Below are 72,089 nucleotides of genomic sequence, written 5' to 3'. Positions count from 1 at the left end.
ATCCTATAGTCATCATTTGATTTGTATAACATTTGTCGTCATATAATTGATATTATAAGTGGATATGGAGTCCTGCATCTAAGTTATATCCTCACGGCCTTTCTGTCTCTAGTAACAAAATCATCTTTGATTTGCATTTTCATTGCTCTGATTCATGATCTCCACCTCGTACACGTGGCCACATTTGTTTTCTCCCACAGTATTTGAAACTATCAAGGTTATGCATGACTCAAAAGCGCTTGGCCATAGGATAATTCCTGTCTTTGTTTTTGATGGCTCTTAGATTTTGTAAGATCCTTGTTTTACCTTATTAATCCTGTACATTCTAGTAAATAAATAACAAAATCTGAATTACATGTAACTCTATTAGTAAGGTTGCAAGTCTTTCCTTCAAATGTTTTGTATTTCTTTTTGTCAATACCATATGAGCATGCTTTACATTTCCGGCATTTCCTCAACTCATTTATCTTACTTGTCAGCCAGTTTGGTTTTCGGTTGAGGAAAACTGCCTATAAGTGTATTATACAATGATCTGGTTTTGCGTTATGTGATCTTGAGATGGGAACTTATTCTTGTTTTCAGGTGCTCATTATGTTGGAGAATATGCCAATTGTTTAGAAGGATTGATCTTGTATTTTAATTTTCACTGTTATAGTCCACAAACAATCTAATCTGTTAATCACTTTCATTCATTTGTTTTTCTAGATGTGTTTGCAGATTCTTTCTCCGATTACCTCTAAATAATAATTAATCTCTTTTTTCATGCTTATTCATTGTTATGCTTCCTGTAAATCTTTCTGGGATGCCTCTGTTTACAAATATCATAATCATCATCTTGGTTTCTCTTTCAAAATCCTTGTCATAGGAACATATCACATGGTACTGTTGACATGTAACAATAAGTTACTTGTTCTCTCTTTCCGAAATACTTGTGTTTTGAGCTCATCATTTTTAACATACAATGTAACATTTAGGAAATCAATTTTCATTGTACTCCAAGTCAAGGTGAGTTATTCAGTTTATCAAAATATTACATTAATATAGATTCCCTATCACCCGAGATGACACATAGATTTTCAATAAAGCACAGCCATTACACTACTCTTTCCATGAATCCATTGTGTTCATCTGCCCAGGTGACCTCCTTTTACCACATCCCATAAATAATTTCACATGTCTGGTCGCATAGGAGGTCCCCATGGCTGTGCCTTGTTTTTGCAAATAGTTCTTATTATCAAAATGGAATATATTTATATAAATATTCAGGAGTCCTAACTATACTACTACTAAACTGAGAAAAGTCCTAATTTTAAGACTTTCGGTATTCACAGAAGGCATTTAGGAGTCCTAAAGTTAGGACTCCTAACTTCTGTGAATACCGAAATGAGTAAGTGCCTTCTGTGAATACCAAAATGAGTAAGTGCCTTCTGTGAATACCAAAATGGTAGTAAGTTTAGGATTTTGTCTTAAGTTAGTTCTGTGAATCAGGCCCATAGGTTCTATTGAGGTATTGTATGTTTTGTGTTGCTGTCTGGTGTTTTGTGTTTCTGTATTTTGACATATTAATAATATATGTATATAGTTTAATACACATTTTATTCATACATCTTTAAATTAGTTACCACACACACATATGTAATTTGATTTTATTTGAAAATTGTAGGAAAATACATTGTTTCACATATATCTGTCAGTGCTGAAATCATGTCGGGACACGCTATTACCTCCTTTGTTGGAGGTGATGAATGGTGCCATGGCACAGGGGATTTTTCCGGTAGCCTGGAAAAAGGCGATAGTGAGGCCCTTGCTTAAGAAGCCCACTTTGGACCCAGAAATATTGAAAAACTTCCGTCCGATATCTTTGCTGCCTGCTCCAGCCAAAATGCTCGAATCTCACCTGAATCTTCATCTGTCGGCCTTTCTGGATTCCTCTGGATACCTGGACAACTCCCAGCATGGTTTCAGGAAATTCCATAGTACGGAGTCGGCACTCACTATGGTGGTGAACAACATTCGATTGAAGGTGGACCAAGGTCAGACCACACTTCTGGTCCTATTGGATTTATCGGCAGCATTCGATACCCTGTCTCCCTCAACTTTAACATCACGTTTGAGGGAGTTAAGAGTAGTTGGCCCGGCCCTGAGCCTTCTGTCCTCTTTTTTAGAGCTAAGAGAGCAGAGGGTCAAGCTTGGAGAGTTCCTCTCCCCTGCCAAATCCTTGCAATGTGGGGTTCCGCAGGGGTCGGCCTTGAGTCCGACCCTGTTTAACATCTATGTGGCCCCGCTTGCCAGGCTTGTGAAATCTCAGGGGATGGAGGTTGTGTCATACGCCGATGACACCCTAATTATGGTGTCCCTAGCTCATTCGGCCTGTACCTCCGCGCTCAACTTTAGGAACTGCATGCAAGCAGTCGCAGAATGGATGATTCAAAATTCCCTAAAGTTGAACGGCGATAAAACAGAGGTTCTGATTTTTGGTAATAATCAGAACATTTGGTCGAATGAGTGGTAGCCCCCATCTTTGGGAACCTGCCCTATTCCATCCCGCTCGGCCAGGAATCTTGGCGTTATATTTGACACCTCATTGAATATGACTCTCCAGGTAAACAGAACGGTGGCCACCTGTTGGGGGGTTATTAAGATTCTGAGGAGAATTGTTCACTATCTCTCCGCCCAGGCACGTAAGCAGACGGTAGTTGCCCTAGTGGGCTCAAGATTGGACTACTGTAATGCATTGTATGCTGATATCAACAAGGGTCTCATTTCTCGCCTCCAGGCGGTACAGAATGCTGCAGCAAGATTTGTTATCGCTGCACCTAATTTGTCCTCGGCTACTTTAGCCAGAAAAAGTCTGCACTGGCTTCCAATCCAACAGAGGATTTTGTTTAAACTTCTGAGCCTAGTGTTTGGAGCCCTATCTGTTGGATCTTCTAATGCATTAGGTTCTTTGCTAACCTGCTATACTCCTAGCAGGTGCCTTCGCTCCTCTGAGAGGAATCTTCTGGTAGTCCCCCATGTTAAGAAAGTTAGATGGGGCAGTAGAGCTTTCTCTAATGTGGCCCCCCGTTTATGGAATGCCCTTCCTGCAGAGATTAAGGCCCAACCATCACTAGTCCATTTTAAAAAAGCGCTCAAAACATGGTGTTTTATTAAGGCCTACCAGTAAGCAAGTCTATTTTACCCATCTAGCTTTTTGGCTAGGCGCCTTGATGCCCATTGGGCTGAGTAGCGCTTTATAAATTTGCTTTCATTCATTCATTCATACAATTCATTTTACATAGATATTTTTTGATGTTGTAATGTAATTTTCATGTAAACAAATACATATATTGTACAGATAGTTATGTTATTTCACACACTTTGGTGCCGATTCTGATCCTGTAAAATCCGGGTACAAATGGTCATACGGAGCGTTTTCTCCGTACGACTCGTACCCGGGAATTCCACCATACAAACCAGCAAGTACGATTCGTACAGAAATACCACTTCCGTACGAATCGTAAAAAACACCGTACGGCTAAAAAATACATACAATTCCGATCCTGGCAGCGCGTACGCGACGTCCGTACGGAGTCAGGCAGCGCTTTACGGACCAGCAAGTACGATTCGTACCCACTTCACTCTGCACGGCTATATTTTTATGGGAGCCAAAAAGTGCCGGAAAAGCTAAGTATACCGCGATGCACGAGGAAAAGGGGGCCCGCTGGGGGTACGGTGCGTACATACGAGGCTGGGGTGGGGGTATGGCATGTACATACGGGGCTGGGGGTATGGCGCGTACATACGGGGCTAGGGTGGTGGTACGGCACGTACATACGGGGCTGGGGGTATGGCGCGTACATACGGGGCTGGGGTGGGGGTACGGCACGTACATACGGGGCTGGGGGTACGGCACGTACATACGGGTCTGGGGTGGGGGTACGGCACGTACATACAGGGCTGGGGGTACGGCACGTACATACGGGGCTGGGGTGGGGGTACGGCACGTACATACAGGGCTGGGGGTACAGCGCGTACATACGGGGGTGGGGGTACGGCACGTACATACGGGGCTGGGGGTACGGCGCGTACATACGGGGCTGGGTTGGGGGGGGCCATACGACTCGTACCCCGGGCACAAGTGTACCCGGGGTAGGGGTCGTACACAGTTCGCTCCGTACGGGATGTTTTCCATATGCTTGTGCATTCGGAACGCCGGTACGTATCGGACTTGTGCGCTCGGACTTCAGTTTTACAACTCGTACGTAAAACTGTCCAGGGACGTCTCGTACACTTTTCCCGAGGCGATTTGTATGTATTTTTCCCGTACGAATCGTACTTCACCATTTGTACGGTACTTGTACGATTCGTACGTAAAAAAATACGGATACGAGTCGTACGGGAAAAAAAAATACAGGATCAGAATCGGCCCCCATATATTTGTTTTTGCATATACAATTTTATTTAAAAAAATGAATAAATATTTTGATAGCAATATATCATTTTTACTATATATTACTGTGAACTGTTAGTTAATTCTAATACTTTTATAGCACTATTCATTATATAGTTTTCAAATAATGTTTTACATGTTCATTATAATTTTTCACATTTCTAAACATTTTTCGCAAAATATACCAACACATACATTTTGTATTTTTATTTATTGTTTTAAAGTTATTGTCCATTTCTAGTACAATGTGGTTTCATTTTTAAATTTTCGTATACTGTCCATTTTGTTTACTGCTACCTATATTTTCTATTCTATTAACATCTTTGTTTGGTGATTTTGGTTCCTGTTGGTTGTGGTTCCCTGCTGCTGGTCAAAGGATAAGGTAAAACCACTTTTACGGGTGGGAGATGTGGACAGGGGTAGTTAGTGTAGAATGGTATATTGGTTTGTTGTTGCAGTGTGGTTTTGTGTGAGGTTGTGTTTTGTGTTTTTTTAAATATATTTGTGTTAATGCACAGGGGAACATCATGGTACATACAAAAATACTACAATGGTAAGTCAAGATATTTTCATACGTGTACAATATACATATACATAAATAATCCAAAACATCAGACACAAGAGAAAAAAAAAGAAATAACAGGAAAGTCTGATTCTATTGTTCATCTTTGAATACATCATGCCAAACAGCTTGGAGTTTCTGCATTGAGCGTATACCTCTGGCTTTTGCCAAGGCTTTTTCTCCACTAATATTGTGCACCACTCTACAGTGATACAAGGTTTGGGGGAAATCCAGGCCCTGGCAATAGTAAGCCTGGCTGTGACTAATATGATAGCGAGGAATGCACGGCGTGTTGGGCTAGGATCAGACTTGAATCCCATCATGATCTCTTGTACGGTGAAGGTTAGTTCTAAACCAAGCCTAGCTTTACAGAAATGACTAACACCCTCCCAGAATACCCGAATTAAAGGACAAGTAGCAAACATATGTACAATTTCAGCCACAGTGGCTCCACATTGTGGACATTTAGTTTTACCATCAAGGTGTTGACCCACACTTTTCTCCCGCCAGCAAGCTATCTTCTCAGGAGTGTAATATAACATACACACTGTCCTAAATTGTTGGAGCTTTAGGTTGACTGAGGCTACCGCTTCTTTTAGTGCTGTAAGTACCTCATTTATGGCTATAGCTGTGATGTCCATCTCCAGAATGCGGCTCCACTTTAACCCGAGCTGGACACATGGATCGCTTCTATACTGCGTTAAGTGTTGGTAAGCAATACGAATTGAATGTTTGCGAGGTATTTTTTGCATAAATGTCTGAATCTCATTAACCTCTATGGATGCCAGCCCTTGTGATCTCAGGAGAAATTCTCTAATTTGAAGATACTTTTAATGATATTGTCAGGGGAGGGAGAATGTATTCTGAAGACTTTGGAATTCCTGAAACCATTGATACTGTATAGATGATCAAATCTTACCACTCCATGCGTAGCCCACCTTTTTGCCACACTATCATAGAATATCCCGATTAAAAATGGGTTGTACCATAGAGGGAGCCTGTCGTGGAATATTGAAGCGGATAGGCAGACAGAATTACCCCCAAACAGTAACGGTATCTCTGATTGTCTTAAAACGTGCTCGTTTGTAATAATTGTGATCTGGAGTAGGATAAAGAAATCTACTACAGGCATGGCCCAGTAGCAGCTGGTGATTAAAGTCTTGATCTTTTCTTGAGAGAAGGCTGTGTAAGCGACCCATAAAAGAGGCCCAAAAGTATAGTTTAAAGTCAGGTAGTTGAAGACCCCCTTGTTTGTATGGGTATTTTATAAACTTAATAGCTCGACTAGCTCGCTTATACCCCAGATAAAACGACCTGTTATGCCGTTTAGTTTAAAAAAAAAGAAATTGGGGACTCTTAAAGGAAGGCGCGGAATAGGTATAAAGCAGGTAATATTGACATCTTTATGATATTGCATCTGCTGATAATGCTTATATGAAGATTATGCCATTGTTTTAAATTTTTGGTAACCTTCTGTAGCAAAGAGTCTTAGTTCAACTTTAGTATATTTTCTAATTTTGAAGTGATTCAGACTCCAAGATAAGTCACTACCTGGCACACTCCGGCTATAGGCCTAGTAGGTTTAAAGTTTAGTATCACCTGTGTCTTACTGGGGTTTAATTTGTAGCCAGAGAGTGACCCAAAGGTCTTTGCTTCATTCATAATTATTTCTAGGGATACTACTGGGTCAGCTGTGAAGACAGCAACGTCATCTGCATAAGCAGTGACTTTAAGTGATCCTATTCCAGAGCATAATGGTACAATATTTACATTGTTCACCAGTGTCCATATGAATGGCTCAATATATAGTGCGAACAAGAGTGGGGATAAAGGGCACCCCTGCTGTGTCCCTCCGTGTATAAAAAAGATGCAGATTGAATACCTAGATAACTCAGTTTGGCCTGTGGTGTACTGTACAGGGATCAAATTCACGTAAGGAATCTACCCGTGATTCCAAAAGCTGCAAGAGTAGGCCAAAGACACCCCCAAGCATCAAGGTCAAAAGCCTTTTCCGCATCTAAAAGTATCATGCCTAAGTTACTACCCATTTGTTTGGTGTAATCAAAGGCCAGAATCACTGTGTTGGTGTGCTTTGTAGTTCCTCGACCCACTATAAAACTGTTCTGTTGTTCTGACACCAAACCTGGCATTGGAGGGTCGAGGCGATTAGTCAACACCTTGCAGTAGAGCTTAGCATCCGCATTAATGAGGGATATTGGCCTATACAAGCAACATTCATCAGGTGTCTTGCCAATTTTTAGAAAGAATACAATGTTAGAAGTATCACAGATTGATGGAGTTGTCCCCGAGGTACCGATCTCTTGTATAACCTTGGCAAAGACAGGAATCGGAATATTCTTAAATAGTTTATAAAATCCAACGGGGATCAAATCATCCCCAGCTGCTTTGCCTCGTGGAAAAGCCAATAGGGCAACGCCAATAGGGCCGCAAAGATTTCCTCCTGAGAAATCTCAGAGGTCAGCTGTGAAGCGACCTCCTCCTGCAAAGGAGGGAGAGCTGCCCTTTCTAGATATTTAGTCAATTCCTCGAAGTTTATCAGGTCGGAGCATATAAAGTCTCATCGAATGTAATAAAATGTGTGTGGATCGTGCGAGTCTCAGTATAACGTGTATTATCCGTCCTCTTGATAGCCTTGATCGAATTTTTAGCCTTTTTTTCCACCAGCTGATATGCCAGTACCTTTTTCATCTGTTCCCCATATTCATATTGTGCGAAGCGATATTTGTTATAGTTTGCAGCTACTTGCTCTTTTAGAGCCCGCTCAGCTAAGGCCCATGCTGAGACCATGTCAGAATAAATCTGAGAATGCCTAGGGTCATTATTGTTAAGAGCAATTATGTGGGATCTTTCCAGGTTGACAAGTTCCACGCATATGGTTTTATTTGTACCTTCTCTAGCTTTATTCTCTTGGAATATGAACTGCTGAGTGATGACCATTATATATGCCTTCATCGAATACCAGAAAGTGCAAAAGTTAGTGAAATTAACATTACAGTGAATAAATTCTACCAGGAGCTTTTCCATATATGCAACATATTGGTTATCTGTCAACAAATATTGAGGAAAGGAGAAGGAGCGTCTCGTTTTACTTGTCGGCTGCGTTTTGAAACTAAAAATAATAGGGTTATGATCTGATGTAATTTTTGGGCACAGCTCGATCGTCTCTGTCTGAAGTGTCTGCTCATGAGCCCAGACCATGTCTATCGTGGAATACTCCCTGGGTGGACATGAATAATAGGTTTAGCCTGGAAGGTCTGGGTGTAGTATTCTCCATATATCTCTAAGAATATGTAATTGCACTAGTTCTGAAATCGATGCCCTTACTTTCAGAATCCTTACCCTCATACGACTACTAGTTGCATCGATTGAATAATTCATCACGCTGTTAAAATCACCCATAATTATTAGCATCCCCTGCATTACCAATAAGATCAGCATTAGCTCCTTGAACACCTCAGGATCATCAGAATTAGGCCCGTACAGATTAACCAGAACATATTCCGTGCCAAAAATAGCTAACTGAGCAATTACCCACCTCCCCCTTGGGTCTGCTAAGTGTTGTGTAAATGAGCTAAGTGTGTTTCTGATAGAAATGTCAGGTGGGGCTTGTATTTAGCTCTTCGCAGACAAGCTGACGCTTTCTAGCAGGGTTCAAACCAAAGACATTCCAACAAAGGCCTTTAAGTAACGCCATAATTTATCAAAAATGTAACACGGTGTTCTGACTTTCCTAGTGAAAGAATACATTTTGGGGGATAATTCATACACAACTTGTTCCTAATAAGACCCTGAAAAAGTTGCAACTTAATAAGTTCTTCCTGACTTTCCGTTCTTGAACCCCTTTTGCTTTTTGCTAGCCCCCTAAAGCTAAACCCTCCCAAATCCCCAAGCTATCCCACCCGGATCCCACCCTGTATCCAAGGTAAATAATCACCCTCCTCCCTGCTGTCGTTCGGCAGGACAGCTATGAGAGCCGCCCTACCACCGCAAGACACCCCCAAAACAGCGTGATTATGATTTATCCAAAAAATGAAGAGGAAGAGAAGAGGAAAATCAATCACAGGGAAAATGACTATAAGAGCGCAAGGGACATATGCATAATAACCTAGTTAATAAATGCCTTGCATAGTGTTGGTATAGTCCCAAATGCATCAGTTTGTTCCCCTCATGTGCCATACTTTTTTTCTTTTTTTTCCTTGTCCTTTATCTTTATTTAGTCCATTGTTGCCAGTTTGCCAAGGTCTGTTGAGCGTCTTGTTCCGTGAGCACCAGTTACACTTGGACATTTTTGATGATTTTCATGCTGGCCGGCTCCTGGAGAAAGACCTATGCCCCTGTCGATTTTGAAGGATCTATGACCTGACTCAGTTTCCAACATCTATCCATCGTGTTCTTGCAAAAATCAGACCTGCAGAAGATGGAATATGAACCTACTCTGATCGGGGAAGCAGGGCGAGCCTTGATGGAGATTCCTTGTCGTAATAGAAAGTTTCCAAAATAGACAAGGAAAGGCCAGGGAAAACGACCTGCAGGTCTACTGAGAACAATGGGTAGTCTATTTACCCGTTGCACTTGGCAGTCCGAGTCCTAGTCTTTTAAATCAGAAAACGTTCCCTTGAGTAGTTGTACTATGAATGCCCGAGGATCTGCGCCTTCGTCGTTTTCGGGTACGCCAAACAGGTGGAGATCGTTGCGTCCTTGCCTGTTTTCTAAGTCATCGACTTTGCTTTCATTTGCATTTGAGATCTTAGCGATTCTGAATCTGTGATCCTCAGTGGCTGTTAATCGTTGATGCAGCTCCGCAATATCTGTTGTTAATGTGGCAACCTTGTTGCTTACCTCAGCAAGAGCCTGCTTGATAGCTGAGCTATCTACTTTAGCCTGCGAATAATATTACGGGGCTTCTTCTCTATGGATCTGTAGTGCCTGCAGTATAGCACTGGATGAGGACTCCAATGAGCCGGCAGACGGAAAATTTGATTGAGCTTCAACCTGGGGAGTATATATGGAAGAGAAGAAATCGCTGATTGCCTGAGGGAAGTATCTGATGCTTATGCAGTTTCCGGTGACAAGCTTGAGTCTTGATTTAATAATGTGGAGACATAGCTTGCCCTTAGCCCTAAGCCTGGGCCAGCAGCGGGTCCAGAACCAAAACCAGAACCAGAGCCAGAGAGTCTTGAAATCAGACTTTTCACTTCTCCTTTCACAGTGACCCATTTACGCAGTGGGCTGCTGGTGATGCCCAATTTGGCGGGTGTAGACTTAAGGCCCCTCAGATTGCTTTTACCATCACCTCCTTTTTTGTGGTGACTGGTATTTTTGGTGTTAGAGATACCTTTCAACTTTCCGTTGGATAGGCTGATTAGTTGATCTGCTATCTGCGCACCGTAATGAGTTGAGTCGCTGGAATTTTCAACAGCTATGTTGATGGCATCGGGGACACCATCCTTACGGCAGCATGTACTCACGCTGATGGTGTTTGGGAAGACTGGAGAAGCAGTATCTTGAACCTGCTTATTGAGTGAGCTGTCGCGATAATCATCAGCCTCTATGGTTGCTGTGCTTGCTGTAGGATCTCTGTTTTGCTGGTGTTTCTTATAGTTGCTTTGTTCATCAGGCGGGCTTGCGTTGTTTGTATTAGGCTACTGTCCTGGATTTGTTTGATAGGTAGGGGACGTTGGGGAATCTCCTATTTGCATATCCCCTATAGTAGTGATACCGTATTGGTTAAGTATTCCATCGAGTGTCCCTTTTACTATCGTTCCCAAAGAAGGACAGATAGCAGCACCTTTAATCAGCCCTACCCCACGAGAGCCTGAGATCTCAAGCTCTCAAACAGATTAAAGGCTTATGTAGTGAGAGCTCCGAGTCCAGGGAGCATTCTGCGCCGAATGTAGTGGTAAGGGTCAAGGGTGCTGCTATAATCTCCTTTGATTCTTTGAGGATTGCCTCCATTAAGGCCTCCACCATCTCCCCCTCTGGAGGTAAGATTGCAGATCCCCCAGGATGGATAAGGTCGCTTGCTTTGCCTGAGTGCAGGATTTGGAGAATGAGGGGCCCCTACTCTAGAGGAGATAGCACGGTTCACAGTACCTTTTTTGGATTGTAGCTGTAGCTCCTCTATAGGCACAGATGCTATCTGCTCACGAGTGCCGCCTCGGCCCCCCTTCTGGGCTGTTGTCTTCGGTGGTGCCATTCTGAGTTGCGAGAGACAGAGAGACGCGCTGGACAGGGGAAACCAAGCGAGAGATGAGTGTCGGATGAAGCTCCAAATCTGCTGCGGTTTCCCAGCAACGCATAGCAGCACCAGGTAATCCGAGTTCTGGCGTGTGGCAGTGGTGATGTTTTTTTTCCTTTTTTTCCCCCTTCATCTTGTAGTGATAAAGCTTTACGTGGGTGTTAGATTTAAGACAATCCGATGCCAGAAGGTTTCTTAATCGTTTATTGATGAAAGATAAAGCGAGCGCAGCACCAACGTTTCTGCTTCTCCCGGAGCCCACGAAGACGATTCTCAGATCGCCCCGTACATTCGCAAGATGACCCTATCACATTCTAAATGTGAACGGCCATGAGCAGGCCACAAGATCACAACACATCCCCTCCCCACAAAAGAATCAAAAACAAATACAACATAAAAAAAAATACAACATACCCAACAACAGTAAGAGCAAGAATAATCCCACCCAAAAATGAATGAAAGAAGAAGAAGGAAAAAAAAAAACACCCAACAACAGTAAATAGCATATTAACAACTTACCAATTACCCCTATAATCACACACTAATGTAAAACAAAATCATTGAACTTGGCAGGCATATGCCTATTCCTGGGACTCCTAACATTGACACTAGCCCCAGGCAACTGAGGTTTGGAATCCAAACATGTCGAAGAACTCAATGATTTCTCCATGAACTTCACAAGTTCACAAGTAGAACCCGAGTCAACTCTCACTACATTTTTTTTATGGCAACTATGGTGAAAGGACCCAAGAAAGCAGACTTGCCTTTCTGGGTATAATTAGGATTCTTGACCAAAACTTTATCACCTGGGGGCATATGTATCAAATGATTTTTTAATCGCAAACGCGACCCAAATAAGTAACTGATTTCAGACCTATACGGCATTTTTGTTTCTTCAAGGTGAGTCCCCTGTCCTTTAGTCTTAGCAGCACACACGTCAGAGTGGAATTATGTTCTTGCTAATTTTTCCCATAAACCAATATATCATCTTGGAAAAACATGACATTTAATACTCCCTTTAAAACAAGCTTCATTACCCTCTGAAAGCATGCCGCTGCTGATGCTAAACCAAAAGGCATCCTTAAGAAACAATACGCTCCCAGAGGTGTAACAAAGGACGTAAGATGTCTAGAGTCTTTATGAAGGGGAATCTGGTGATAAGCAGAGGATAAATCTAGTACACTAAAAATTTGTGCACCTTTAAGCATGCTAAGAGATTCCGAAATGTTCGGTAGAGGTTGGCGATCCACCCATATCCATTCATTAAGTCCCCTCAAGTCCACACAAATTCTGACACTGGCCCCACCATCCTTAGGGGCTAAAACAATGGGGGCCAACCACTTGGATCCTTCAATCTCCTCAATGACTCCCAAATCCAGAAGTTTTTTGAGTTCCAATTCTAACGGACCCAACATCATATTTGGCACTCTTCTGACTTTATGTACACAAGGTACAGCTCTTTCTTTAAGAATAATTTTGTGCTCAAAACCTAGAGAATCGGTAAAAACTTCTGGAAATTTGTCAAAGTAATTAACAACTTGACTATTTCCTGTAAAATCCACCAACATAACTTGATCTTTAGGATCAACAGCACTGGCATTAAGCATAATGCCCAAATCACGTTGATGTCTCCATCCCAGGAGATTATCTCCCCTTTCGGCTATGGAAACCTTACCTAACGTTTGTCTGCCCTTGAATTGGATATTGGCTATTACATATCCTAACACATTTATTTTATTACCACCATAACTTACAGGATTTATGTCTGGTGGTAATAACAACATACTGTCCAGACCAACAATCTCATCCCATTGCTTGTTGCCCACCATTGTGAAAGGCGAGCCAGAATCAGCTAAAACCACAAAGTTATAACCATCAACCAAAATGTCACACTCAGGCATAACCACTTTTCCGTTGTCAATTCCATTTCCTTCATCCTCAATGTTGAGAATGATTGTTCGTACAGTCTCAGTACCCTTCTCTGGATACTTCGGCTTGACAGAAGATCTGCAGACTCTGGCATAATGTCCCTTAATGCCACACTTGTTGCAAATAGAGTCTTTGGCGAAACAATGAGGATAGTTGGAATAATGTGTAAGGCTACCACACCTGAAACACTTTGGTTTGGAAACTTCTCCAGAAGTTTTATTGCTGTTGCCATTATAACCGGTAGAACGACTATCATGATCTCCCTTACCAGTTACAGTTTTTGTGGAGTAACGTGATCGTACATCTTTGTCTGAGCTCTTTTGTTTGTCAATAGGGGTAACTTTGGCAACATTGTCACTACCTTCTTGAGCAGGATTGTCACATAAGACATGAACATTCTCTTTTACTTCTTTCTTTTCTTCTCGATCCTTTTTCATTTCTTTCACCCAGGTAGAGGTATTCTCTAAGCCTTCTACAATAGCAATCGCTTCTAACAACGATGGATTTTTGGACAAGAGTTTTTCTTGAACTCGCGTGCTATTGGTGCATCTTACAAGTTGATCTCTAATGAGAGACTCAGTGAGTTCACCAAATTCGCACGTCCGAGCCGAAGTTTTAAGAGAAGCGATATAACTCTTAACTCATTCAGAAGGAAGTTGTATTCTAGTAAAAAATGTATGGCGCTCTAACACAACGTTAATCCGAGGGCCAAAATATTTCTCTAGCATAGTCATGGACATTTCGAACACATCAGCAGGTTCACCATCTCCACCACCCACTGGTAAAACATCCATGTTGTCATAAACATTTCTTCCTTCCACACCAAGATTATGTAGAAGGATAGCTTGCTTCCTAACGCCTGAAAACTTCTCTCCACCAATCGCCACTATATAAGAGTCAAACAAATTCCTCCATCTTTTCCAAGGAAGAATAGGGTCACCCTCCTCAGAAAGAAAAGGAGGCGGTTGAGACATGCTGGAAGTATTGGCCATGATGAGAAAGGAAGTTTAAGAGAAATACTTAAAAATAAAATTTTGCACGTTTCAATGAGAACACAGCTTGATGAGCCAGTGAGTAATTGGTGTAAAAAGCTCGAGTGCTTTAAAAACTGGTAATATAAACAGTCTATTGAAGAATTCCGATGCAATTCAACGAGAAAAGAATAAATAATTTCCAAACAAAACAAATTCAAAAGAATAATGTCACCCTCACCAAGTATGAATCCGCGTGAAAATCAGTGCATCTGCCGGTAAATATTCCGCTTTTTACTCTGTAAAATACCTCCGTGCAACTCCGGTAAATATTTCTTGTTCCGTGTAAACACAAGATGGCAGCACGTTGCGTGGGTCCAACGTGAGAGCGTGCGTTCCTGTGACTACGATGACAAGTGCTGATGAAATCAAACGTGGGGCGTGCGTTAGTAGAGTAACGCGCAAGACGGAGCTCGAGCGAAGGCTGTTAACTGTAAGTAGATCGACGAAGGCTTTTTAAAATGAAAAACAAGTCCACTTACAAGACGTGCCAAATAAGTAGATAAGCTGTAGGTAAACAGGAAATCAGGAAATCTTGCTTGTTGTTCGTTGGTCGATAGGCCGCTCACACAAAACTTCAAAGGGGAGTTGGTGCTGGGGTACCTGTCCCCAATCAGGTTCAAACAACTCGTCGCCAGTGTTAGATTTAAGAAAATTCGATGCCAGAAGGTTTCTTAATCGTTTATTGATGAAAGATAAAGCGAGCGCAGCACCAACGTTTCTGCTTCTCCCGGAGCCCACGAAGACGATTCTCAGATCGCCCCGTACATTCGCAAGATGACCCTATCACATTCTAAATGTGAACGGCCACGAGCAGGCCATGAGATCACAACAGTGGGTTAATCTGTTTAGTCCATTTAAACCTAAAATGTTGAATAATAAGTTTTGGTAATCATTGAAGTGCGATGGAGCAACACTGCTACGGTACGGCGGCTACTCAAGATGCGGCTCTCGGCAGCGGTGTCAGTCTGCCATCTTCCTTTCCCCCAATGCTCAGGTTGTGTTTTATTGTTACATTCCGAGGTATGCCTTACTATAGTATGTGGTGTGTAATTACTTTTATTAGTTATATTTATAATGTGAGTATAGCTTGTGATGTTTTTGCAGTGTATAATATGTGAGGGCAGGTATACTTTGTTTTTCTACAGGTTTTTTGGTTGGAGTGAAAACCTTTCCTTATTTTTGGATGTGCTTTTTTAAAATACATAAATGCATATATGTATATGAATATAAATCTTTTATCATTATGGGAAGCTCGAGTCTTCTAGACGAGATGATCAGTCCTACAGGTGCAGAGCAGCTGTAGGAAGCAAAGGATTGTCATTCTGTTACAATTGGTATACCTGGCATTCAATGAGCCTTTTGTCTTTCCATTTCTCAAGGTTACTACAATAGTGTGATGTGACATCTGTATATACCTGTCTGGATATCTCCCATTCACAAGTGTTATCGAGCAACACTACTTGCAAATATATTTTCTTTACTATATTCACAATGTTCTCACCCTCATCAGAGGGCTTAATCACAATATGTTATCATTCATCAAAGAGAAGGTGGCAGATCTTTCATCTTTGGTCTTTTTTCTATATGCACAGAATCGTCTATGCTTTTTAAGGCCATTGATGACCACTGTCTGGAAGATATGTATGGTATCAAAGGGCATGTTAAAAGTGAAAGTTGATTTTGAACTAAGACTGCTGTCAGCATTCATTTCAATTCTAAATTCCAGTTTTTGCAACATTTGTTATCAGTTTGGCCTTTGCATTCCTGTTCCAGGTCATATAGCATGTGCAATTGATCTACATCACCCACCCATTTTTAATGATGTAAACCCCAAAGTATCTAATGTCTTGTTGGAAATACAGAATCTAGAAAATTTAAAATATTTATAGGATTGTAAGGTCCCAATACTGGTTTGTCTATAATTAAAATTCTACTTGGAACAATAAAACAGTCCTAATTTCAAAACTTGGATTTCATTAGATTTTAATACATGGGAAGAAATATTAACAAAAGTTTGTATTGTATCTTACCTTTAAAGTTTGAGTCCTCTCATTTGTGTTTCTTGAAAGTTTGGGTCTTGTTGTTCTTTGACTTTTGCTTTATCTACTATGAAGTATTTTCTTTCCCTTCTTGTACCTTGAGGTAGATATTGAAATGGTGACATTTGTTTTGGTTCAACAAAATAGAGTGGACAGGAGAAATATGGTTTTGTAAGTTTACTTGATGATTTCCTGTCACTGCTCTATAAAATTGTAAAGTACTTCAATTAGTAGTCTCAGTTAAGGTCTACTCTCTCTTTCCATGTAAAGTCTTGGTCCAGATTAGGTTTCAGGCTCCTTCTACTTCTCTCTTTGCGGGCTTCCAGCAGCTTCACCACCAGCTTGCACACTCAAGACAGAATCCCTAGGTATTAAGGATGAATTAACTAATAACAGTAAAGAAATAAAAATACCTAAAATATTCTTGTGATAGTCTCTTGTTTAGGCTAATTCCTTGAGCTTCTTAACTCTTACTGCTGTTCTGCCTTAATGCCCTTCTTCTATTGAGATTAACCTTCCTTCATGAACTTTTTTGTCTATACCTTTAAGCCATCTTTTCTCCTCTTTTTCTTTCAAGGAGTTGACCTGTCGTTGGTCACAAATTTCCCAATGGAGTTTGAGGCAAAAGAAAAAAGTCCTAGAGTAAAGCAGTGAATGTTACATAAATCATGCAGCCTAACTACAACTCATCAGTGTGAATTAGGACATTCCCTGCCCATCTCTCCTTCTATTGTGGGTTACAGGTTTATCTATATCTCTTTTGTGCCTGCACTTATTTCAGGCAGCTAAGTTGGACATGGCCCTTCCAAGGACTATGGCAGGATAGTGAGTCTCACTGGTGAAAATCTGGACACCACAAATACTCAACCAGCTTTTGGTTTCTTTTTCTGATGTGGTGGGATCCATGGACCTGGAAATGGTGGTTGGGCAGTTCTGTGGTGAGTCACTAGCTTCGCCCTGTTCTCGGTGTTCCTCCTTGCAATGAGTTTTCTTGCTTGATTGATCTCCACAGCTTCTTTTTGAAGTTTCCTTGCCTTTATTCTCCTCCTCAAACAAGATGTCTTCCTCTCTCTCTCTATGCTGGTCAGGCCATTGCTGTCCTTGTCACCAGGGAACAGCACATAGGGTCTGATTACTATGCGTGTCAGGCCGACCATCTGACTACTAAGGTCCGGTTCTGACCGCCGAGTCTTGCAAAGTTTCCCCCACCATATATTACAATACAACCACTGCTACCGCAGTGGTCTCATCTACGGCAGTGCATATACCCTTGCATATGTTGCTGCAAGAGCATGCAAAATCACAGGAAACATGTGATAGGTGCACATATGCATGACATATAAATTGTACGCGTATTTCTTACAACGCTGAGAAAAGCGGACACTTTCGGTTCGGTCCCTGGGCCTTCCATATAGCGCCTGATACCTTTAAATATCTTGGAATACAAATTTATCGCAATAACTCGGACCTTCTGGATGGCAACCTGGGGTGTGCGATTGCCGCTCTCAAATCCCAAATTAAGTTCTGGGTCTCACTGCCCCTGTCGGTGGCAGGCAGAGTAGCCATCACAAAAATGGTACTGTTGCTCCTTTACTTTTTCACCAACCTACCGTTACTTGTCTCCACGAGGTCCTTTAGAGTGTTGAACTCCCCGGTGACAGACCTAATAAGGGGTACAGGGCGTAGACGTATTAGTCTGGTGAAACTGCAACTTCACGTGAAACAAGAAGGGATTGGAGTGCCGGTCCTGCGTGCGTATTGTTATGTCAGTCAGTTGCAGTGGCCGGCATATTGGCTTGCAGGATGCAATTTGCACGAGCTGGATATGCCATCACAAGATAGGGATAAGGGGATCATCCACAGGCTCTTACTACCACAAGCCCCCCTGTTGACGTCGACACCCCACTTATTGAAATTAGCTGTTACCTATTGGCGGAGTGCGGTGAGGTATACTGGACGGATGGCACCGTATGCCCCCACCATTCAGCTGCTGAGTATCCCCACACGTCTGGGACTAACCTCTAACCATGCCCTGCAGGCGTGGACTGAGGCGGGCATCACTACATTAGGAGATTTTTTTACAGAGGGTGTAGTAATGCCACATGAAACGTTTGTACGCGTACATGGTGCTACAGATACATTGTTCCTATTACACGCACATATTTCCAGATATAAACGCACCACATGGTCGCCCGACGATACAGAACTGCCCACGAACACACTGCTTATCATGCAATATCTAATGGGTAATGGGGCTTGACTGACAAAATGGCTAACTCACGGGATTCGAGCTGAGAGAGCGATCTCATTACAGCCGCTACACAACAAGTGGGAAGGAGACGTGGGACCTGCATTTACGGTCAAGGAATGGGACGCTATATTGGGGTTCCCCAATAAGGTCTCCCGTAATCCCAAATTTTAATTTATTCAATTGATGTTGTTACACAGGGCGTACTTAACCCCACACAGACTAAGCGCTATGTTTCCAGGGGCAAATAATAACTGCCCGCGCTGCCACGCACCCAACGCGGGTTGGTACACATGGTATGAGCTTGCCCCAGATTGGGACATTACTGGGCAACAGTATGTGAAATATTGACAGCGGTGTCCCCGGTGCACCAGAATGGCACCTTGGAATACTGCATACTGGGTCTGGGACCCCGTGAGAAGAAGGGCAACCCTACCACACGTTTTGATAACCTTGCGCTCCTTCTAGCCAAGAGAGCCATAACCACACGATGGAAGGCCACTAGAGCCCCGTCCTTACAGGAATGGCACACAGAAATGTTAAAATGGGGCAGGGCAGAGGGGACTGAACTCAATTCAATTCAATTAAGCTTTATTCGGTACAAGTTAATGACCATAAAAGCACAATACACAAACATGATAAGAAAATACAAGGGCAAGTTATAGTAGACATAAAATAAATTAATTAATACTAATTAAAAATTAGGAGTATTTGCACCCTTGATTAAAAACACATACTTTTCCTGGAATTGATGCATTTGTTTAAAAAGGTTGCAGTATAAAAACAAATATCCGCAGATTGCAAGTTAAAAATCAGTTTCATTGCATGCTTAACTGTCCGTGTTTCATATTTAACAAACATCGGTTTGAGAAGGGCAATACGAAAATTAGAATACAATTTACAAAACAGCATAAAGTGCAATGTACTTTGCGTGGAAATCCCGTCACATCTACAAGGCCCATATGGATGTTTTTTCATTGTTGGATGGGCTACCAGATGGTGCACCATTCCAAATCTGAGTCTTGTTAACACAAATTTATGCGACGGTCTTGTGACCAAGGTTAAGTAGACAGGAAATCCATCCGTAGATAAATATCTGTTATAAAACGTGACAGTGGACAGAGTTCCGGTGGCAACAGCCCTCTTTCTCTCACCAAAGGCCAGAAAACCCTTTTTAGCTCGACTTTGGGGATCAGTAAAACTGCTTTGGGATCATTTACAATGTTCAGGTTAAAAATATCTAAAAAACATACAATGATGTATTTTATCCAGGGTATTGCTACAAATTTGTCTAATCGCAAACAGTCCTTTATAATAGACCTAGTAAAAGACTTCTCATCCTTCAGCCAAATAGACCGCCAGGTCATCAAAGGCCTAAGGGATAAAAAGTCAAGTAGGTAATTAACCGATAATTCCTGATGACTCAAAACATTGGAGGCCGATGCTGGCAAGCATAGAAGTTTTTTAAGGAAAAAATTTTCTTCCAGCTGCAAGTTATGGGCGCAACGATAACCCCAAATTCCTGCCCCATACAGTGCAATTGTTGCACATCTGGCCTGGTAAATTTTAAGCATGTCCTCAGTCCTACGGTCCCCAATTTTAGCGGCAAATCTAAAGATGCCGTGGGCATTTCTAACCATTTTGTTGCGTATATTATTGAATTCATAAGTCCACTTCTTATCACTAGAAAAGGTAATACCTAAATAACAGAATTTATCCACTTGTTGCACCTTTACATTGTCAATAAAATACCCTTTCATAGTCTGTTTTGGATTCTTGGGACCACAGATCATGGTGTACGTTTTTCCTTTGTCAATAACTAATTTCCTATCTTTAATAAAGGATGCAAAGCTATCCATCAACCGCTGCAATCCTACAGGAGTTCTGGATAACAAAACAGCGTCATCGGCGTATAATAACACCGGCACTGAGACACCATTGATCATAGGAGCATCTGCGTTAACTTCCTTTAAAATAGCATCGATTCCATTAATAAATAAAATGAATAAAAGAGGAGCTAAAACACAACCCTGCCTTATGCCACGTTTGACACTAAAGTTTGGGGTACATTCTCCCTTCCTACCAAAACGCACACAAGTTTTTAATTTCTCATACATCCTGGCAAGAAAAAATATTATACCCTCCGGTGCTCCCATATTCAACAAGGTTGGCCACAAAATTGAGTGGTCAACCATGTCGAAAGCGCTGCTTAAGTCAGCGAAGCATAGGTACATAAGGCCGGGTTTTGCATCACTATACTTCCCGATCAACAGTTCTAAATTGACACATTGATCAAGCGTACCCCTGCCTTTCCTAAAACCATACTGGCTGTCTGCCAGAATACCATCCTGTTCCGCCCATTCTTCCAGTCTTACAAGCATAATTCTACTCATAACCTTTATAGAGGAGTCCAATAAGGAGACAGGGCGATAATTCTTTGCATCAGACCTGCTTCCTTTTTTGTAAATTGGAACGATAATAGACTCCCCCCAGGTTGGAGGGGGCTCAATACAAACAGCAGCATTGAAAACAACGGCCAGCAGGGGCCCCCAGACTTTAGGTGCGGCTTTATAGACATCAATCGGGACCCCGTCCGGGCCTTGAGCCTTCCCGCCCTTACTCGCCCGAATTCCACTTTCAACCTCTTCCACAGAGATATCGAGTGGCAAAATAGGCCAACTAGATGAACCAGCATCAGTAATTTTACCAGAGTCAAAAATAGTCGAAAAGTGGGTAATCCAGCCTTCGCTGGAAACATTAGCTGTTAACTCGGGTACACTGGCCTCTTTGAGAAATGGAGAGTTGACCGTTGCCCAAAATAGTGAGCAATTAGAAAGTTCTGCAGCTCGGTTAAGTAAATCCCAAGCTTGCTGCTGTAGAACCACCTTCCTAGATTTAATAGCGTTTTTATAATCTAACCTTAAGTTTATGACTACATTTTTATCCCTAGGCTTCATTGCTAAAGCCTGCTTGAGGCTAGTCAGAGCTGCCGAACAGGTGTGATCAAACCAGCCAGGTCTAGTTCTTAAACAACCCCTGTTACGACCGGTAAACTTAGCATCAATGGCAGTGTTGATCCCTTTAAAAGAAGATAAGACCCGCTCATGGTTGAATCTATTTTCTAAAATAAAAACAATGTCTACCAAATTCCCCTTTATTATAGATGTGGTCAATTCTGAAGCTTTCTCCCCTACCCACCTAAGTCTTACCCCGTTAGCCCGGTGAGCTTCTATATTATCGATTGTTGTCCCCACCTCTACATCACTCTCCTCCTACAGAGACATGGCCACAATAATAATATTGTGGTCACTTGTGACCGATATTTCGATTTCCAGTGGGGCAAAGCAGTCAACAATACTAGAAGATACTAACACATGGTCAATCACTGAGTTAGAACGCCAATTTTTGAATGTAGGGATGGGCAAGCCGTTTCCATCCTTACAGCAATCCAGTATTTCTAGGTCATGACATCCCATTAATTTATTCAAGATTTCCCCATAAGTATCATGACCAAAGTGCGGTACCTCCCATCCAACGTTATTAGTGACCCCACATGCCTTTAAAGGTAACAATTCACACAACGTAGTGTTAAAGTCCCCACACCAAATAATATCAAATACAACGTTAGATTCCGAACTCAGAGTATCAATGGTATTGGCCAAATCTGTTACTATTCTACCCCTGGTGCTGTCGAATATATTATTATAATAGTTGATCAGAAGGATATTACGGCCTTTGCCTTCAGAGATCCAGAGCATCTGAACAAGATCACCTACCGGTATATACTTTTTCACCAATATTCAGCAATGAACCGATATAAGTGTAAGTAAACCCCCCTTAGCTCTTCCAGGTCCCTCTCCCCGTGCTGGCAGATTATATGACACATATCCCTCATAATCAACATCTCTTTTGCACCAGGTTTCTTGGAAACATAAGATGTCATACTTGTTGATAAAAGTTTCCCAACCTGGATCTCTACCCTTAGATTTTAAACCGGCCACGTTCCAGCAAACCAATCTGGAACATGCGCCTATTCTGGTAGCATTCCTAGTTACAGGACCAGTAACATATTCGGTAACAGTGGCCCCCCCAATAAATTGCCCCAAATTGCATGGATCCACAAGACCCTCATGGACGATATCTGCCTTAATCAAAAGGGGCGTGGGTGGTGTGACCGTAAATATAGTTTTATCAACACAGTGGTCTACACCAAACCCTTTAGTCCTCACTGAGTACATCTCACTCTCTTGTATAAGTCAATCATTAGAGTCCAGGGAACTAAGGACATGAAATCTGTTTTGGGTTGGGATACCAAAATGAGGTCTATAGGTAGCCGGGTGGGTAATGATTCCGCTACTCTCGCGTTGATTGCTATTAAGATGACTAAGCCTGGGCAAAGCACTACGCTACGCTCGCGTAGTTTGCGAAGTTCACGCTACTTCGCACTACGCGAACTGCACGTAGCACAGTGCGAACACGCGTAGCGTAGTGTTGCGTAGTGCTGCGGTAATTTTTTGCTTGCTCGCAGTCCTCAACGTCAAGTTGGCGACCGCGAGCAAGCAAAATGACATCCCGGCGAGACTTTTTTCTTGTTCGCGATCAGCAACATCAAGTTGGCGATCGCGAGCATGGAAAATAAACCTCCCGGCGAGATTCCCAACGCGAGGAGGTCAGGTTTCTCATTGCGAGTGGTCGCGTATGCTCGCGACCGCTCGCGATGATAAACTACCAGTTCGCGTTGAGAAAGCTGCCGCTCGAGTAAAAATCTACTCAAGCAGCAGAAAATTACAGCTCGCACTGTGCAAGATGCCATTTTCAATGATTGCACAGTGCTGGTTGCTTGTCCGCACTGTGCAATCATTGAAAACGACATCTGGCACAGTGCGAACAAGGTACTACGCAGTTCGCGAAGTGCTACGCGTAGCTCGCGTAGTGCGAACTGCATTTTGCGTAGCTTCGCGAAGTGCTACTTCGCGAACTACGCCCAGGGTTAAAGATGACTATAAAAGAAACCTAGCGATCGAACGCATACATTGACATCAGAGGTTGGAAGGGATGCAGCTCTTAGGAGGACAGTGGCAACATGTTGTGGGTGTTTAAAATTTACAATCACACAATCCCCCTTCGAACTTTTCTTAGAACTCCCTATACATTTAACTCTCCTGGTAGTCAGGACTTGGTCAGAGAAGTTTAACGGGAAACCGCATTGCCTATTCAACCATGATAAACTTTAATTTTTTAAAGAGTCATGTGTTTCTTGGTAACCCCTACTTTCTAGTGGTGGGACATTTGTTAATACCACCACATATGGTGCACACTCGGGCGGAAGATTGGCAACGTGTCCTCTATTAATTTCTTCCCAGCCCTCGTTATTTTTAATAACAGTAGTAACCTGATTGTCACAATGAATTGGCACGTGAGGTGATATGGGGTTAGCTATGACATTTTCCTTACTGCCTGTAGCCTTAATAGCAAGAACGCCCTGGGTATTGCATTTGCTATTAATTGTGGCAGTAGTTACTCTTCCTGGTTCTTCCAAGGCCTTTTTAAGAAGTCCGCCCAATCTCGCGACTTCCGCCGTTAGATCTTCAATTTTTGACACAAGAGGGTGTATAATACCTCTGATCTTTAAATCAATAATATCCGCTAAGTTCTTTGTCGTATCAACATCTAAACTAACATTGTTCAACTTAGCAGCCACATCTATTTCAGGTTGTTTTAATGGTGAGGCTATCCGTTTCCTTACAGTTCGTGTCCCCCCCTTCTTGTTTTGGGTTTTCCTACATGTTCTAACTGCCCGCGCTACTGGGGTAGGGCAACATTGTAGTACCTTATCAGGGCAATCCTCTAGATCCACTAAAATGGGGGGAGTCTGCTCAAGGTCGGGCAGATCCCTCAACCAAAACATCCACATTAGTAATATTAAATCGACTGTTCTCATCCAATGATATAGGAACTGACGGGCCCTGGGTAGGGGTTACTGGTGGTGGAGAAATGCTTATCCCTAATGACTGTGGCCTTTCAGTATTTATTTTGCTCACCACCTGCACCAAGTAATTATCCTTGGTACGTGGCCCAGAAGGAGCCTTCTGTTTCAACATACTGGTAAGAGACGACAGCCCAAAACAAAGCTTACTGAATTGTACTAATAGTTATACCATCAACTGGTAGAATTACATATATAAAACAAATGTGACCTAAAACAATTTCCCACACACAATATAATGTGTCACAACTCACTGAGTGTTTCTATCTTTCAGTCAGCAGTCTCATAGGGTCAGAGTCTTTGGCCCAGCCCAGCCCAGCCTCTTCTGGCCTCTGAGGGCCACAGAGGGCCCGCCCTTTGCCCGGGCTTGGCCAGGCACCGCCCGCGCGCATCCCGCGACGCGGAGGGAGCCGCGATCTTTTGTGCGCCTCCGGGCGCGTGGGTAGCGTCACCGGGCGCTCAGGCGTCTGGGGGTTGAAGTGCTCCTCCCGCTGTGGCGTCGGCAGCAATGGCGAGGGAGACACGTAGGCTACAGGACCCAGGAGCGGCGACAAACACACAGGTAGGGCAGGGCACCACTAGAGTCCGCAAAGTCCCCCGAGCGCAGATGCAGTCCTCTGCGTTTTAAATTTCCCGCTCCCCCGAGGGAGCCGCGATCTTTTGTGCGCCTCCGGGCGCGTGGGTAGCGTCACCGGGCGCTTAGGCATCTGGGGGTTGAAGTCCTCCTCCCGCTGTGGCGTCGGCAGCAATGGCGAGGGAGACACGTAGGCTACAGGACCAAGGAGCGGCGACAAACACACAGGTAGGGCAGGGCGCCACTAGAGTCCGCAAAGTCCCCCGAGCGCAGATGCAGTCCTCTGCGTTTTAAATTTCCCGCTCCCCCGAGGGAGCCGTGATCTTTTGTGCGCCTCCGGGCGCGTGGGTAGCGTCACCGGGCGCTCAGGCGTCTGGGGGTAGAAGTCCTCCTCCCGCTGTGGCGTCGGCAGCAATGGCGAGGGAGATACATAGGCTACAGGACCCAGGAGCGGCGACAAACACACAGGTAGGGCAGGGCGCCACTAGAGTCCGCAAAGTCCCCCGAGCGCAGATGCAGTCCTCTGCGTTTGAAATTTCCCCTGACTGAACTCAAAAGGGAGGAATATAGAGGCCTAAGGAAAACACAGATTTCGCTGAGCTGGTATGCAATGCTAGAACCATACGCTGCAATAGATATTTTGTCTTACTAGGATATGATGGGGCTGTCACCTGGGAGTCTGATCTGCGGGTACAGAACACTTGGGCTCCTCTCATTACCTATGTGCTATGCTGGGTACATTAATAGGACTGTGCAGTTCAACTACGACAGACTATGGAACCGAATTACACACACCTATGGATATGGATGATATATAAATGCTGTTGTTGGATGATGAGCGCCGAGCATGCGGGGAGGGAGGGGAGGTTGGGTAACTGTTTTGTTAAGATGTTTTAACTACATTGCATGCTGATAGCTGTGACAAATTGCTGTATTGGCATGCCGTTAGGGTCTTTTTTTTAATGATGCTTGTCCAATGTATGTTGCCATTCAAAGACACTTATGGATGTCCGACATTGTTAATGTATATTATCCTACACAGGTTGTAAACCTGTCATACTATGCCACATGCTTATATGTCTTTATATCGCTTTATGATGTCTGGCTCACTGTTCTGTAAAATCAATAAAAACAAATAAATAAAAATAAAATAAAAAGTATGTATGACATATGTGGGAATTATGCCTTGTGCACCATGTACCCCATTACTAGAGTGTGGCGATCTGTGGTCAGTCCAGTCAATGGGGACACGTGCCTCCCTCTGGCTTATCTGGCACCCACAGGGTCGTAGTCTTCGGGGTTCAGCTGCTGTGAAGTAAGGGGGACCTGGAGAAAGATATCAATGCCAGAGAATGTCAAGGAGAAGCTGATTTGGGTAAGTATCACCCTAATTCCATTGTTTCCTATGATTCGAAACAGGTAGTTGATCACCACAGACGGGTTGTCTGAAACATACATCCTAATCGGGACGGCAGTCGGAGATCCCACCACTGCCCTAAGGATGCTGTTTTTCTCTGACCATCATCTAAGTATGCTGACCCTTCACATACCTCTTCCTCTGTTGTTCATGTTCATTTTGAGTAAATGGCAGCTGTCTGGAAAATATAACACATGACTATTTCCTTCTGCATTATCTCCAGAGTCAAGGGAGTCTGTATAGGATGTTGTGGTGCTCAAATAAGTAATTGTTGATATAGAAGCTGATTCAAATGTTTGGTGCTTAGCTTCCCTATTATGGGGGGGTCGAACAATTTTCCAAAAGAAAAAATCCTGTCAAATGTTTGTTTTCTGAAATGTTCAAATTTTCTCCGACTTTGTTTCATCATCAGATGTATTGAGGCATAACTGCATCTGTTCTTTTAACGGTTTATTTGTGGTTTGGCCATCCTCTTTGAATCTTTACAACACAAGGGTATCAATTAAGTACTCATCAGAGGAAGGCACATCCATTGATTCCAGACACCCATTCTTAAATTGTTAGTGGGTGGGGATCTTCATAGCTGGGTGTTGTTTAAATGCAAAAAACCTTTTGGTATGAGTTTTGTACCTGGACATTCCTGCAGTGTCACTCCCAACTCTTTGTCTTTACCCTCTACTTTTTTGCTGCATTTGTTTGTGTTGTACTATGGGCTCTGTACACTTTACCACTGCTAATTAGCGCTAACATTACTATGCTGTCCCCCCCCTGAACATGGTTTCATTAACTTACACTTGATTGGCATATTTAATTTACTTATAAGCCCCTTGCAATGTTGTATAACATATACCCAGCGCCTGTAAATTAAAAGTTCCTAGTGAGTCTGCAGCACATATTGTGCCACAACTTAAGAAGCATCTTAATACAAGTCGCATGTCTGCCATTGCAGTCTGAATATAGTTTTAAACAGCCAATTTGACTTGACAAAATAACCCTGTTGCTAAGCCTTAAACTCCCCTTTTATTACATATAAGTCACCCTTAAGGTATGCTGTAGGTAGCCCATTGTAATTAAAAGGATGGATATGTAATTGTAAGATTTACATGTTATGGTACTGAAAAACCTCCATATACATTTTCACTACTGTGCGGCCTACCCCCCTACCCCCCTCAGGATAACATAGGCAATTCCCTATTACATTTGCTTTTATTACAATTTTGAAAATGTCACTTTTAGAAACTTGGCAGTTTCCTACCCTTAGCCCTTTTGTGCCTGCAGCATTGCTTGGGTCACTTGACTGGCTGTAACTGACAGTTAGACTTTGTGAATTCCTCCCAGACAGTTGCCCCAAATCCCACAACTGAGGATGTAGAAACATTTGGCAAAAAAGTGGTCTGAAAATCTGGAGGAGACCTGGACCAACTTGCTTGCCTATCCGCCCAAGGTGCATTGTCAGTCGGATTTCCTTTTCGGCTTTTCCCGCTACGTTCCTCTCCGCAGCAGCAAATCCTGTTCAGCGGTCTTTCACTTCCTGGAACTGTCTGCGGCTACAGCCCTCTGCTTCGTCCAGTGGGAGATTTTTGACTTCCAAAAAAGGGACTAAGTCTGAATGTAGAATCTTCACTGTGGCTTCGACCCAAGGCTTTCTGGCAACACTCTCTCCTCAGACACCTCATGCAGCCTGGCCCCATTGAACTTTACCATCTAAGAAACATTTTCTCAATATTTCTTCCGAATGTGAGCTCTGACCGGGTCCAATCCACTTCTTTTATCCGATCCGCGCTCAATTTCAGTTGGTCATATCATTCAACTTTGACCTGGCCTCATGATACTATATGTCTGTGGTTTGCGGTTTAATCTTTTAGATGCTAGTTTTTACTAAAAACTTTGAAAATTCACAACATTGGTGTAAAGTTATTTATAAGAATTTACTCTATTTTCTAAATTGATGAGGGATTTGTCTTGTGTTTACACGTTATAACTGTTTGTATGCTGCCTGAATACACATTGTCTCTAAGTTAAGCTTGACTGCTTTGTGTGCCAAGATACCCAGCATTAAGCACAGGTTAATATAGTGACTTTTAGTGGTTCACCCTGCAAGAGATTATGGCTGCTGCTTGATCAGGACTCACACCCCAGTCAACCAACAACCTAATTTCTCACACCCTCGTGCTTCAAAGTACTTTTCAAGGGATGTAGCTTCCTACCATTTATTGAGTTCTTTCTTATGAAGCTCTTCTTGTTTATCAAATCTTGTTTCAGAAAGATTTTTAACTGCCATCCCACTGCTTCGCTGCATCATCTATAATGACTGCTGCAAAAAAGGTTATGCATTGTGCTGCTGCAAATGTTCAAAGCTTCTCCATTTCCAAGGTAAAAATGTGCTTATTGTATTTGTTAATCTGGAGAATCCAGTGGGTTCTCGACACAGGTATTGCCACTGAAAATACGTAGACTCCTTTGAGCCACTTGTATTAAGGGACTCGTACATCTAGATTGCACCGGACATCATCCACTTGTTGAATAAATAATGATTGTTATAATGGGATGCTCAGCATTAGGGCATCAGGTGCATAACAGTGGTCAGCCTAACCACTCCCACACTGTAGTTTGCATCATAAAGGAATTGTTGACACTCGAATGGAGATCATTGCAAGGGAATTTATTTAGCACATATCATGCAAAAATCAACATATTTTAACATACTTCCCTTTTCAAGACCTGAAAGGGTCGGTTAACGATGTTTTCTTACTGTTATAAATGTCACATGAATGCTATTATATGAGTTTAGCAATATGAGAATAACAAATTAATTGTATTACCACGAATGATTAGCACACTATTCTAATTTGGTACGTTTTTCATGTTATTCCCAATGTATAGGTATAATTTTGTGCTTTCATACTTAAGACCTCATAGCACACTGGTGAAATAAACCATTATTGTCCTAGATAACCAGGAATTGAATATGCAGCAAGCTGCGTGAGTATAACCAACACCTGATAGTTTGTGTTATTTGTATTTCATTTTTGTGCATTACACTTTGAATCATCACATAGTTTACTGTGACATTTATAACAGAATGTCGAAATATTAACTGACGATTCCCTGTCTTGAAAAAATACAAAGTAGTTATATATTTATATTAAAGAGCAGCAATAGCCATTCTGTAGTTATAGTTAGGATGATTTGTGATTTGCGGCCCTTAAAAACCTTTTGACTTTTTGACGAATGCTCATAAACGTTTGCCAACCTGCTGCCCCTGTTTGATTGTTGGAGTCCTGTCAGTTTTGCAGTGTTATGTGAAGGGGTGCAAAGAAAAAATTGGAGAAAATGCCAGGTGGATTTATGTTAAATTTGGCAGCATTGCATACTAGGTGGTGTAATGATTCTTTTGTGTACTGCAAGCAATGAAATGAAGCAAATTATATGTTATAAGGTTTTTGTTTTTAGCTACATCTGTGGCCGAGGTAGAACTGTGGTACAACCTCGGTACATAGCGATGACAAGGGATAATCTATTTAGCTAAAGAGGACTTTTGAGAAACCTAATGGCAGCCATGTTGTTTTACACAGCACTTTTACTGTGTTGTATAATACATAGTGAAATTTTGTGTTAACAAATGCTTTAGGACTGTTATTGTTATGGAACTGAGGTTGTAAGTAGTTGCCTTATGTGTAGATAAAAATTTGGAGATGTATTGATTTTTTTTTTATTTACACAGTAGTGTGGTCGGTGGCGTAGGACTCTAGAAGTACCACGGTACCACATATTTAAAAAAAAAAAACACATATTTATTGACATATATTAATGCTCCTGTTAGGTTGGCTCTTAAAAGAGTCTGTTGGTATAACTAAATATTGGGAATTTACATATGTTGTAGTAGGTGCTGGTGCATGTTGGTAATGAAGATGTTATTTCTAGTTGAAGTGAAATGGACACCATCAGCACAATAAAGGGAAGTAGCTGAAAACCGAATGCTGAGATGCTACATGGAGGAGATGTCATCTTTTAGGATTGCAGACATCATTTTGTTGATATGTCTGCATGTTTTTTCATATTATATAGCATTTTGTAGAGAGTATTTCCATTGAATCCTTTGAAAAAGTGGTGTTAGGAAATAAACTCCTCAAAGATGTAAAAGTTGCTTTCCAATATCATTACCTCCACAATGAATAATCATGACAAGCGGATGCTGACAATTGAAGTAAGATGTATTTGTTATTCCACCTTAAACCTCTTTTTCCCACCCATGTGATGTCAACATTTGGTATACTTAAATTATGCTGCATTCCCTTTCTTTTGGCTTATCCTTATGCCCAAAATATATAGCTGTGCCCAATTATCCACACACAAATCATTTTTGTTTACAACAATGAATAACTTCAAGAAGCAATTACTGAATGGAGTGAACTGAAACTTTTAGATAATACACTTCACCACTGCAAATGATCTTGTATATCACATATTATACTTCTGAAAGAACCATGCTGATTGGATCAAAATGACATTTGGCTGCTTTAGATAGCCATAACAGTTACACTATAGCCTATGAATTCTCAGAAAGACTAAACTGTTAACTTCTAACATACTTCTGAAAGAAACATTCTGATTGGCTCAATATGAGATTGGGCTGGTAACATAGCCCAAACAGTGCAACTGAAGGCCATTGATTCTTGGAAAGATGGGACTCTTAACCATTAGGATACTACTGAGTAGATTCAGCTACTTAAGTTGAATTAAAGTCACATGGCAGTATTAAGCAATAGACAATAGCATTATAAATGTACTACTCAATGTGGTTTTTAACTAATTTTATTTCTAAAAGAAGCATGTTTATTGGTTTAATATGACATTGGGCTGGTAGCATAGATTAAACCGTACAAGTCAAGGCCATTTATTCCATCAAAAGCTACACTGTTAACTTTTACCATACTAATCTCTGCATACACCTACATCAATAGAATTTAAGGTTATAGAACCATATTAACCAAAAACAGTATAGGATAGGATTACAAATGCATCAAAAAATTATCTTCTCTATAACATTTTATACTTCAAACAGAAGCAAGCTTTAAAGAATATTGGCCTGCTAATATAGTGCAAACAACAATACGACGGAAGTCTATTGCTACTAAAGAACCACACTCCATTGAATGCCACTGCACTCTAAAGCTGCCCACTCTAAGCTATTTAACTGTATGCCACTCCACTCTACACCACTACCCTGTCTAAATCTCCATTACACGCTATTCTACTCTACACCACTCTGATTAACGCCACTCCATCCTACACCACTCCACTTTCTCCCACTCCAGTATACAGTATTCCACTCTACATAATTACACTCTACACCACTGAACTTATCCTTATTCATTTGTATGCCACTGCAATGAACCCCACTCCACTCTACGCTATTACAATGTCAGGTACTCCACTGTACCCTACTACACTGTAAGGCAGTCTATGCCACTAAACTGCACACTACTTCACTGTCACCACTGCAGTGTACGCCACTCCAGTATAAGCTACTTCACTCTGCGGTATTTCAGTTTATGCTTCTCTACTGTCTGCTATTCCACTGCTTGCCAGTGAACTGTACATGACTCCTCTTTATCTCACTCCACTTTATACCATGCTTAGTTTACAATAACATTGGCTTGTTAACATACACCAAACACTACAACTGAAATCCATTAATTCTGACAAATACTACACTGTTACTATTCCAGTGTACCACACTCCACTGTACAATACTCCACTGTAAAGCACTCCTTTCTATGGCATTCTACTGTACGCCACTGAGCTCTACAACATAACACTGTACAACACTACACGAAATGCTATTTCACTTTATACTGCTCCTATTTACCCCACTCCACTGTAACCCACTCAAATATAAAGTATTCCACTGTATACAACTACACTGTACTACTCTGAACTGTACCTCATTCAACTCTTTGCCACTTCACTGTACTCCACTGCACTGTGCATTATTACAATGTAAGCTACTCATTTATACCCTAGTCCACTGTATGCCACTGCACTTTACACAGCTCCATTGTACACAATTCCAATGTATCCCACTGCAGTGCACGCCACTCCAGTTTAAGCTCCTTCAGTGTATGCTGTTTCACTGTATGGTTCTGTACTGTATGCTATTCCACTGTATTGCAATCAAGTCTGCGCCACTCCCCATTAGCCCCCTCCACTGTATGCTGTTTCGCTATACGCTACGCTAGTTTATGACAGTCCATTTCACCCTAATCCGCTGTTTGCCTCTTCACTGTACCCCACTCTACTGTACAGTGCTCCACTGTACGCTATTCTACTGTTTGGCACTCCATTGTACACAACTGCACAGTACAAAACACCATTGTACACTATTTCACTCTGCACCACTTCAATATATGCCACTGCATTCAACGCCACTCCACTGTATCCCACTCCACTATACAGTATTCAATATTACGCAACTTCACTCTATGTCACTTTACTCCACGTTATTTGAGTCTATGCCACTCCCTCTTAACCCACTCCACTTTACACTACACCACTGTACGCTATTACATTGTAAACTACTCCACTCTACCCTACTACATGATACATGACTCCACGTTATTGCACTCAAACACACTCCACTGTATGCTATTCGAACAAATGGCACTGCAGGGCATGCTACTCCACTGTAACCTTCTCCACTGTATGCTATTTCAATGTAAGCTACCCTACTGTATGGTATTCCACCATATGGTACTTCAGTGAACGACACAGCACAGTACTGTACTCCAGTATACCACTCCAGTCTTTAAACATACTTGCCTTCTTCTTTACTTTTTAATTGCATTCACATACTGCCAGTACCTGTAAAGAAAAACTAAGCAATACCATACAACTCCTTATTTTTATTTTTGGGGAACTTAGGTCAACGTGACCCGGAAAAATCAGAAACCAAAATGGTCCCTACAGAGTCTCAACACAAGCCCAGAATAAAAATAATTTTTAAAAACCTGGGGGTTCTGTGGGAGGCAACGGTGAGCAAGAACCAGCTCACAGTGAATATTAAGATCGCTCTCCTCTGCAACGATAAATGTGCTGCATGCGAGACAGTAAGTTGCTGTCCCTGCATATGTCTCAATGATATTCTGTTCCTGCTGAAAACAGTGGACAGGAACCTGAGAGCCAGCTGCTGGAATGGTCGGTGGAGCATAAGAGGAAGGCTGGGATGCTGGTTGCCTCTTAATGTCTGAAGCTAAAGCAACAAGGGCAGATGTTGTGATGTTGTATGACACAACCATGCATTCTTTAACCACACGGTCTTTACAACGATGGCGTCTTTACCACGCATTCCTTTACCACGCATGCCTTTACAATAAATGTCATTGTAAAGGCATGATTGATAAAGGTTTATGTGTGGTAAAGACCCAACCCAAGCCCATCTTGCCCTGAGCCCTAAAATTCAGCCCTCCTGTTGTGTAATCTTCCCACTCCAGCCCTATTGACCACCCGACCCCCTTCTCTGAGCCCTAAAACTCGGTCCCCTAGCCCAAAAAAGATACCCTGACTCCAGCATCCCCGCTGTGAGCCCTAAAAGCTGCCCCACCCCTAAAACCTCCTTCCACCTCCCCCGGCCCAGCCCAACTTACTAAGCCACATCCCTGTCCTTCCTGTACCATGCCTTCTGAATCCTCTCCCTGCCCTTCCGCCCAGACAGCTAGAACTCCAACTGTCTTAACCAGGCAAGTGCATGGTTAAAGCGTATGCGTGGTTAAGGCAAGAGTTGTTCAGCTTGCAGGAAAATTATACACATGCTTAAGGGCATGTTGTTAATGCTGTTTGCCGTGTTGTGTCTTCAGAAGCATCAGAAACATCTTGGCCCAGTTCCAGCAATTCCTGGTTGTGGCTTCTCTTGATACATGCCAAACGGGTGGCATGCATGGCACAGAGGTGTTTGCACATTTTTGTGGTGCTGAGGGAATATTGTTGCCCAATGCCAAGAGATATAACTTTATTGTTCAGGCAATAAGTTACCTGTCAGGCATTCACTTTCTTCTCCCCAGGAGGAAAAGAGAAGAACTGCCACACTTTAACGTGCAGCATCACTGATCCTACTCCTCCTCCCAAGCAATCTCCTTCTCTTCTTCCCACTCGAAAGGATCAGGAACAGCTCCAACAGATTGAAGTCTTTCAGACATCTCTGATCAAACTCCAACAAAACAACACCAGAAGATGCAGAAGCACTGGAAGACTCATGTAGAGCTCCACACCAGAACACAGCCAAGAGAAAAAATAATCAAGCTTCTTGTTCGCTGGCAAGATCTTCTTTTACCCTTTTAGTTTCAATGTTACATTCCGCTGGCTACAGTGGTACTCCCAAGTGAGTACCACGGTATCGACTAACTTCCCCCAAAATAAAATCTCACTAACTCTCTATAACCAAAATCCTGATCAGTAATACTGTTTTTAAAGGTTTCCAACTTAGAAAATAAAGTTCCACTAAATTAAATAATGGGGAAACTTCAAAGTGGCACAAATAAAGTCAAAAACAGCAAAAGCCTCAAAAATAAAATACACAAATTACATTTTCACATATGTAGTAAAAAATCAACAACTAAAACATTATTTGTCATAAAAGCCCAACAAATTGACAAAAAAACCTAAGGTTACATATTTGCTATAGTTAGGGATTACTGCATTTGTACAACAAAACCTTCACACTGCACACACATTACAAATATCATAGTTATAGTTTCTAATTAAATCCACTACTGTAATACTTTATTACATAATGTATTGTATGCCTTACATTAACATATTACTTAGGTACAGCACCTAAACATTCAATAAACTATAATTCGCTATAGGTAGATCTATAAATTTTACCATTACAAAACACATTTTATCTGGATGAAAAAAACACGAATAATTATATACAAATGTATGTTGACATTAAAATATTTTTAGACCTACTGCATACATACACAGTGAGTTATAGTTCATTACAAGGGAGACCACCTTAGCTTTAGTGAAAGAGAAGCCATCAGAATTTTGTAATTGGATGACAACATTCTCATACAACACTCAGACAAATGGGGCAATTTTGTCATCCTGTCATAAGAAATGTATCTGAATGAAGGGTACAAACAGCTCAGTGTTGAGGAATGCTATGAAATCTTTGTGAAAAGTGACATTTTGAAAGCTAAGGATGATTATACTAACAAACTGATTGGATGGAGTGATAAAGGCTGGATTGAGTGGGAGTGATACACATTGTTAGTGTGCAAATACTCCAAGAATCCAATCTTGTATTTACTCTACAAAATTCATGATAACTAGACCAATCCCCAGGGAATATCGACTGTATCCTCCATGGGTTGACTCCTTTCTACATTAATTTTTTTTAGCACAGTGGAAACCTGACCTTGTTTTGGTCACCTTCGATGTGGGGAGTCATTATACCAGTACTGACAATGAAACAGGGATTTTAGCTTGTTGACATTTTCTCAAATCCTAGTCCATCACGTACTTCTTTCATACTGAGCTGGTCCTGGAAATGATTGTATTATGTATGAAGAACTATTTTGTATTTGGCAACAAGTGTTTCAAACAGAAGCAAGCTATTGCTATAGGTACTTGCATTGTCCCACATTTTGCTAACCTGTTCCTTGGATGGTGGGAAGAACAGATAGTGGGTTCCCTTGACATGCTCAACTCTCATGCGGTCCTATGGATCAGGGTCATCAATGGCATTTTCATTATATGGAGGGGTGGCATCAATGAAGCTGAAGATTTCATTACCATTTTGAACAATAAATGACCTCCATTTGAAGTTGCAACAAGAACAATTGATGGACAGAATGCAGAACAATGTCATAGATTCACCCCAGTAGAGAGATATGGGCCTACATCCATCGTTTTTTTGCTCACCATGCCATTCCAGTTTGAACCCAGCCGTATGCAAATCAGTCTTGACCCCTGCACCCAATGGGAACAGTCTAGCCTGAACTGCCCAGCCAGTTCCTCCCTGGACTGGAAACAAGCATCCTAGGACAAGTTTCGGGGTTTCACCCCTCATCAGCCGGGAAAGCTTGACTCCAGTGGCATGGAGAGGACGGGACCCACGTCTGGGCATACCCGACCCAACCGGGGTGACAAATTAAAAAGAACAATTGATGCTCAGAATGCAGAACAATGTCATACATTCACCCCAGTACAATAACATTTTTCAAATATAAGCTTTATTGCTCTGCACAAGTAACAACTAATCTGTGCAGCGCTTAATGACCAGCACCACAAGGGCTGGTTATCGCACTTGCAAAAATGTTTGTTACTATGAATTCTCGAATATTATATATACTAAAACATTTATTATTCCATTATGTTAAAAATCATTTGAAAATTATTTGTATATGTGGTCTGTCCATGGACCAGAATTTAGTTGTAACATTAGGAAGTCTGTTTTCACTGTTTATACGGAGGTGTGGCACATGATTAATTTAAAAAACACTTTGTTTGTGCTTTCACATTACTCGTGAGCAAGGAGCAGGACGCTCCGAAATGCGTAGAGAGACATTGTAATAAATTCACGCTTAAGAAGTTATGGGCCATGGCGTGTTGTTTTCGTTGATCTTGATAACAATGTTGTTGGAGATATATATACAAATTCCTTACGTCTCGCAACAATAAGGTAAAGCCGCACTCAGGATTGAATTGTAGAGAAAAGTTTTATTGACTGACGCGTTTTAACCTCACGTTCTTTGTCAAAGTCACTTCCAAAACTGGAAGTGGCTGTATTTAAGTGTTTCCAAAAACAATGCATGACCAAGCATATATGTATACACATAAAAGAAATACATCACAGTTAACCCCTTCAGCGCGGCACGGATTACCGCGCCGTGCTGAAGGTTCATTGCGCGGGCGGGGCCGTGACAGAGCGGTTCCGTCATCCGCACAGCGCGACCGATGAGCTTGACGGAACCGCTCCGTCATGCGCATCGAAAGGGTTAAAGTCCAAATAAACAGACTCCAGTCACGTTATTCCTGCAAATGTCAAAAGTATTAACAGAGACCTTAATGCATTATGTATAAATATATAACATGACATTTAAGAGTAAAATATACAAACTGAGAATGATAATGAACCATCTGTGCAGCGCAGGCATTAACTAATATACGCAAGAGATGCCTCCCAGGAGTACTAAAGAACCAAGTGGTACTAAATAAAGGTGTTAATTGATAGAGCCATCCACGTGCAGTAGCAGCACCAAGTGGCTGTGTGGATCAAAGATAAGTGGGAAACAAATGGATATTCACCCATAATAAGATATTGTATGGCCTTTATTAAAAGTATTTCCCTGTAGGTAAAACAGTACTCAACCAGTAACGGCTGCCTTGGAATGTTTGTTTTATAATCCCGATATAAGATGAAACAAATAAAATTAAAATAAAATGAAATAACAGTGTGAATAAAGAATAAGGAAAACGAAAATGTTACTGGCTAATACTTTGAAAACCCACCCCCGGTGCTATACATAGAGAAGGGGTGATGTGTACACTACTGGTCCAAGCAGCCGATTGGAAAGAATTGCAGCCCCATAGTGTTAGAAACAGGATAGAAAAATGCGGTGGTAAGGAAGGGAATTGCAGGGATAGACTGCGGATAACGGCAGGGACTCAGACTAAAGATATCAGTATATACAGTGTCCAAGGGGGTGTTAGGGCACCACTTGTATATAGTATCTTCTCTATCCTAGATGGACATGAAGGTCTTCCTCACGATTGAGGCCTCCGGGAGTCTTGCTCTGCAGGCGAATGATGTACTCTGATTCCAGGCGTTGCAGATGGCATTTGCGGTCACCTCCACGGGGATGCACTGCAATCCTGCCAATTCCAAAATGAGAGATCTTAGTGCTGATATCAGTGATTTCCCCATGCTCCAGCACGCAACTGTGTAAGTTAGATCCCTGTTCTTAATGGCGTGCAGATGTTCTAGTATACATTTTGTCACAGGAAACACAGTGCTACCAACATAACACAAGCCACAGATGCAGGTCAGGACATAAACAACAAATTCAGTGTTGCAGTTGATAAATGGAAGTATTTTCTCGCTTCTTCCAATGGGCAGTTGGTAACTTTTCACATTGCGACTGTTGGCGCAGGCCTTACACCGGCCACATTTGTGAAAGCCAGGGAGTTCCCTAAGCCATGTGCCTGTTCTCCTGCACTGTTGCATGAAATGACTGTGCACTAGTGTATCCTGGTGGGGTTTGCATCTGCGGTATGTGATATGAGGTTTTGGACTGACTAACTTACCTATGATCATATCCTGTCTAAGTAGGTGCCAATGTTTGGTCACTATTCTGTGGAGTGCCTGAGACGTGTTAAAAAAAGTGGTAATATATATATATTCACTGAAAAGAACTATGGGCGAGCAGAGAACTCCGCTCCTCCTGCGGAGCTTGCGGATTTTTGCCTACTCTGCCTTCCTCTGATAACGCAGAGTTTATGCAAAACTCTGACTCCGCAGCAGAGCGTATTTTAGCCCTGGGCCCCACAGAAAAAGCTCCCTGACTCCACCCCCAATAAATATTTTTACAAAATAAATAAAGAAGATCACACACTTACCTCTATCGCGGCGTCTCCGGGCTACCCTCCTCCTCCTTGCCACGGTTTCTCCTGCAGAAACCCCTATGTCAGACATACGTCAGATGTACATCATGGGTGGACCGCACATGCACGTGTAGTCCTTCCAGACGTATGGCTGACGTAGGGGTTTTGGTTTGCAGAAGAGACCACAGCGAGGAGGAGGAGGGCAGCCTGGAGACGCCATGATAGAGGTAAGTGTGTTTTTTATCAAATGTATTTATTTTAAAAAAATATTTATTTATTGGGGGGGGGGAGGTGGAGGCGCGGAGCGGAGTTTGAGTTTTTGCCCAACTCCAGGGAGCTCTGCGTAGTGCAACTACTTCAGCTCCGCCCGGGCCTGAAAAGAACATAGGTCAAAGTGATGTTATAATTTGGTAAAAATGTCAATTAAAACATAACATCTTAAACAAAAAAAAACACAGAAATTCATCAATTGAATGTGAGCTCATGAGCAGTGCATGGTGGGAGTGCAAGTTATAGTTAGCTTAGTAAATTATACCTGGTGAATTGTATTATTTGAGCACCTACGTATAGTAACTTCAACCTTTGTTTTTTCAGTGAATCTCTAGGGTTGTGTTTTTTAATCATGTGCTAAAATCTCATTTTCTTACCTATCTATAAAGTTACTTTAACCTTTCAGTTCAAGTTTTTTGTTTCTGACCATCAGGACAAACCGAATGAAAGTTCTGAAACATGTTTTGGCTGATTTATCGTGCAATGAGTGATTTAAGTGTTTAACATTTGAATTCAAGGTGACTACAGTGAGCAATAAATAAATAAAGAATTAATCACTGAACAACTGAAGTACTTGGCATCAGTTAATGGAACACTGAAAGATATTCTATGACAGTGTCTGAGTGCTGCCCCCTAAATCAAAGTGAGATGGGAATATATCCTGCTGTCAGTGAGGTGTTCTAAAGAGCATGAGAACCCCAAACTGAGCTTAACACAAATCTTCAGATAAAGCCTTCAAATACACGCCACTGTGGAAGTGGATGCAGTGTTTGAGTTATTCTTTTATTATTGCTCTCATTTTCGTTATGATTGATTCCTGCTGAGGACTGGCTGTGGGTGTGCGCATGCGCAACGCTACAGACCTGTGACTCAGTCTTCCGAAGCACTGCAACTAAAGGGACACAGCTGCAGCATCAGAGCTTACAACAGAGGGTCTTTGTCTCAAAAGTAAAGTCGCAAATGTAAGCCTATGACTGGATGTACATGTTTTATGGCTGTGAGGAACTCACAAAGGGATTCCTGGTAGACATAAACGAATTGATGGGAGATCTCAGACAGAAGTGTATGGTTCTCCACACCCACAAATCGCACACAAGTGATAGGAACATTTTCAGCCACTGCAACATGTGATTAGCCTTGGAAATGTGTATGTGGGCATTCACAGAACCCTCTCTCAAAACGCTTGATGAGGGTGCTTGGAAGTGGTATCTCCATGGGGAAAATATTTGGAATGTGGACAAACAAACCTGATTTTGCACAGAGGATCACATTCCCCTTGTGCGGATTTCTTTGCTATAGAGAAGTCTGCTTTTCGAAATTTTCCACCATGGAGAACCCTGCAGAGGGGAATGCTTCACGGTGGATCGTGCCAATAACCAGCCTGATAATAGGCCCATGGCTCGGGTTTCCATGCAGATTCATGGGAATGTGTGGGAACCACATACATTCGTACATTTACACTCACAAATGGGCTTGATACACAAAGGTGAACTTACACTTTTGTGTAAGTTTACTATTTTTTTGGTATTCACAAACTGTGGCCCTAACTCACAAAGGTAAACACACACTTTAGTATACTTTTGCACATAAACTTATTATTAACTAGTAGTTTGTGACTAATGAAAAAATAGTAAACTTACATAAAATTGTTGGCTCACCTTTGAAAATCAGGCCTGCTTGGGAGTAAATATGCGTGTGCAGACCTAGGCATTTCTTTATGAATCAGGACAAATACGTTTCAGTTATGGTATCTGATGTGAAAACATCTCTTTAAAGTGCTGGTACAGCCTACAATGCCGCAGCTGGAATGCTGCTCACTCACCCGATGAGTCTCCAATGGGATTCTAGCTCAAGCACACTAAGGGCCTGAGTTAAAGTTTGGCGGATGGGTTAGTCCATCACAAACGTGCCTGATATCCCGTTCGCCCTATTACAAGGTCATTAGATCCAATGGCATTTGTAATGCAGCAGGCGTGATATCCGAGACATTTGTGACAGAATAACTTGTCCACCGAACTCTAAATCAGGCCCTGAGACTACACACAAGCCGGAAATGGCAGGACAGTAGACTGAATCCTCTCCCACTAGCCCGGCCCTATCAGTGTCCGGCATGATTCATGATGCTGCTGAGGCTTTGTTGGGGCAGGGTTGGTCCATCCCCCTACTCCTGCCACAAAGCCATCAGGGAGTGTTTTTATTACTGAGATACCTGCGAGCCACTGTCTGATGGTGTAGTGTGCAACAACAGCCCCATGGAGAAGGCAGGCTGGGAATTAGAGGGAGCATGAGAAATGCAGCCTCAGTTCCTCTAGCTCGTCCAGCTGGTGTTTGCCAAAACTCCAAAATGGCTACCCCATTGGCTGCAGACCTAGAATAGATTCCTTTGTATTGGAAATGCATTCAGTTAATAAACAAAATGCTCTGAGTAAGACTGACATTTCCAACACAGAATGCAACATGGACAGATCCAAAGTGTGAAAAAGATACTTGATACGAGGAATGCGTGAGATGACCTGACCCATCCCACCTGCCTGTATAATATTTTTATATAATAATAATATTTTTATTATTAATATTTATGATTTGTATACATCTGATTGACAGGTAAAAGCTCTCTTTGCCAAGCCTAACTTACGGAAATAATACGTACACTATGATACAGGTTTTTCCCATTAAGATTAAAATGGTAAGGAACAAACAGCTCGCTTTGCTGCAGAACGCACGATCTCTGCACAGCCATACTTTATCTAAAAGATGAACTATGAATACCTTCAGCACAGATGCCAGCCCCCACAATGTAGTTTCCAATATTGAATGACACATGGTGTGACCTTCAAAATATTCATTATCATGCCATGCTCTTAAACTTTCACTGTCTGAGTTTATTGCTCAGTGCACCTGGAGCTTAGTTGCTATTAACTTGTCATCAAATTGAAAATCCCTTGAAATTGTTTTGAATCAAGGACTTAATATAGTGAATCATCAGACGCTATCGGTAAACAGGTTTTTGTGCAATATGGCAGCGATTATAAGTGCAAGATCGCACAACTCGTTTCAGTGTGCCCTGGCTCGCCATTATAAAGACAAGCAACACATGGGAATACAGCAGTGTATTTAATCGTCATACTTAATAGGGAAAGAGTGTATTTTTTCCTAGTTTTTTGACTCATTACTGCAAGTAGACAGACCACACCCATGAGCAAATGAAACAGGCGTTGAACCAGATATATTAAAACATTTATTATATTCTAAATATTGTTGATTCATCGTTTTAGGTGTCGCACAATTAAGGCAGTACGAGATCGATCTACTTCCAAGTAAGCAACGCAGCCAAGTTTGTTGTTCATCTTTATCCTATTTTGAATGACGATTTATCACTGTACATTTTTTGACAAACCTTATGTGCTTTAATATAAAGGACAACCTTAGAATGAAAGTGGTGAGCGCTTGTTAAAAGATGCAGATATCGTCAGTAAATAAGCTTCCAAGCTATTGTTGTGTTGTAGGCTCTAGGCCCACTTGATGCTAAATAACTGACACAGACACTGTGGCTAAGGTTCACTAACTGGCCATGAGCACGTGCACCCGGGCCCTTTTATTAACAGGCTCACGTCACTCGTGATGCCTGTGATGGATGCGTCTGGGGTGTATGTGTGCCCACTCCCCCAAGGGAGTGGTTAACAACTCTGTGTCTGCTGAGACACTAGAACATGTCTCGTAGGACACAACATTCCTCCCAAATTTTAATGAAGACCAAACACTCACTAGTCCAACATGTATGGATAAAGAACAACTAAATATACACCACAGCGTCCATCAGCCTCTCGTGTCAGGCATCAGGAAGACAGTAGATAAGGACTGGTGACTCTGACTGCAGCAGGACGATCTCGGCAGGCACTCATAATTTAACCTGAGTGGTTCAGGACATGAACGCTGGCTTGGATACGTCAGCTGCACTCTTGTAACATGCCGGTGGAAACATGTCTTTTTGTTCGAGGTGGCTCCCCTTCGCTGATGTCGAGGATGGTATGTGGTGGGTAATAACAGTTCATTAAACAGGGTGCGTCAAGAGCATGGTTGGAGTCCATGTTGAAAGTTCACGGAAGTGGTGCGGGATCGCCTGAAGTCTCTGTTAGACTATTTTGCTGTATCCGGTAACCTGTCGGTAAGGCAATGTCTCTTCCAACTCTCCTGACTGGGGTGGCCCTTTGTCAGTTCTGCCACATAACTGCTTGTGGGCTGCGCTGGGGCTGTGTGTATGCCGATTGGGGGCAGCTGCAAGACCACTGAGGAGCCAGTACCCAGTCGCTCGCACAAACCTCAGGGGTGGATGAGTCTTGGTCAGGACATGCTCTCGCTGCCGCAGTTAGCAGGTAGCCTCTGGGTCTTCTTGTCGGCTGGTTTAACAACAGTGTGGGGCTCCAGTCCATTGGTGCTCTTGAGATAGTATCGTTTGACGCACTTGATGAGGGCTGGCGTGATGGCATTGCCAGCCTTGTGGTGAATCCGGACAACAGTTGGTGATGACTTGCCAGGATGGTTGCAGGCCTTCAGTCTAGAGTCTATCACCGAGAGTGGGGTGGCCAGGTGCGTCCATTTCCTTTGGGGTGACATTTACATCCGTGCACTTGGACTCCTTGGGCTATTGGGACGTTGGTGACAGTGGCGTGAAGGACACGCTGATAAACGTGAGGCATGAGACTCTGTTCGCGCAGGCTTCGCGATTTACTCTCGGTCTCCCGCTGGGTGGTTGCCAGTTCCTTCTCTGGTTGTCACCCCCTTCACTTGCTGTTGATGTGTCAGGATTCGCTCGGGTTGCAGCTCGGGTTCTCTTCATTGTCCGGCCCGGCCACTCATGACTTCCCCATCTGAACCTGGTCAGTTGTCCGATTCTTAGTGTGGACCCTCCGGTCACACTTCCATGTTTCTTACTGAGTGCGGTGTCATGCACATGGCACTGATGATGTAGTTGCCATTGGGCCTGGATGACAGGTGGTGACAATCGGTTAGGAGAGGAGGTTTCTGGAGGGACTTCGCAGCTGCATGTCTCTGCCTTGCTGAAGCTGTTCTTTCACCTCTGGCATCTGCGGTCGGGAGCAGGGATGTGGTTCGACTTCGACTGCCAAGACTCGGGGATTGTCGGTCGCACTGGGAAGCGTTGGGGAGCGACGCAGTTCGCGCTTGCTGCGGCTTACGTTTGGTTCTCCCTTGGGGCTGACTCCAGGGATGTCGGTCCACCTTGGTGACTGTCTGGTGCCTCTGGGTGTGCTCTTGGTTTGTGGTGCTACGAGTCCTCATGCTTCTCCTCTTGTTTTCCTTATTGCACCTGTGTTTGTCCAGCTCTTCCAGGTGACAGGATTGTCCCTCTTCTTTTTGCTTCTTCTCCGGTTGCAGTGACATGCACCATGGTCCAAAAAGGCCAGCGGGGCCTATCAACTTCAGTGGTCTCTGGACCATGTGGGCGAGACTTCTGTCGCTCTTCTTTGCTGGGTGGTGAGCAGCCTCTTGTCTCGGGTGCTCCTTCTTCAGGCAGCTTCTTGAAGCTCCTACTCAGGGTGTTCCCTCTTCTGGGAATGACTTCACGGGCAGTAAGGAGCTTTGGTAGTTGCTGGCCACTTGGAGTGTGCTACTCTCCTCTTGCTTGTCTTAGGTCACTGGCGACTCCATCTTGAGGCAGTGTGAGGGAGGACACTGTGCTGTGTTTGGCCCCCTTGGGGCTCCGTTGCTGCTGTGGAGATGTAGAGGATCTCCCTGCTGACTCCAGCACTGCTTTTTTTCTTTGGAGAGGTCTCTTTCCCTCCTGGGCGTTTACCCATGCTGATGCGCTTCTGGGTGCACATGTCATGCACCCCGGACTGCGCATACGTTGCCTTTTTCTTGGGTGGCCTCTTCTGGCACCTGGTGTGCCTGCTCTTCCTCCTTGCGGTGGCGATCGTTTACCACCAGGGGCGAGTGGCGTGCTCTTCTCACTTGTTGTGGCGTTGGGCAGCCGCTGGGGGTGCGCGCTCTGTACCAGTCATTCTTGTGCTTTTTGGCGGGGAGAGCTACCTTGAGACGTTGCTGTCTGGTCGAGCTTCTATCCTTGCTAGTGGTAACTGTCGTTGGCATTGCTGCTTGTGTTTTCAGCACCTCCCTGCGGTGTTTTTCAGTCTCTTCCCATACCTTGCAGAGGTGGCAGGCAGTGCTCTTTTTTTCCACTTACAGAGTCCTGGGACATAGAACTGCTGAGGCCACTGCTACGTGTGGACCTGGTTATGCTGGGCACTGCAGGCGCTTGCGTTTCTGGGCGGGTCACGCTTGCCATGTGCGACTCTACGGGCCGTCATGTTGCTGATGGAGTCCGTGCAGTGCTTTCTTCTGTGTTGTGGGAAGGTTGACTGCACCCTTTTCTTGCGTGTGGGCCATGGATATCCTTCCCCACTTAGCCCCAATTTCTGTGCATGGGGCCCACTGGTGTCAGCATGCCTATGAAGGCATAGGCGTGCATCTTCCTTGCCTGACAACTTTACCATTCGGGCACTGCATGCATTTACTTATAATGTGACTGGTTGGGGTGGCTGCAGCACCACTGGTGGACGCCAGGTGGCAGTGCAGTGCTTCTGTTGACCAATGTCGGCAGTCCTCCTTTGATCTGTGGGCCGTACAGCTCTTGCCTGCAACGTGGGGGAGGCTACCCATGCTGGTGCCGGTACTCTGGGGAGACAGGTGGAGTGTTCACATGGCTGTACTGCGGGGCTCTTTTGTCCACTGCCTATGAGTGTCACTTCATTAAGCGGATACAGTACCTCATCGTATGCAGTTGGGTGAGGTGCCGCTAGATGGCGCTGCCAGTGCTCGTTGTCTTCGTCACTGCCGTCTCTCTCCTTTGAATACGCGCCACACAGGGCTGAAGCTGCAGGCGGGAGCTCGCCTTGCGGCTCACTTCTGATGGCCACAGGGCTGCCACTCTTCTCCCCCTCCGCTGCTGAAGTCAGAGCCGTTCTGCAGCGGCACCTGGCGCTTGGACCAGACTTTTCCTGGCAAACACAGCCCACGGCCACATGCCCACCTCCGGACTGCCCTGATCGCATGATACAGGTAGGGGGATACAGTAGAGTAGCGCACATGGGCTGAGCGGCTCGCTTTTCCTCTTCTGCCCAGTGTTGTCGGGGCATCTTCAGTGCAGTTTGCTGGCAGTGAAGGAGGCGTCTTGAGCACAGAGCTCACTGCCAGGATTTCTCCGCGACACAGATCACAGCGGCGCAGGCTTCATGCCGGTTGATTGCAGCCTCGGATTTCTCCCTCACTGGCCGGGTGTGAACCAAACTGGCAGGTGACAGCCTTCTCGCACCCACGCATGCTGCAGGCGCTGCTTCATGCCAGTGCGGTTGGGGTGCAGTCGGACCGCTTGCCTTCTTGTGTGGGCTTATTCTCGACCCTTTCTGCTAGCGGGGTGCCACCATAATTTTCTCCCGCACCCGTCGCGGTATAGCTGTGCCTCCCTGCTGCGAGATGCTCCTACTTCCGGGGCTAGCAAGGTTCACTTACAGACACCTGATCCGCGGGGGCATAGCGTAGTTGGCTTGGCGCCTGGTCATGCCTGACGAGTGGAGCGCATTCTCTCCACGATGGAGCTGCTTCTCGCCACTTTCTCGTTACTGCGCCACCATCATTACCCTAAACCATCAGCAGCCTGGCAGTAGTGGGGCAGGAGCAAAGATCTCCTTTTATTCAGGGTGATGTGACCGCTTCCTCAGGGCAAGCTGCGGTGGCATCAGAGCCTCCAAGCCCTTCCTTTGGGCAGACGAGCGCAGCGGTGCTCCGGCCAAGCTGTCTACCCCTTCTCAGGCATGCGGGGCCAGACCCTCCTCATCACCAATGCTGTTTTGTGGGCTCTAGGCCCACATGCTGCTAAATAACGGACACAGACACTGTGTCTATGGTTCACTAACTGGACACGAGCACGTGCACCCGGGCCCTTTTATTAACAGGCTCACGTCACTTGTGACGCCTGTGATGGATGCGTGTGGGGTGCATGTGTGCCCCTCCCCCAAGGGAGTGGTTAACAACTCTGTGTCTGCTGAGACACTAGAACATGTCTTGCAGGACACAACAGGTATATCGCCAATGAAAAGGTTCTAAAGTTGAACAAACATGTCTGCGTGAATTTCAACTGTCCCTATGTTGTTTAAGAAATAGCGAAACGTTAGAACTGTGCTTTCTGTCCATGCAAGCCAGTAATCACTTTCTTAAAAACTTATAAATAATATCACAATGTAGTTCTATTCCCGCAGTATAATTTGTTAACAATGTTTCTGTCAAACCAAACAGTCTTTCGAGGACCCCAGTTCTTGGATCCCTCCTCTTTGCACTGCCAAGTTCATTCAGATAAATATGTAGAAGGAAATGACTGCTACGAATAAAAAGAATTATAGCGGGAGGACGCTCTTGCAGCGTTCAGTCCCCAGCACTATGACCCGAGCACATAAATATGTTACCAACATCTACATCTGTAAATCACAAGTAGTAAGGAGAATCCTGTTGAACCTCACTACAGATGACAAATATTGTTAAAATGCCTTGCACTAGTCTTGAGCTTCGTAGTAAAGGTGTGTTTTATAGTTAATTCTATTATTAGCACCACCCCTGAACTGAAGATCATGTATAGATATTATGCACCAGAAAGGTTAAAGGGACATTCTAGTTAGGTTGAAATGTCAGTTAAACCATACTGTTTCAAACAAACAAAACCACTGAAATTCGCCACTTATAGTTATCTCAAGTAATTATAACTTGTTCACCAAAGTAACTGATTTGTGCTACGCCATGCACAGTGTTAATATCAATGATGTATTATCAGATGTTGGGCTGATGCCATAAATGATGTCCTAATTATAACTACCCAGTGGCAACCACAACATGGTAAAAATTACTTAAAAAGTCCTTTAATTTTGGGTTCCAATGTTTTAGGTTTTTGGTTACTGAGAGCAAGTCATCTCTTCTGCTTTCAAAAGGATGTCCTACATTCACGAGCTGTAACCTATGAACCACCCCACTGTCAACATGAAACTCCACCTTTAAATTCCTTTAAGAATGTTGCCTTGAGTACTAGGGTCCAGGGGTACAAAGCGATTCTCTGGTCGCAATTGTCAAATGTGAGCCTTTAAAGCTGCAAAACGGCTATTTTAAATGTACAAAACCCACGTTATGATTCGCAAAACATTACAGACATGTTTTACCCAGAAGCCTGCTAGTGTCCATATTAAATGCAAATGGGACGCAAACTTTACATGACAGCAAGAAAACATCTTCGAGAGCGTCATAGGCCTATTCTGTACTTTCGTAAATGGTGGAGCAAACCATGGTTTGAAAAGTTAAGTATGAATCTAGAAAATTCCAAAAATCAACAATTCCCTCCAAAATCATGAGAGTAAGATTTTGTTAGGTGCTCTGGTGTGCCTCTCCTATTTTGTGTTTTAATGTTTGAACATTTGAGCAATTCCAAAAAGCAATAGTGATTTACCTTTTAATGCCAAAAGGTGAACTACCCTTTTGAAAATCTTAGGCTACATTGACCTTCTTGCCAGATAAAGTGATTCTTGTTTGCCACATAAGACAAAAATTTAACAAAGCCTTACACTCAACATTTTGGAGGGAGTTGTTATATTAAGTAAAAGATTAAGATCTGATCAGGATTTAATGCCCTGAAGAAATCCTGTTGCATCTGGGATGAAACATGTTGACCGTATTTCATAATGATGTTACGACGATGAAATAACGGTTATCTTTTACTAATGAACTGCCTTTGGAAAATATGAGTGTGTCATTTTTTGCATCTGGGACTGCTTGAGAAATTGTTACATGCTCTGGTGTGCCTATCCTATTTTGTGTATCCATTCAAAGTTTATGCCTGTATTTGTTTCAATATCTTTTATTTGACCCTCAATATTTTGGTGGTATTTAGTTTAAAAATATTATATTACATTTATGTCATTGTCTGTTCTGGCCTGGCCTTGCTTTCTTTTGTGAATTCTATTGCACTGGGCTTTTTGAGCTTAATCAGCCTCTCCCCCTCAATTACGTTTGCATTGCTATTCATTTCTGCAAGCAGCAGATCCAAGTGTATCATACAAGGCCCTTGCATTATCCTTGTTTGTGAGCATGCCAATTTAACTTGTTATTGGAGCTTGTCTAGACTTCCGTAAGCTTCTGTTTTCTCTCGCCCTTGATCTCTTCAAAGCCTTCTAGTAGGGTCACTTTTTTGTGAGGTCCAAAATATCTAGAATTTGTTGAGGAATTACATTGATATTTAAAAAGTCCAGAATTTAAAATTTGCCTTTTAAGGAGGCACCCATCAACCCAACCGTTGCAGGATACTGATACATGTAAATTTAACAGCCTAAAGCTTATTTAATGTAAACTAGAACGGTCGTCTTTTCTTGAAACTACTGAAAACCTACAAACTGGAAGTTCTTGTCTCTTCGTAGTAGAGGCATCAGAAACTGTTAATTTAAAAAACGTGCAATTTGAGAATCTGCACACATATCTCAATACTTTCGAAGGGGGCCTGCTCTTGCTCTCCCATGAGGTGATTCCTGCACCTGCTGATTAGAATAGTGAAGCTAAACAACATGTGCCTGATTCTGGAAACTGTAGTATAAATCCAGACAGGGATATGAGAAAATAGGCTTCTTTATTACCGCACACAGGAAACAGGTGTGCTTTGTCCAGCAGCAGTGGCAGTACTAGCTGGAACACAAGCATCACCTGGAACGTTACAATTACATTCCATTATTTCAAACAATTCTAATAAAGAATGTATATACAATACATCCCTCTCTTTATAATAAAATCAAAACAGAAGAAATAACATGCAAAACTTACCCCCACTATTCCCTATAGAGATTAAAAAAAAAATACAATAAAAAAAAATGTATCCAACAATAAATCCTTCAACCATGTAGACACACACATTTCTTTTCCTTCCACCCCGCCCATCCACAACCTCAGTTCTCTTATTTTCAACTTCATAGTCAACTGCAGGTGTATCAAGATTTTGGTAACTGGATCCGCCTATATCAGTGGACCAAAGGGGATCAGTAGATGACCCTCAATTGACTCTTTTTGCATAACACAACTCTTTTCAAAGTCCATACTTTACCATTCTCTAAACGAACAGCATTCTTAAAAACTTCAATAATTTGCTGACACCTTTTTTAACCATTGTCGGTTTTTTGATTCATACCCAATCACCAATTTTCACATGAACCATTTTCACATTATTGTGCAAATCATAATATTCTTTGCTTCTTTTTTGATTTTCCACAAATCTTTTCTTCACCACTTCAGTAGACCATTTTAAAACAGTACTGTCACTTAACCACATTGGATTAAATTTACATCTGGGAGATCTAACTCTCATCATTATGAAAGGAGACAATTCAGCTATGTCATTTTGGTTATTCTATATGCCTACACAGCTTTTTTTACTGTTAATTTCCAATCAGTTCCTTCTGTAATAGCACTTTGAATTGCTCTTTTCAACACTTGGTTGAACCTTTCTACTGTGCCATTTCCACTTGGATTATAAAGAGCAGTAGTTTTGTGTTTTAACCCTATTCTAGAAAAATACGTTTTAGCTGTTGAAGAAGTAAATTGTACTCCATTATCACTTAAAAGAGTGATAGGAATACTTTCGAACAAGAAAATACCGTCCAAAAATTCTAAAACAGTGTCTGTGTCTGCTTTACTTACAATATCAATAATTGGCCATTTGGAAAATAAATCCATTAAGGCAATAATGAACTCACCAATTGGACCCATCAGATCAATAGCAACATTTTCCCAAGGTTAATTTGTAATTTCTACATTAGACATGGGAGGTCTCAATGTGTGGAAGGTTTTATCAGAAGAGGAACAGACAGTGCAGTTGTCTGCAAATGTTTCAACAGCCTTATCTGTGGAAGCCCACCAGAACGATTCTTTGACTATATTCTTTGTTCTCACCATCCCAAAATATCCTTCGTGGCATTGACTTGAAATCCAATTTCTCATGCCATCAGGTAGAACTACTTTGCAATCTCTATAAACTATTTCATTATTTATTGAAAGTTCACATGTAACATCCCAAAAAGCTTTACATTCCTGAGACAAAAACTCCTTTTTATGCCATCCTTCAGATATGTATTTGATAATTTCTAGTAAACCTTTGTCTCATGAATGTTTCTCAACCCAATACTTATGTTCAATGGCGGAAGTACCAGCATCGTGTACTAACCCAACTTTTTAATCACTCCACTTATTATCTTCACATATTTCTAATGGATTTGGTAACCTTGACAAACAATCAGCAATTACATTTTCTTTGCCAGGAACATAAACCATTTTATAAATATAGTATTTCATCTTCATTGACATTCTAGCTAATCTTGCCGATGAAGATGAAATGCCTTCTGTAGAGAGTAATTTTATACGTGGTTTATGGTCACTACGGATAACTACAGGTTTACCCCAAATGGACGCTCTAAAATGATCAAGTGCCCAAGCACATGCTAATGCTTCTCGTTCAATTATAGGGTATTATTCCTCAGTGGGTGAAATGGATCTAGATGCAAATAAAATAATACTTTCCTTTCCTTGAGCATTCTTTTGAGAAAGAACTGCTCCTAGACCTTTGTTACTTGCATCAACCGTAATGTAACTATCTGAATTAGGATCAAAAACTTGTTAAATGCGGTAATTTCTTAAAAAATTATTTGATATATTGGAATTCTTCTTCCCATAGAGAATCCCAACAGAACTTGACGTGTTTTTTGAGAAGTTGTTTAATGTTGAAAACGTTTCCAGCAAAGTTAGGGATAAATTTAGCACAATATTCTGCCATTTCTAGGAAGGATCTTACCTCATCCTTACTAGTGGGTGATGGAACACTTGCGATGGCATTAATTAAAGTTGGTTTGGCTTAACACCTTCTTCGCTAATGATATGGCCTAAATATCATACATTCCTTTCTGCAAATTTACATTTGTTCAATTCAATAGTCAAGCCTTTTTCATTTAAAATGTCTAATACATTGTGTAATCTCTCATCATGCTGACATTTGTCATCTCCAAAAACCAAAATGTCATCTTGAAAGAATAATACACCATTTTCTTTGCTAAATAAATTATGCATAAGTCTTTGGAATACGGCCAAGGCCGCATCCAAACCAAATGGCAAACGTTTGTATTGGAAGCATCCAAAAGGTGTAATAAAAGCCGTGGTTTTCCTAGACTTTTCGGATAGTAAAATCTGGTGGTACGTATTTGAGGGATAGATGGTTGAAAACCACGAAGCACCCTTAAGGGAAGAAACCATTTCTGTTATTTTAGGAAAAGGAAAGCGATCAATCAATATATTATTATTATTATAGCGTAAGTCAACACACAAACAGATTTTTCCATTGCTTCGTCGGGCTACCACGACCAGAGAAATCCAGTCTGAACTCAATACTGGTTCAATCACATCCATGTTTTCAAATCTTTCAAGTACTTTGGATACTTCATTCCATATCATACATCACCTGGAACATTGCAATTACATTCCATTACCTCAAACAATTCTAAAAATGAATGTATATACAACAGAAACTTCTGAAATGCGTGTGCTGCTTTCATTGTTGGTAGCGTCTTAGCTGATGCCGGGGAAGCCATTTTCTTTTTTTTATGTGATTCACATCTTTTAATAAATGCATTTTACAGATTTAACCAAAAGCTGAATTCTGAATATGTTTTTAGCAAGGGAGACTCTCGTTAGTCTATTTTGGTTAACGTCTTCCGGGATTAAAATGGATACTTATATTTGAAAATATAAATCTTGCTATAGCAATTTGTACATCAGAAAAAAGTTCTTGTTTGTCTTTTGTGTTTGTGTACAACGAATGAAAAGAAAAATGGAAAAGAGACAACCACCTTAAAAAGTACTAAATGGTTGCTTGCCAAAGGCACTTTAGTGGCATGTGCCATGTTTTGCTCGTTGTATAGCAGCGTTTGTTGAAATATCTAAAGTAAAGAACTAAACATCACACAATGACATGTTCAAAGCAACATAACACCACAATTAAAAAATGGTACATTACAAAACAAAAAACAATACAAAACCTACAGACAACAGAAAATATAACTAGCACAAAAAAAGGGCACAAAACAAATTTGGAAAAACTCTTATCACACACTACCACCTTCAGAAACCTGGTTTCATAATATGGTGGCCAAAGGCGTTTAGAGCACAGGAGTGGTTTAACAGCGCCAGTCAAATATGTTTTGATATGGGCCCCTCAGCACCTGTCTCATTTAAGCATTTCATTTCTGTGGCAATCTAAAGTAGCTGGCAAACAGCAAGGCAGTCCTTACTTTAATCTGCAACTATCGAATCATTCTAAATAGTAGGACTCATTTCCTCCACTCAATTAGCTAGAACCTGTGCTTTAAAATCGATTCATTTGAAATAATAAACACATAAATTATATCAGATGCATGGCAGCTGTTCTGCTGTTTAGTTTACAATACAAGATGAGTTAATATATTATCCCAAAATTAAGCAAAGCTCATGCGCTAAATATTGATTATTTATATTTAAAACAATCCATCAGACAGTAAAACATAGGCTTATTAAGTAGAAGCACCTTTGTGCAGGAATGACTCGTATTTATGGATGTCAGTGCTCCGCCTTCATTGTTTACCACCCCCTTTTTCTGATTAAACTAATAGTGAATAATACAATTAAATTCACTATTAGTGAATCAAATGATGCCAACCCTTGCTGCAAATAAGAGTCGAACATCCTGAGGCAGTTACATCTGTGTGCTAGCTGGTGCAAGTGCATTGAAGCAGCTGCACCAGCCATCAGGCAGATTGTCCAGGACTGGCAAAGCTGCAACCCGGGCCTCAAAGGCCTGCCACGACTTCGAACCTTCTGATGTGTGTTGTGCTGCAGCATCAATGGGACAAGTAGTCCAGGAGCTTTAATTTGTATGCTTAATCCCGGTAGAGCTTGGTGCTACATGCCAATTAGCTTGTCACCCTGCCCTTTCTCAACTTTCCTGCTTCACCGTTGTTCCTGCCCCAAGGGGCCAATGGAGCAGCAGGGGCAGGAATGGGACATCAGCAACTAGGTAGAGTATGTAAACAAATTTATTTCAAATGTATGTTGCATGTAAGTGAGAGAGAGCATGCGTGTGTGAATGTGTGCATGTGCATGAGTGTAAGTGAGTGAGACTGCCATTGACCCAGAGGTGGGCATAGCAAAATGCTGGCCCTGGCTTGCTGGAGACAATTCTTTGCACAGCAGGCACTCTTACCAAATACTAGCACGGGCATACCAGACAGACTAATTAGCACATGGGGCACCAGTGGCAAAATATTGGTGTTGGTATACTGAAGGAAATTCTTAACATTTGGGACTCCTGTGGTACACTGCTAATACTGGCACATTGGAGTTAATCCTTGGCTTAAGAGAGGACAACAAACCATATGTGGGGGTGGGTGAGACAACCATGACAAAATGATGGCCCTGACATACTAGACTAATTTGTGACACAAGGCTACTCATGCTATTTGGATCACTGGCAACATTCTGACACTCTGATAGTTTATACTTTTATACTTTTTGTCATAAGGGGAAACCATGGAGTAGCAGTCTTACCCATGACAAAATACTGACCCTGGCACAATGGAGGTATTTCTTGACTTATGTCGGCACCACTAAAACAATTCTGGCATGCTGAATTAAATTCAAGGAACATTGGGCAGTAATGGCAAAATGCTAGCATGGATGTATTGAAAGTAAACCTTGGCATAAGTGAGGACAACCACGACATACTGGAGGGGGCAGGCATGAAAAAATGCCAGTCCTAATATATTAGAGGTTATTGTTGACATAAGGGTCCCCCAGTATACTTATGGAATCAATGGCAACATTCTTTGACTGGTATATTGTATGCAATTTTTGGCATAAAAGGTTCATTGCAATGGGTGGGCACTAATGAAAAAATGTTCGCCCTGGGACAACGGAATTATTTTTGGCATAAAGGAGCAACCATAGCACATTTTGAAGAACATGGGATCCATCCCTGGTGAAAGCCAGGTTTCTTTGACTTGGTGCATCATTGAAGGGCTTTAATATTTAAGGTGTGCACTTTTAGTGGCTATGACTTTTTAGCAAATTATGTGAATATTGTGCTTTAAAATAGTCTACTGACCCCGTTTTCTAAAAAATATTTTCAGAGGAGGAAGAACACTTTTAGATGAAGCCAGGGATGTTGCAATTCTTTACAAGCATTTGGCCGTACCATTTTCAAAGTTCACTAGTCACCATTGCATTAAAAAGTGACTTTTCACTATTAGAAGAGTTGTCTACAGTGTTTTCACTTCTGTCAATAAGGAAGTAAACATTATTGACCTTTGCAATATAGTATTGCAAAGTAGTGTGAATGTATTTGTTTACTTGATCTATCTATCTATCTATCTATCTATCTATCTATCTATCTATCTATCTATCTATCTATCTATCTATCTATCTATCTATCTATCTATCTATCTATCTATCTATCTATCTATCTATCTATCTATCTATCTATCTATCTATCTATCTATCTATCTATCTATCTATCTATCTATCTATCTATCTATCTATCTATCTATCTATCTATCCCTCCTTCCATTATAAAAACACACAATTTGTTTTCCACCTTCCTCTACTCATGTTGAATAAGGAGCAAATGACTCAGAGATAAGCAATTTTAGTGATAATAATGTGTTACTCTGATTCCTGTCAAATACTGGATAACCTAATTTGTTTTTTGACATATTTCCAAACCATGGAAAGAAAAACATGATCAAGGCATAGATTTTTATCTACACTGCATGCCCATGCATCACTCTGCCAAGATTTCTAGAAAGATCTGTCCTCTTAGAAATGCACCCCTGGATAGTGCAGCCATGTTGTCTAACATTATGACATAGCTTACCAGTGTGTTGCCTTATGCTTTTTCTTTCTACGCCCCATAACACTGATGCTTATTGAATGGAGACCTCTTCCTGTGCTTGTTTACACTTTTGGATATTTATCCTATGTATCCACTGGAGAACTCTTTCAGAATATTTATGGTTTGGAAATGATCAATAAAATAAGAATGAGGGTAATGGTCTTTAATCTGTCTTTAAAGATGGTTTGGTTTACGCCATGGGTATCATCTGAAGATAAAAATGCCCTGTAGCATGTTCTTCCTTTTTTATTTTATGTGGTATTTTTAGAAAGATAGTTTTGATTCTATAAAGTCGTTTAGACCTCGATTTCGACCTGTGCTGAGGGGCCGAATCTGCACAGGCCAAACCTAGCCACCATACTCCATGATTGCCCCAAAATAACAGGACCAGCAGTCTCACGAGGAGTAGAGTGGTGGCGTGGTGGCCAACATTATTATGGTGATGGAAGCATTATCATGTTGATGTCCCTATCATGCTTGGCAGAAACAATGCCTCACAGAGACCCATCCGGCCTTGCGGAAGCACTGGAATGCCCCAGAACAAAGGGCTCAAAGCACCATGGTGAATTTCTGGTATAAGCTACCTTTGGATGTGCAATCACCTCTGATGTAATGGTTATCTTTAGACTCTTAGCCAGCATGGCACCTGCATGTGACTTAATCAAGGGACTCACAGTAGCAACAATGTAATCCCTGAGTCCCCTTTTGTTAGGCAGTGTCTTTTTTGAACTACAAAGAAGGAAATCTTTGGATTTGGCATTGCACTTTTTAATGAGAGGTGACAATAACTATCATCTCCTCTGTGGGCTTAAACGAATTCTCAGGAGTACTCAGTCTCAGAGAGGAGGTAGCCAGAGATACCATAAGCTCTAAGCTGTCTGGCTCCACTCCCAGCCCATTGACATCCTTCTACCCCATGAGGTGATATCATCAATTAGACATCATATGAGGCCACCTGTTCCTTAGATGACAGGCAGGAAAAGTGATATTCTATGTCCTCCAACAGCTTGTACGTACTGGATGGCTGGGTTGCATTTGTTGATATAACGGTGAGGAGAAGCCACCAGGGCTTTAAGTAGGCTGGGTACCTCTGGGTTTAAGTTCCGATAGAATTTAAAAATGGAAATCAGAAAGGATCCCTTTCGGGCCCTGTATTCTTGTCCTTAACTTTACAGGCAAAAACACTGAATGTTTCAGAATATGTGTAAAAAAAAAGAAGGCAGTCCATGTAGTTTCTGTTTATATTTCTTATGCTTTACTTAATCTTGCATTCCTAATAGTGTTCTCTATTTCCAGGATGTTGTGTTGAGGGTATTTTTTTTATGCAGCATATTACTTTTTTATAGTGCATGCTTTGAAGTGAGTCGCATCTAGGTCATTATAGGGGCCACAAATGAGTTGAGGCTGAAGGTAGTGCGAATTTCTCTCAATATGTCATAAGGGTGTTCAAAACACATATACATTAAATCCTTGGCCTCTCTGTACAGCGCTCCGAGCAAGGATTGCATATGCCAACTGCACTTGTGATTCTCTGCAAATGTATGGGTAGGGTGGCACTGGAACTCTTTGTTTACATGTTTAAACCACATCCTTAATTATAAACGCCATGCCTCTTTTTGGGACTCCCCACTTTTTTCACCCCACTTAAAGCGCTGGAAGCTTAGGGTGACCTGATGTTCTGGATTTCACTGGACAGTCCCTTTTTTCGGAAGACTGTCCCAATGTCCCGACACTACTTAATTTTAAACAAATGTCCTGGTTTTTGGGTTTTCGGGATGTGACTACTCATCCTGCAAAACAGAACTGAAACATCTGCTTAGCGCCTTTGACGAGTGAAACAACTCACATCGTTTACCTTTTTAGGTCTCACCTAGCGTTGCAGCGCAGATGCGCTGCCATCGCTTTGCGACGCATGCATTATACAGTATAGTGTGGAAGCTTTGCGGAAGCTCCGCCCACTCTCCGGCCCATCTTATTCATTGGCTTAGGTTTTAAATGCTGCCTTCCGATTGGTTTTAAGCTTATTAGGCACTCCCCATAACAGCCATGTCAGTCATTTGTGTCCTTCCACGGCTACTGGCCCCTTCACAGCACAGACTACTTTCTTCCCGTGCTCCCCCTCCTGCAGTCCGATGCCTTCTCGCCACCGCCCCGCATTCCTCGTCGCCCGCACGCATTGCTATTTGCAATGCAATAGGTCTCGCGTAAATGTGAGTCCTATTGCATTGCCAATGCTTGTTGGTATTACTCTCATCTGTTTCACGCAGTGCTTTAGGGTCACAACATTATCTAACCTACTCTGTAGATGAGACAATTTCCGCAGTTTAGCAATTATTCTCCGCGCCAATGTCAGTGCCAACAGAGCCCACAAGAGGGCAGTGGAGCTCCTAAACAAAATGACTTCGCAGCAATTTATTTTCAAGACAATCAAACTGTCCATCTCTCTGAAGAGCCATCATTTCAATGTACGCTGCAGAATATGAAAATTCTCTATTTCCATACATGTGGGTTAAGTAAAATTCAGCAATCCAACACACTTAAGAACTGAATTCAGATATTTTCAAACGTGTGCCCCAGGGAGTATTGTCCTCTTGTTCCGATCACGATATTGCTTCAAGAGGAAAGGTGTATCCATTCGTTGAAAAGAGCGGCTTTAGTGTTTTTTACACTGGAAAATAAACATCCGGGATTTAATTAAAAAAGATCGAGATTTAAGTACTCGAACATTCCTTGCTGAGTACAAACGTGTCCCCTACCTCTCCTGGCCCGACCAGTCTCCTGTATGTGACAATCTCTTGGGGCTCCCAGACATTTCCCAGGTCACAGCGCGGGCAAGAAGATGTACTCTGCAGGAGGAAGAGAGGCTCTGTTGCAGGGTGAACCGTGCGCAGCTTGTTCTAAAACCCACGGCATAGCAAATATGCAGTAAGTATGTTTTAAAAATGACTTAAATGGTTTCTCTTTGCTACAGAGTACTTGCAGTTTTCTTAGTTTATTGACTCGTTCAAGTAAGTGAATTGTGTAGCTGTGGTCAGTAGCGGCTCCTGAAGGGAGTGCTGCCAGGCGGTGACGCAGGGCGGGGGTAGTAAACTCTGGATTATTGCCCAACGGAGGTAAGAATACAAATAAATAAATAAAATGAATATCATTGCAAATGCGATGCAGCGCGCAATGAAATTAGTTTTATTTATTTATTTGTATACTTACCTCCGTTGGGCCATAATTGGAGTTTACTACCCCCCATCCTGCCCCTCCCCCACCCTGCGTCACCACCCAGCAGCACTCGCTCCAGGAGCCGCTACTGGCTGTGGTGCGGCAGACCCCTGGACTGCTCACTACACTGGTGTTACATTTTGAAATAATACAGCCTGCTGTGACCGCTGTGTGTATCTCCTAGCCTCTCCTGAGGCTTGCCCAGCACCATGCTGTCATGACACTGCTAACTGCGCCAGCCGGAGTTCGCGATTTAGCTGCCTCTAATTAATGTACGTTATGGGCCCGAGGCTCTGTGTTAGGGCCTCTCACACCCTGTTAGGTGCTTCTGCAGTATTAACGCAAGTCCTTGCTCCTTTTAGTGTTAATTATTTGCAGAGCCATGTGACCTGCTTTCTAGCTGTCCCCTTTTTGGGTTTTTTCCTGGCGGTGACATCTGAGGCTAATATTTGTAGTTACTTCACAAGTCTTACTTTCCTGCTTACAGCACTCGCTTACGAATAAGGTGGCCCCTGCAGTGACAGCTTTACCGACTTAGTTCACCCCACTTCAAGTGGAAAACCTTTGCTCATCACATACATTTTTTGCTCAGCCTCGTCTTGGACAACATACACCACCTGGTAAAAGTGATTTGTTTTACCATGCTCCTTTTCTTTTATGTTTGCCTAAGTGGCATTGCTTCTGCCTTTTTATTCTTATAGTCAATACATTATGCCAACCAAAATTCACAAGTTTATTATATGATCAGCATTGTACAAGAGAAGCAATAAAATAGCAATAGAATAAAACACATACTTCCTATCACTTCTATGAAATATTTAAGTAAACAAGACTCGGTGTCAAGAACAGAAGTATGGGCATTGTCTTCAATGCTATGTCATGTGAAGTGATGCTCGCCCTCTTTCATATCTGCCAAGGTTTCAGATTGCTATGTATAATATTTTGATAATTTCGTTGTAATTATTACTCAGCAACCTCATGAATTTGCAGCAGGTTTAAGATCTTAGAGTTTCTCGTTGCTCAAATGGCTCAAATTTCTGATATTTATGTTTCCCTCATCTTTTATTGGTTGATTTTGCTGGCGAGAAAAGTGTCACTCATAGTGGTTCTAATGTCACTGATCATTACATAGAAATTATGAAAATGTTAAACATAGCAATCTAAAACCTTGGCAGCTATGCTCTCGGGTAATTTCCGCGTTTTCTGCCTCGTGCTTCAGCCACTCGGTGTTTCTCCCACCGGAGCAGTAAACGCCGGGCCCTGCAGCGCACAAGGAACTTCACTTCAATTACAGTCCATTAAAGGAGCAAGTTGGTCAGAGCACGAGCCCAAAGCACTTCCACGCGTGGGGTGCGGGAGCCTACGATTGGAATGTGAATAGGAAAGCACAGTGGGATGAGTGCTGTGTGCATCGTCGAAGGAAAAGTATTTTTCTGATGTGTCAGTGCTTAATTTATAATAATGAGTACCGGTGCCCAAAGCTCTGCTTGGAAGCCCTATTAAATAAATGTCGGCAGGCTGAATACCAGGTCTCTCTAGAACTGAAACCACCCCAGGTCTCTTTAATCCAGTACCTGACACCCTTGGCTCGTTTATTCCTCTTGCTGGTTCCTGCTGTCTCCCTTTGTGACAGTACTTACGTCTTTCTCATCCGCCTTCTTTCCCCTTTGTGTGTTTAGGTCAAGCATTTGAGACCTCTTGTATATACTTTACTATATACTTATTATATACTTATATGTGTATGTACTATATGTGCTCTGTAGATCAGCCCTAGGACTTCTCTGCTTCCGTGTAAGGACTTTTTTTTTCTGTTCAACTGCCTCTATTTGTCTTGATAGAAAACGACCAGCAGAGGTCAGTAAATTACCAGAATCACTTTAGCATTTGCTAGATTCCAGTCCATACAAATTGACTTCCACTAGCACCTGTAGACAAAAATATTTTTTTCAAATCTTGTATTTTCATTGATATGACCACCAAAGGGCCTGATTTTATATTAAAAACAGAGCTTTGGACTATACCATTTCCGGCTGAAAGGTAATATTTCTCTCCATGTGTTCCCATACCTGGCGTGTCACGCAGTTTGGTGCTTACTCTCCCTCCATTTTAAAGTACAGTAGATGTTCAGCACCCAGGCTAATGTGCTGCATACCTAAATACATATAGGGTCCTAAGGGCGAGACCTATTGCATTGCAAATGCTTGTTGTTTCAGGCAGCTCAGAAGGTGGTCAGCTGCATATGCCCAGCAGAAAGGAGGCAAAGTGGGGAGTAGAGCGAGGGTGGAGGGTGGGGGAGAGGCTCAAGGGGAAGGTCCTGCCATGACTAATGTTTTGTAAAGTAGCCTTGTAGATGTGTGCCTGTTCATATAAATATATATAAATATATATATATATATTCACTGAAAAAGCCATAGGTTTCAGGCACGTTATAGTTAGGAATTAGCATTTAAAAAACCTTAGAAATTCACTGAAGAAACCATAGGTTTCAGGGGTGTTATAGTTAGCTGGACTTTTCACTTCTACAAAACCATTGAAATTCCCCCGTTATAGTTAGTTCAGCTAACTATAACTCGCACGCCCGCAATACACTGCTGGTGACGTCACACATTACATCACTCATGACATGGTCAGTGACATCACTCATGACATCACTGATGACATCTCAAATGACATCACTGAGGACATCATCCTTTTGATAGAGTTCCAGACCTCCTCTCCCCCTAATATAACCTTTGATACACACATTCAAAAATAGAAACTACAATTTTCAAAACAATGGACATACCAATACCAGTTACAACAACCTATTCAGTAATTCTAAGATCCACATACACATCCACTAATTCACCAACAGTCCTATACAGTCACTCATACATGTACTCACTCATCATATGTACTCATACACCTATACATCCTGTTACACAATGCCACTCATCCATAGAGTTACTCACACACATAGTCACTCATGCTAATAAAGAATCAAACATCCATTTACTTGCCTATACAGTTATACACACACCACCACACTTACTTCTACTTCCTCAGGCCACTTATGGCCCCGGGGACCCCATCTCCCAGGGCCGGCCTTTGTTTATTATTATTGTGCTCCTTTTTAAATTAAATGTTTTAAGTGTTACCAGTTTATTCCAATCAAGATGGCTTCAGGTGTGCCATACTTTTGTCATAAGTAAGACAGTAAGCGCTCTAGTTGTTCTTAAGAACACTCTGGGACATTCTGTCATTGGGCTATACTTGGGCTACATCTGGGTGATATTTGGGCTACATTTGGGCTCTTTTGTCTCTGGTGGCCATCTTGGGAGATTTATTTGTTATGAAGTTTCCTAATTTCCTCATTTACTGCTGTCTCCTCAGTAGGAAATACTTTCAGTTTTTTACTTTGGTTCCATCAAGAAGGCATTCAGATGTGTCACACATTTGCCATACATTCTGAATGTTAGCACTCTAGTTGCTCATTAGATCACTGTAGTAAAGCTACTGCTCACCAGGGAAGTCTGCTGCTGGTATTTAAAGTGCATGTTTCAGTCTGCATGTCAGAATTTTTATATGAAATAGAAGAGGATTTGAGAAGTCAACATGTGCCATAAGTTTTATTTTCTGCAGCACTAATCATAATTTCTATGGCAAAATGAACCCCCTCATTGTGCTCCTTTTTAAATTAAATGTTTTAAGTGTTACCACTTTATTCCAATCAAGATGGCTTCAGGTGTGCCATACTTTTGTCATAAGTAAGACAGTAAGCGCTCTAGTTGTTCGTTAGAACACTCTGGGACATTCTGTCATTGGGATATATTTGGGCTACATTTGGGCTCTTTTGTCTCTGGTGGCCATCTTGGGAGATTTATTTGTTATTAAGTTTCCTAATTTCCTCATTTACTGCAGTCTTCTCAGTAGGAAATACTTTCAGTTTTTTACTTTGGTTCCATCAAGAAGGCATTCAGATATGTCACACATTTGCCATAAATTCTGAATTTTAGCACCCTAGTTGCTCATTAGATCACTGTAGTAAAGCTACTGCTCACCACGGAAGTCTGCTGCTGGTATTCAAAGTACATGTTTCAGTCTGCATGTCAGAATTTTTATATGAAATAGAAGAGGATTTGAGAATGTGGCCTAAGTTTTATTTTCTGCAGCAGTGATCATAATTTCTATGGCAAAATGAACCCCCTCATTTTGTTCCTTTGTAAATTAAATGTTTTAAGTGTTACCACTTTATTCCAATCAAGATGGCTTCAGGTTTGCCATACTTTTGTCATAAGTAAGACTGTTAGCGCTCTAGTTGTTCGTTAGAATACTCTGGGACATTCTGTCATTGGTCTATACTTGGGCTTCATCTGGGTGATATTTGTGCTACTTTTGGGCTCTTTTGTCTCTGGTGGCCCTTTTGGGAGTCTTATTTGATATGAAGTTTCCTAACTTCCTCATTTACTACAGTCTCCTCAGTAGGAAATACTTTCAGTTTTTTACTTTGATTCCATCAAGAAGGCGTTCAGATGTGTCACACATTTGCCATATATTCAGAATGTTAGCACTCTAGTTGCTTATTAGATCACTGTAGTAAAGCTACTGCTCACCAGGGAAGTCTGCTGCTGGTATTAAAAGTGCATGTTTCAGTCTGTATGTCAGAATTTTTTTATGAAATAGAAGAGAATTTGAGAAGTCACTCAAAATGTGCCCTAATTTTTCTTTCTGCAGCACTAATCATACTTTCTATGGCAAAATGAACCCCCTCATTTTGTTCCTTTTTAAATTAAATGTTTTAAGAGTTACCACTTTATTCCAATCAAGATGGCTTCAGGTGTGCAATACGTTTGTCATAAGTAGGACTGTTAGCGCTCTAGTTGTTCTTTAGAACACTCTGGGAAGCTGCAGTAGAACACAAAGGAATCAACTGACAGTCTCTGCCCTTGTTGGATGTACATGTTTTACTGAGAATGTCAGACTTCATTCTCACATGACTGAGAAAGATAATGTGAATTTACAGACAATATGCTCTCAGTTTAGCTTATAGATCACCTTCCAAACCTCTGTGGGAAAAGCATGAGAAAATAGTTTTCTCTCAAACATGATTCATGATATCACAGCAGAAGGCTTTTTCACATGGTAAAATCACCTTAGAACACACCACAATTCCTAAAATGAGTATGGTACCATCAACAAATGATTTATAACTAAAGTCTTAAAACCTTCTATTAACTGCAATGCTTTTTAATGACGTGCTATCATGTATATTGGTCCCAAGATGGCTGCCAACACTTCTTGGATGAAGTACTGACAGCTAATCAGATCTCACGATGAGATGTGTGGTTAGGCTCCGCCCAGATATATCTATCTTTTTAACTCTAATTTTCGCAGGAACTACTGAACGGATTTACACCATTTAAGCAAAAGGCACAAGTCTGAATTGAGGACTACATCTTTGCCAAATTTGGTGTAATTCCGTTCAGCAGTTCGGGCTGTAGCTGCGTCAACAGATCCTATGGGAAAATGCATGGGGAAAACGTGTTTTGGGACCCCCCTTTTTTCTCGGCCCCCGCTTAACGAATCACCGTGAAATTTTCAGGATAGGAGCGGACTGGAGCTGGCCAAAAGTTTGGAAAAGTTCGTGAAGATTCGTCAATCGGCGCCAACGTTATTCCAAATAGGATGTTGCGGATTTCCTATGGAAAATAGGTCCTAACTATAACTACCTACTGGCGACTGCCAGTAGGTAATATATATATATATATATATATATATATATATATATATATTCACTGAAAAAACCATAGGTTTCACACATGTTATAGTTAGCGGAAATTTTACTGATAAAAAACCAATGAAATTCCCCCGTTATAGTTAGTGCAGGCAACTATAACTCACGCGACCGCAATCCTCTGCTGATGCTAATACTGTATTTAGACACTTATTTGCCCATGTCTTCTTCCATACATTTTTAGCTATACATATATTACAAATATTTTTTTTTCATAAAGACACATATGTCATCAGCAGAAGATTGCGGTCGCGTGAGTTATAGTTGCCTGCACTAACTATAACGGGGGAATTTCATTGGTTTTTTATCAATAAAATTTCCGCTAACTATAACATGTGTGAAACCTATGGTTTTTTCAGTGAATTTGCAAGGTTTTTTAAATGCTAATTCCTAACTATAACGTGTGTGAAACCTATGGTTTTTTCAGTGAATTTGTACGTTTTTTTAAATGCTAAGTTACTTTACGCCATTCGTGGCGTGCGCGCCCACTTAACGCAGTTCGTTCCGTGCGCGCACGGTGCGCTTCGCGCACCGCGCGCCCACTTTACGCAGTTAGTGCCGTGCACGCACGGTGGGCACGCGGTGCGCTACGCGCACCGCGTGCCCACGTTACGCTAGATGGGCCATGTACGCACGATGCGCTTTGCGCACCGTGCGCACATGGAGGACATATGATGCACTTCGTTTTGAAAGGTAATATTTTAATTTTTCGTATATGTTATAAGCCATGCACAAATGGTGCCCTTCGGGCACCATTTGCACATGGGGTGGAGAGAGTGTGGATAATTTTTTTTTTTATTATTTTTTTTTAAAATATTTTAGTTTAACTCATCTTTAATAAGCCATGCACAATTGGTGCCCTTTGGGCACCAATTGCACACGGGGTGGGGAGAGTGTGGATAATTTTTTTTTTTTTATAATTTTTTACCGTACGCGTACGGTAAGCGTAAATGGCGAAATTAGCGAAAAAATAAAAATTCCGTTTTTGGCCTTGGGGGATCTTTGGGGACTCCCTCAACATTGCTATGTGTGTGGGAGCTGTCTAAACAGCCCCTTTACATGTTTTTGTGCTTTATATTTTAAACATCACTCTCAGTGCGAGAGAGAAAATGGCGGCCGCCGCTTCCTGGTTTCGGCCGATTCGAATGTTTACTAAGATCTAAGAGCCAATCAGAATTGCGCTCGCGCACGCCACCGTACGCGTACGGTAAGCGTACCGTAAGCGCACCGTAAGCTGGCTCAGATATATATATTGATTTAAAGGCTATTTTCTCAGAATCTACTGAACAGATTTACACCAAACCTACAAAAGGCACTTCCTTGACCTGAGGACTACCTCTCTGCCAAATTTCTAGTAATTCTGTTCAGCCGTTCGGGCTGTAGCCCTGTCTAAAGGTCCTATGAAAAAATGCATGGGAAAAACGCGTTTTGGGACCCCCCTTTTATCTCAGCCCCCGCTTGACGAATCCCCCCGAGACTTTCAGGGTAGGAGCGGAGCGTAGCGCCCCACCTATTTTGAAAAATTCGCGAGGATTCGTCGACCGGCGCCAAAGTTATTCAAAATAGAATGTTGCGGATTTCCTATGGAAACGTGGTCCTAACTATAACTACCTACTGGCGACCGCCAGTAGGTAATATATATATATATATATATATATATACATACACATAGAAACAGGATAAATTACGCTAATTTCAGTACCTCACAACAAAACCGGGACAGGCCAGAAATACTGTGATCAATGGCAACCTTTAGTCCTACTTCTATGTCTGGCCTGTCCCGGTTTTTGCTTCTCAAAATCTGGTTACCCTATGGAAGCTACTATCTCCAAACAAGCATATGCAATGCAATAGGTCTTGCAATTACAAAATTTTGAGCTAGTGGCATTGTAAATTGACAATGCCTTTTATTTATGAGTTTAAAAAACCTGCAATAATAAAAGGCATTGTCATTTACAATACCAATAGGTCAAAGTTTCTAAAATGAGAGACCTATTGCATTGCAAATGCTTGTTTTAGTTCTCTTTGGTGAACAGTACCTCAGTATAACAGGGGCCTAAGAAGCTGACAGTATAAAGAATTAAGGTTTGGTTTAGCTGGGGCAAGTTTAATAAAGGCTGCATCCAACCGCTTATTAAAAGCACAAGCTGAAGATGAGTTATATGTAGGTAAACTGTGGGGTGATTCCCGTGAGAGGAAAGGGTGCTTGAATTGACTTTGACCCATGATCTAAAGGACATTGGTAACTGGGGCTGTCGTGCTCTTAATGGCTGTGGAAAAACACTGGAAAAGTTATTACGAAACGACCCATCTAGGGAAGGGGGTGTGTTCTCGGAATGGCACCCAAAAACAAAACAAGAAAACACCTGATCAAGAAGATGGTGTACTTTAGGAGCCAGGCCTTATACAGTACTGGCCGTCAACAACTTTGGCTACTTTACAACAGCTGGCAGCCTCCCCGTCAGTGGTGGAATTCAAAAGCAACTTAAGGTCCCCAAAGAGCAGACTATACTTTATTCATAAAGATTTAAGGATGCTCGATGCCAATAAACTCAAGAGGTCATGTGCGAAATCTCCCATGAGGTTTGTACACTACAACTCCAGTAAGTAGAGATAAATCTTGGAGAGGGCATCATGCCCTCGTGAGACAAGCAAAGGTTTAGACTGCATGGTGCACTCAATGCAGGTGCGAGTGATAACAGCAAGGCATCGGCCTTACCAGCACCATTCTGCCCTGCACATCGATAACTTGTTGGAATGGCAGTTGCTACTTCAGAGACTGTGACATTGAGAAGCCAAGTTTTTGTGAGGAGCAACATGTGTTGATGTAAACAACTCCAGGTGTCCAGGTAATGTTTGGAAAGGGACCAGCAAATAATTTGGTGTCTGTTGGGAGGATAATCTGAGCTTAAGAGCGGTGGAAGGGTGGACGACTGACCAGTCAGGAGACTTACCGAGAACAGTCGTGGGAGAGTAGCAGCAGTAGTAGACAGATACAGGCCAAAGGACCCAAAATATTAGATGGCGCAAAAGGTAAGAGGTGGCTTCATCTACTGGCACGTGTTGAAGTAATCCAACCTGTGAATGGAGGTGTGCTCAACACGGAGGCCGACGGGACAGCATGCCTGGTTTGGTCAAGGCATAGGCGGGCTTGCCTTTGGCCCGTCACCGGTGGATCTGGCAGCCTGGATATTTATTTAGGGAGCCACAGGGTTAGGGACTTGGCCTAAAACACACTTTAGCGAGATGTAGAACCAGTGGAATAGACAAAAACTGTAACTGAAGCCCCCTCGCTCCAGCCGTGGCTCCTGTAGGCTTAAATAAAAGCAAAAAAAGTACCAAATCAGGACATCTATAACAAGCACGGTGAGTAACGAACATGAGGATAAGTGCTACGACAGAGTGTGGAGCACTGGGGCAGGCACGAGTAGTGAAAAACATAAGGGTAAATGGTAGCATAGAGTGCGGGGCAGAGTGAAAGGCGAGGCGAAGCTACAACATGAGTATAGGTGGCATGACAGAGCGGGTGGCGGAGGATAAGCCCCGTGAGTTAAGAACATGAGGATAAGTGTTAGGACAGAGTGCGGGGCAGAGGGACAGGGACGGAGAGTGCAAAACCTAAGGATAAGTGGTAGGACATAGTGCAGGGTAGAAGAAAGAGAATATGGCATTGGTGTATGTTAAAGCAACAGACACGAAGGAAAGTAAAATAAATACTATGCCGCACAGTATAAAACATGAGGGACTTAATAAAGACAAAAAGGGAAAAGCAAGCAGGTGGAAGAAAAGGTAGAGCGCATGCATATGTTTAGGTGGCAGGAGACAGAGCAGGCTAGAGGGAAAAGCACTGCGAGTTTTGAACATGAGGGTAAGTGTCAGGAAAGAGTGTGGGGCAGAGGGAAAGGCACGGGGAGTTAAAAATATAAAAATAAGTAGCAAGATTGAGTACGGGGCAGAGTGAAAGGCAGAGTGAAGCTAGAACATGAGTATAGGTGGCAGCATATAGTCATATAGTGCATGGTAGCGGAATGTAAGCACGGCGAGTTATAGAGCATGAGAATAAGTGTTAATGGAGAGTGAGGGGCAGAGGTATTGGCACGGATAGTGCGGTGGAAGCGAAAGTAAAGCATGCGCATATGTGTAAGTGTTAGGAGAGAGTGTGGGGCAGAGTGAAAGGCAGGGCAGGGAATAACATCAAGATAGGTGGCAGGATAGAGTGTGTGTTACAGGAAGAGGCACGGGTAGGCAAAAATAGTGTGGGGCAAACGGAACAGAAGACGGCACTGTTGTGTGGTATGGCAACAAAAGCAAAAAAAAGTCAAGTTAACACCGTGCTGTACATAATAAAACACGAGGAATTTAATAAACATAAAAAAAGAGTAAGCAAACAGGTAAAAGGAAAGGTAGAGCGCGTGCATGAAGATAAGTGTTAGAACATAGTGCGGGGCAGAGGGACAGGCACGGGGAGGCAAGCACAGTGGGAGCACGCAGGAAAGCTAAATCAAGTGCGCCGTGGGAGCAGAGAGGAGACGCCATGCGCGTGCACATCGCCTGTCCATGCGCGCACATGGTTTGTCTTCCTTCCACACCAAACCGACAACAATAGTCTTGCCAAGGCAATGCAGCGTGTGCGCTGCGTTCGCTAGGCGAGACCTAAAAACCAAGGTTAGAATTTGAGCCATGTTTTCTTGCTCTTAATGAAACTGTGACAAGAAATCAATTTTTCTTAGGAACCCAGAATTCTAATAAGGCCGATGTCTGTAATTGAGCGGTACTGGCTCTTTAGCATCGATGACGCACTCTTCTCCTCTAGGAAATTGAGCGCCAATCCTTTCCTACTTAGTTCCTTCTAATTGCTTTTGTCACACACACACTTGTTAAACATGCAGGCATGCTGTCACCCGAACGTACACACACAAAGCAGAGCTGGCCTTAGTTCCCACTTGTCATTGTTTTATTTTCAGTGTGCTGGGAAATTGACAAGGGTAGGGGGAATGCGGGGAGAAGGGGACACGAGAAAAGAGAAAAAGAGAAAAACTGACTCCAGAATAGTGTTCACCACAGTTTTCTTTAGTGCCAGTCGGAGGGGACTGTTGCAGGAGCTCCTGTGCGGCTCTGGAGGTTGATCCCCAGCTGTTAGCCCAACGTGAGGAACTGTAGGAACTGCATAATTCCCTTCTTTAGACGCCTCGCACGGAAAAAACGTACTTGGCCCATCGCGACATGGCCCCAGGAAGGACATGTAGACGGTAGTCCTATGGTCGAGTCTCCCAAGACCAGACAGTGGACTCACAGAGTAAAACCCTTTCCATTTCCAGCACTGGGACCACATAAACGAATAGGAAATACACAAAAGACTGCAAAGTCCTGATATGATTTGCTTAATTAGACCAAAATAAGCAATGCCATGTCCTTAATGTAAGTGCATCATATTGCCTCGTTATTAAGTTTGGTTATTATTTCGTTTTCATTTCTCCAGCGCTACTATGGGACTGTTTTAAAAGTGTTTTTTAATTATAAAATGGAGATTTCATGATGGCCTGTATAAATGTTGCATTGCTTAATTAGACGGATAGCTACGGTAACGATGGAGCATTCGTTATTTACTTCATAATTATGGCCTTGCTGCGATGCCGCTCAGACACAGTTTCCGCCGTCCCCCTGGACACATGTAACAAAAATAAAAACAGGTCACAGCGCAGCCATTAATGGCTGACATTAACATTTGTCACGCACAATGTTCTGCAGAGAATAACGTATGCCACATGCAGAAACATGAAAGCAGGAACGTTTGAACTATTAATCTCCCTTTTTATGATGGAATTTATGGTCTTCTTTTAAAATACTTAATAATTTGTTTTTTCAGTTAGTCAAATATTCTGTATTTGGTTATGTTCCATAACCATAAAATAGTACATTAAACATACAAATAAAATAATAAATATTTACTGTCTGTACTTAAAAACAATTCACAGTGATATTACAGAGAGTCAAGAAAGAAGATGCCCACGTGCCAAAGTGCATTCACAAGGGAACAATAAGTCTCGATATAATCCATATAGAATGAGCAACATACAATACATATAAAACCATTTAAGCCTATAAAAAATCACCATATAGCAATAATAACTAACAAAGTGCAATGTGCAAAATGTATATGTATCCTCACCGAGCAGGATGACATATTGATCATTTTCCTACTTGCTTACGTAAACGAACTGCAGCAGAGATACATTTGACATATATATTCTGTTTTCAAAAGCAACAGGTGAAACAGGGCCGGCCTGCATTTTCTGATATTTAAAGCCCTTAGTAGTGGGATAATAAAATGTAGAATATAACTGACAAAAAAATAAAAAAGTGCACCATATTCTATTGTGACACAGAATCACAAGGACATAGATAAAGCTCAAAATCACAATATGCCTTTTGACTTGTTTTTTTCAACTTGCATGCACTCACTATAATAATTACACCTAACTCCTATTAACTTAATCCACCACTAGAAACTGGATACTACTTAAGTGGTCTCAGAGCACAAGACTAACACAATAACCAACACATCTACAACACAATTAATAACCACTAAATTACCTATTACCTTTGTGTTACAGAGTAGTGCTGTGCCCGCCATAAAGTAGTAATCTCTTTAAAAATTCTATTACAATACAATATTCATTTATATACCTAATCAATTGTCTTACAGATAGTATTGTTCCTTATAACCGATTTTAGCTAATTT

This window comes from Triturus cristatus, chromosome 2_2 (assembly GCF_964204655.1).
Source record: "Triturus cristatus chromosome 2_2, aTriCri1.1, whole genome shotgun sequence".
Classification (NCBI taxonomy): Eukaryota; Metazoa; Chordata; class Amphibia; order Caudata; family Salamandridae; genus Triturus; species Triturus cristatus.
Note: the sequence above shows the minus strand (reverse complement) of the source record.